This window comes from Cannabis sativa, chromosome X (genome assembly GCF_029168945.1).
Source record: "Cannabis sativa cultivar Pink pepper isolate KNU-18-1 chromosome X, ASM2916894v1, whole genome shotgun sequence".
NCBI lineage: Eukaryota > Viridiplantae > Streptophyta > Magnoliopsida > Rosales > Cannabaceae > Cannabis > Cannabis sativa.
Window position 1 is genome coordinate 900,901 of NC_083610.1, and position 72,089 is coordinate 972,989.

The 72,089-nt window shown below is 35.3% G+C and overlaps 5 protein-coding genes and 1 long non-coding RNA gene across 6 annotated transcripts in view; 3 read left to right on the plus strand and 3 right to left on the minus strand.

Annotated features, from left to right (window-relative positions):
- Nucleotides 1-486: 486 nt before the first annotated feature.
- On the minus strand, nt 487-1,363 carry LOC133032421 (uncharacterized). Its single transcript, XR_009685054.1, has 2 exons — nt 1,006-1,363; nt 487-774 (listed from the first exon to the last, which is right to left on the minus strand). It is a non-coding gene; the product is annotated as an uncharacterized LOC133032421 (long non-coding RNA).
- A 21,360-nt stretch (nt 1,364-22,723) lies between these two features.
- Nucleotides 22,724-28,862, plus strand: LOC115709665 (DNA polymerase I B, chloroplastic/mitochondrial-like). Its single transcript, XM_030637827.2, has 12 exons — nt 22,724-22,895; nt 23,047-23,302; nt 23,442-24,189; nt 24,344-24,535; nt 24,718-25,394; nt 26,038-26,506; nt 26,853-26,948; nt 27,114-27,206; nt 27,327-27,521; nt 27,622-27,714; nt 27,851-28,153; nt 28,312-28,862. Exons 2-12 carry the CDS (start codon nt 23,139-23,141, stop codon nt 28,471-28,473), a joined length of 3,192 nt encoding a protein of 1,063 aa, XP_030493687.2. The 5' UTR covers nt 22,724-22,895; nt 23,047-23,138; the 3' UTR covers nt 28,474-28,862.
- Nucleotides 28,863-45,220: 16,358 nt separating this feature from the next.
- Nucleotides 45,221-49,063, plus strand: LOC115709688 (uncharacterized). The gene is made up of 7 exons (XM_030637859.2): nt 45,221-45,393; nt 45,491-45,631; nt 46,010-46,142; nt 46,226-46,329; nt 47,226-47,397; nt 47,481-47,621; nt 47,709-49,063. Exons 2-7 carry the CDS (start codon nt 45,582-45,584, stop codon nt 48,666-48,668), a joined length of 1,560 nt encoding a protein of 519 aa, XP_030493719.2. The 5' UTR covers nt 45,221-45,393; nt 45,491-45,581; the 3' UTR covers nt 48,669-49,063.
- Nucleotides 49,064-58,941: 9,878 nt separating this feature from the next.
- LOC133032533 (uncharacterized) lies at nt 58,942-64,957 on the minus strand. The gene is made up of 3 exons (XM_061106503.1): nt 64,822-64,957; nt 59,920-60,683; nt 58,942-59,842 (listed from the first exon to the last, which is right to left on the minus strand). The coding sequence occupies exons 2-3, from the start codon at nt 60,673-60,675 to the stop codon at nt 59,168-59,170; spliced, it is 1,431 nt and encodes a 476-aa protein (XP_060962486.1). The 5' UTR covers nt 60,676-60,683; nt 64,822-64,957; the 3' UTR covers nt 58,942-59,167.
- On the plus strand, nt 64,654-65,819 carry LOC115709698 (ATP synthase delta chain, chloroplastic). The gene has a single exon (XM_030637869.2). The coding sequence runs from the start codon at nt 64,978-64,980 to the stop codon at nt 65,686-65,688; it is 711 nt and encodes a 236-aa protein (XP_030493729.2). The 5' UTR covers nt 64,654-64,977; the 3' UTR covers nt 65,689-65,819.
- Nucleotides 65,820-68,776: 2,957 nt separating this feature from the next.
- The window catches only part of LOC115704984 (somatic embryogenesis receptor kinase 2), a 5,010-nt gene continuing 1,697 nt past the window's right edge, over nt 68,777-72,089 (minus strand). Inside the window, exons 4-11 of the mRNA XM_030632214.2 lie at nt 71,556-71,699; nt 71,024-71,095; nt 70,826-70,897; nt 70,626-70,738; nt 70,379-70,510; nt 69,967-70,308; nt 69,458-69,852; nt 68,777-69,366 (exon numbers count right to left, since the gene is read on the minus strand). Of these exons, the coding sequence (XP_030488074.1) occupies nt 69,052-69,366; nt 69,458-69,852; nt 69,967-70,308; nt 70,379-70,510; nt 70,626-70,738; nt 70,826-70,897; nt 71,024-71,095; nt 71,556-71,699 (1,585 nt within the window). The 3' untranslated portion in view covers nt 68,777-69,051. The remainder of the gene's footprint in view (nt 69,367-69,457; nt 69,853-69,966; nt 70,309-70,378; nt 70,511-70,625; nt 70,739-70,825; nt 70,898-71,023; nt 71,096-71,555; nt 71,700-72,089) is intronic.

Consider the following 72,089-nt stretch of genomic DNA (forward strand, 5'->3'; position numbering starts at 1 on the left):
TATGTAGTAGTTATTTAAAATATTTAACAAAATTTTAAGGCGAAAAAATTTAACGAAAATGAAAATAAAATTTAAATAATCTATTGCATGCGTGTCTCAGAATATTTTAAATAACTACAACACAACCATAAAAAAAAATAGACTAAAAAATTCATCCACTCTTTTTAGAGTGCATTGTAAACGTACTAACTTATATATAAAAATATATATTGTTTAACACTTGGGAATTGTCCCTTGAAAATATATGCCCATAATTATATATCCATTTAAGTTAGAATAAATATCGAATTATAATTCTAAAAATCATTGCAAATATCTCTGCAATTGTATTCTTGTCATTTATTGATAAATACATAAAATGATTTGCATAATTTAAGATAATTTTTGCCAGAAAAAATTTAAGAAGTAAACTCTACAAATATCATAATTCAAGAGCAAAATTCTATTAATTCTTTAAATTATTAAGAAACTAAATATACATACAAATGAAAGGTCAAACTACAAATATTATTAAATTTAGAGATTAATCTTCACAAATTACAGGCAAAAAATTGTGAAACCACAATTATTAATATTTTCCTATAATAATAATATAGCTAAATTAATTTGCCAATATTATTATTATTATATATATATTTAGATTTATACTAATAATAAATAATAATAATAAGATCCTATAGTAGTGAAGATGATTTAAAAATGCTTTCCACCACTGCCTCTAGTAAATCCTGGCTTTCTATTAGCAGCTCTTGTTGTAATTACAACTCTATTATTCTGCATATAATTCATATATACCAAAACCAAAATTAATTAAAATTGAATAATAATAATAATTAAAAAAGACATTATGTGTGTGATATTGAATCAATCTATAATTTTTTTTCTTTTTAAAAGGGTTATGTTATTAAAAACTAGAGATTTTTGAGAAGCTTATAATTACAAAAACTAATAAGTTTGTTTATAAATATAATCATAGATCCAAGAAATATATAAATAAGCACTTACATGGTCTTGATCATTTTTGGTAGAAGATTTATGATCATCATCTTCATCATTATTAATTAGTGGATGATCTTGATTATGAGATTTATTATGAGACTCAATGCCCAAACACTTTAAGAGATCTCTAATGGCTTCTTGGATGAAACTACATGATGATGATAACTCCATTTTTATCAAAGAGAAACTATATTATTAATGACTCAATCACCAATATATGCTTCCTATATATATAAATATAAATATATTAAATATAAAATTTAATATATATATATATATAAATAGACAAAAATGCCCTTGAATATTCTTAAATTATTATTGATTGTACATATATTCTTGGAAGGAGAGAATTCATTCACATGTGAAATAATTTAAATAATCAAATCATATAAACTTTGAATAATAAAGTGAAAAAGTAGGTCACTTGACTAGTGGGACTTGTGGCTATATATAATATTACTTAATTAATTTGATCATTTTAAATATCAACATAGATCAAGTCAAATTTTAACATTATTATTATTTTAACTATTAATTATAGATAATAAAAAAATAGTTAGAGAAATTTAATGATTATTTTAAGGAATTAGTTCAACAACAATTATTCGTTTGTTGAACTTTTTTAAGAATGAATTTTGCACTTTTAGTTTTGACTTTGTATGTATTCAATTTAAGTACCTATTAAGTGGTATTTTCTTTTGACTTGGCATAAAAATAAATAATTTTGAAAAATTTACACAAAATATTATTTTTAGTAAAATAATTTTCTTACATTTTTTACAAAATATTTTGTTCAATTTTAGAGTTTTTATTTATTTAATTACAATTTTACATTATCTTATAAAAACAATATAAAAATAATATACAAATAATAAAAATATATATATTAAAAAAATATCAATAGTTCATATTTTTCATAAATGAAAATATATAAATAATAAAAATATTTAAAATTTCATATGCCAAAGACAATTTGAGTATTTATTAATTAATATATTTTGTTGAATAAATTAATTATACTATTATTATTTCTTCTATATATGAACATATATATATATTTATTCCTTAACATAAAATCATCACAACTATTCAACGTTAAATAATAGTATATAGAATGTAGTCAAAGCAATTTCCACGTTGTTAGTATTTTATATTATTATTAGCTATATATAAATTAATATATATATATATATATATTTAGTTTATTGCATTATTTGGTAAATATGTCGGGGGTCGTAGAAATAATTTAACATTATCCTAAAGTAGTTGGGCTCTGCAATTCATATAAATATATACATATGTATATTTATATATTCATTTATATTTTTATTGAGTGGATAACACCTTGCATGCATATATATATAATTAGACTTAAAGATATATGTCTTATATAAATGATATGAATCTAATATTTAAGTTGAAAAGTGTAGTCAATTTGTTAGGTTCACACCAATGATCATTAGGGTCATATTTCTCACTAATTAATTTTCTGCCCTTTAAAATTTGTTTTGTAGTCTATTTTTTTTTAACTGTCCTTTGTGTCTTATGAAGTATTTGAACTCAAAAGAACAACGAATGGAAAACAATCGAAACCTCAATAAATATTAGGTTAATTAGTAATTTTTCTTCTTAACTTTGACATGTATTAAATCGTATAGGGAACTTTTTTAGCCGTTAAAAATTCTCCCCGAACTATTGAGATTATTAAATTTAAAGACTTTTATCTAATTTTAGTAAAAAAATTCTAACATGGATGAAAGTTTAAAGAGCATGATTTAGTACATATCAAAGTTTGAGGGGCATGATTTGGTAAATATCAAAATCTGAGAAGCATGGTTTAGTACATAAACAATCAATGAAACAGTAAAATTGAATAAAATTAGACAAAAGTCCTTAAATTTAACAATCTCAATAGTTCGGAAAGAATTTTTAACGGCCAAAAAAATTTAGGACGCACAATTTACTAAATATCAAAATTCAGGAGAGAAAATTATTAATTAGCCTTAATATTATATTTCGTTTTGAATTGGAAAAAACTTACTAACTGCATTCAAAACTGGTATTGACTCTCCGTGATGGTTACTCTCTCCTTCAAATATATTGAAATTTACCATTCATGCTACAATAAATACTACTTGAAGTTATGCCTATCTTGTATAATCTTTAATGGTTGTTGGAATTGCAATTTCCAGTCTATTATATTAAAATTGATTCTCTTAAAGTAGTAAAAGGATTGCAAATCTAGTGGCTAATTTTTTGGAAGTGCAGATCTAACATATTTTTAGATCTACAAATAGTGATGCTGATAAGTTAGTTAAATTTGCTTTTTTGGTAGACACAAATTATATTTGGTTGGAGAATATTCCTCTCTTCTATTTATTATCGTATCATGACTTTAATTGTTATATATAACAGTTTTTTTTTTTTTGAAAAAAACATTGAAAAAACAGGAGAAATTTTTAATTTACTTTGACTCTAAGAGTGTTTGTTATTTGTTTATTTATTTTGACTCTTAAAAAATTGTATCTCATTTTCTTATATGATAATGTATATTATAATTGCAGCCGCATACACGTTTTTAGATAATTCTATAAATTTTATAGGGATATGATTTTGTCCTGTGATGTACTTTCACGGAATGTATTCCGTGGTACATTAGATGGGTCTCAGGGTACAATAAATGAGTGTCAGGGTACGTTTCTACTTTTTAACCCTAATTACTCCTACATCAATCTCAACCGTCGAATCAAATAACTCTCATCACATTTGACGGTGTCGTACATCATTGACATAATCCGTGAAAGTACAATAACGGGACAAAATCATATCCCAAATTTTATAATACTGAAAATATAAATCAAATAGTCAGTTATATGTATCCATGTTTTTTTTTTTTTATTATTATTATTATTATTATTATTATTATTATTATTATTATTATTATTATTATTATTATTATATACAACTAATTAATTTAAATTTTATTTGCAACATCTTATATTATTTAAATTTTTTTAAAAAAAGCGAGATATATGTTAACTTCACTCAAAGATAAAAAAAAAATAACAACTCCATTGTGCAAAGCCAAAAGTAATGCCCTCATTGTTAAAGTAAGACCGATAAAGTAGATTAGACATGATAACACGATTCAAAAACTGTACGAGAGTTAGTGGGTTTGAGTTTACCTTAAATGTGTTCGGATCGTGTTCGAGTTAACTTGTTGATAAGAGTCTTTTAGGCTCTAAAATTATTGATTTCTCCATAATTAGATGATGGATTTCTTTGCTTGGGCATCTTCCAGAAGCCTAGACAAGATGTCCGCCGCCCAAATAAAAAGGTAGGGGGAAAGAGGGTCCCCTTGGCGAAGGCCACAGGAGGGGATAATCTTTCCAAAGGGGCCGCCATTAATGCAAATGTTGAGAGTGGTGGTAGAAATGCACTGGGAGACCCAATTCCGAAATTCCACTGGCACCCCAAAGCTATCCAAAACATGCTCAATAAACCGCCAACTCATCTTATCATAAGCCTTCATGAGGTCAATCTTAATAGCAAACAGACCTTCTCTTCCTTTCTTCCTATTAAACGAGTGGATAATTTCCTGGGCAATCACATTGTTATCTTGAATATTCCTCCCAGGCACAAAAGCGGCCTGAGTAGGGCATATAAGACTAGGTAACACTGGCTTGATTCTGTTAGCAATAATCTTGGATATGACCTTATAAACCACATTGCAGAGAGAAATAGGTCGATACTGGCTCGGTCTCTTAGGGTTCTGGACCTTAGGGATGAGGACTATGTTAGTAGCATTGACCCCTTTATGCATACGACCAGATTGGAAGAAATCCAAAACCGCTTCGCAGAAGTCATTCTCTATAGAAGCCCAATAGTGTTTGAAAAACAAAACGGACATTCCATCAGGTCCCGGCGCTTTATTATTACTCATTGAGAACAGAGTAGCCTTAATTTCCTCGCAGGAGGGCCTTCTGATGAGCTCAGCCTGGTCTTCTAAAGAGAGTCTATCTTGGATAAGATCACTACAGTTCGTCTCAATACTAGACTCTTCTCCGGTGAAGATTCCTCGGAAGAAGTCCATGAATTCATTACCTATTGCCTGTCTGTTGTTGATCCACAAATTATTTTTGTTGAGAATGCACTCAATGGCATTTCTTCGCCCTCTGATAGTGGCAGAGAGAAAAAAGAACTTACTACATTTGTCCCCTTCTTTCAGCCAAGAGACCCTGGCCCTTTGTTTCCAGTATAGATCCTTCCGCACACGGGCCTCATTAAGCGAAGCTCTCAACTTACTTTCCATCTCCCACTCTCTAGATCCCACCGGGAGTTTTTGAAAAAGATCCAGTCGCCTTTCCAGATCACGAATTAAGAAGTCAAGATTACCAAATTGAGACCTGTTCCAGTGTAATAGAGCGACACGAGTAGCCCCAATTTTCTTGAATATCCTAGCCGGCGCCCAGGGGTAGCTAACTGATTTCCAAGCCGAGTCCACCACTAATCGACTCCTTTCATCCCTAGTCCAGGCTTCTTCAAACTTGAAAGACCTTCTGATTTTATCCTCTACACCCCCAGAGCACAAACACAGAGGACGATGATCCGAGTTTGAGGTCTGAGAAGAGCAGAGAGTCGCCTTAGGGAAAAGACTAATCCATGCTCCATTCGCTAGCCCTTTATCCAGGGCCGATTTGACGTGGTTGGCACCAGAGCGGTGGTTATCCCAGGTCAGGCAGTCACCCTGAATGGCCAGGCTAACTAGGCCCCTGGAATTCACCAAATGGGAAATAACCGGGATGAATTGGTCCCTTCCTCTAGAACCAACACGTTCAGATTCACTCGGGACAAAATTCGTGTCACCCAAAATGAGCCAAGGACCACCAAATCTGTCCCCTATCTTCATACATCTCTCCCAAAAAGATTTCTTAGCATGGAAGTAAGGAGGACCGTAAACACAAGACAAAAGCCATGGATGAGTCGGGGGATCCGAGTAGACAATCCCCGAGATATGATTTTGGGAGCATTCAATGCATTCAAACTCAAAACCTATTTTCCGAGCCAAAATAATCCCTCCCGCACTACCAATAGCCGGCACAACAATATTAAAGTAAAAGTGTAGCGAGTTAAGAATACGTACCTACGGTTTAAGAGGCTTCTACTTTAAGTTCGGTCAGAAAGATGAAATCCGGGGAGCGCAACCGAATCAGGGACTTCAATTCCCGAACTGTAGAGGTCTGCCCTAACCCTCTACAGTTCCAAGCGACGCCTCTCATGGCTCCTGTGGAGGAGTAGTAGCCTCCTCCACAGGGGAATGAGAATGGGCAGACCCAAACGATCCAGAGTCGTCAACCACAAAAGTACCGACCATCGGCCTTGATGAGATCACATTTTTACCATTGGAACACCACTCATCCGAACCGAGGAATGCACTGTTAGATAAGGAGCCATCTTCAGTGGGCTCCTCCTCCACCTCATTGGTAGCATTATCCTTAGTAGCTGAGTCCCAAGGAAAATCCCTGACAACCCCAGGATGGTGTCGGGGAAGCTTCCAAGGACGAGAACAAAGAGACGCCGAGGCCCCGTCAAACTTTCGCTTTTTGAAAGGAGTGGTTCTTTCATTAACCTCCGAGGCAGTTGGGACCCCAATGTCACCACCTATGGCTTTAATCTCAAATAAGTCCATGTTTCCAAACTTCTAGAGCTCATGAATAAGAGTTTCTTGAGCCTTGCAAACCAGGGAGCCCACTCGGCCCAAAAATATCACACGGCCCACTTTCATTTATCAAAAGCAAATCTGAATTGTTGTTCTCCAAAAAGGGCTCGGTCCCATGAATAGAAAAAGTAGGGACAATACTCTTATTAGAAGGCCCACGTGATGAAGCTTCATTACTAAAGCCCACTTTAGAGACCGGCCCATTAGAAGAGAGAGCCGGCCCAACATTCATTTCACAAAACCCATTCCCTTTCCCACTCTTTTTACTGGGTTCAGCCAAATTTGAAATAGAAATAGGCAAAGTAGCAGGCGACTTTCCCTCTACCAGAGTACGACTAGGAACTTCCTTACCCAGAACGGCAACGATAGGCATGCTCGAACCAGGGGACTCTTTGGGAACCCACTCCCTGATGCATCCCAACATGCATATATATAATTAGACTTAAAGATATATGTCTTACATAAATGATATGAATCTAATATTTAAGTTGAAAAGTGTAGTCAATTTGTTAGGTTCACACCAATGATCATTAGGGTCATATTTCTCACTAATTAATTTTCTGCCCTTTAAAATTTGTTTTGTAGTCTATTTTTTTTTAACTGTCCTTTGTGTCTTATGAAGTATTTGAACTCAAAAGAACAACGAATGGAAAACAATCGAAACCTCAATAAATATTAGGTTAATTAGTAATTTTTTCTCCTTAACTTTGACATGTATTAAATCGTATAGGGAACTTTTTTAGCCGTTAAAAATTCTCCCCGAACTATTGAGATTATTAAATTTAAAGACTTTTATCTAATTTTAGTAAAAAAATTCTAACATGGATGAAAGTTTAAAGAGCATGATTTAGTACATATCAAAGTTTGAGGGGCATGATTTGGTAAATATCAAAATCTGAGAAGCATGGTTTAGTACATAAACAATCAATGAAACAGTAAAATTGAATAAAATTAGACAAAAGTCCTTAAATTTAACAATCTCAATAGTTCGGAAAGAATTTTTAACGGCCAAAAAAATTTAGGACGCACAATTTACTAAATATCAAAATTCAGGAGAGAAAATTATTAATTAGCCTTAATATTATATTTCGTTTTGAATTGGAAAAAACTTACTAACTGCATTCAAAACTGGTATTGACTCTCCGTGATGGTTACTCTCTCCTTCAAATATATTGAAATTTACCATTCATGCTACAATAAATACTACTTGAAGTTATGCCTATCTTGTATAATCTTTAATGGTTGTTGGAATTGCAATTTCCAGTCTATTATATTAAAATTGATTCTCTTAAAGTAGTAAAAGGATTGCAAATCTAGTGGCTAATTTTTTGGAAGTGCAGATCTAACATATTTTTAGATCTACAAATAGTGATGCTGATAAGTTAGTTAAATTTGCTTTTTTGGTAGACACAAATTATATTTGGTTGGAGAATATTCCTCTCTTCTATTTATTATCGTATCATGACTTTAATTGTTATATATAACAGTTTTTTTTTTTTTGAAAAAAACATTGAAAAAACAGGAGAAATTTTTAATTTACTTTGACTCTAAGAGTGTTTGTTATTTGTTTATTTATTTTGACTCTTAAAAAATTGTATCTCATTTTCTTATATGATAATGTATATTATAATTGCAGCCGCATACACGTTTTTAGATAATTCTATAAATTTTATAGGGATATGATTTTGTCCTGTGATGTACTTTCACGGAATGTATTCCGTGGTACATTAGATGGGTCTCAGGGTACAATAAATGAGTGTCAGGGTACGTTTCTACTTTTTAACCCTAATTACTCCTACATCAATCTCAACCGTCAGATCAAATAACTCCCTCATCTGACGGCTGTCGTACATCACGGATTACAATCCGTGAAAGTACAATAACGGGACAAAATCATATCCCAAATTTTATAATACTGAAAATATAAATCAAATAGTCAGTTATATGTATCCATGTTTTTTTTTTTTTTATTATTATTATTATTATTATTATTATTATTATTATTATTATTATTATTATTATTATTATTATTATATACAACTAATTAATTTAAATTTTATTTGCAACATCTTATATTATTTAAATTTTTTTAAAAAAAGCGAGATATATGTTAACTTCACTCAAAGATAAAAAAAAAATAACAACTCCATTGTGCAAAGCCAAAAGTAATGCCCTCATTGTTAAAGTAAGACCGATAAAGTAGATTAGACATGATAACACGATTCAAAAACTGTACGAGAGTTAGTGGGTTTGAGTTTACCTTAAATGTGTTCGGATCGTGTTCGAGTTAACTTGTTGATAAGAGTCTTTTAGGCTCTAAAATTATTGATTTCTCCATAATTAGATGATGGATTTCTTTGCTTGGGCATCTTCCAGAAGCCTAGACAAGATGTCCGCCGCCCAAATAAAAAGGTAGGGGGAAAGAGGGTCCCCTTGGCGAAGGCCACAGGAGGGGATAATCTTTCCAAAGGGGCCGCCATTAATGCAAATGTTGAGAGTGGTGGTAGAAATGCACTGGGAGACCCAATTCCGAAATTCCACTGGCACCCCAAAGCTATCCAAAACATGCTCAATAAACCGCCAACTCATCTTATCATAAGCCTTCATGAGGTCAATCTTAATAGCAAACAGACCTTCTCTTCCTTTCTTCCTATTAAACGAGTGGATAATTTCCTGGGCAATCACATTGTTATCTTGAATATTCCTCCCAGGCACAAAAGCGGCCTGAGTAGGGCATATAAGACTAGGTAACACTGGCTTGATTCTGTTAGCAATAATCTTGGATATGACCTTATAAACCACATTGCAGAGAGAAATAGGTCGATACTGGCTCGGTCTCTTAGGGTTCTGGACCTTAGGGATGAGGACTATGTTAGTAGCATTGACCCCTTTATGCATACGACCAGATTGGAAGAAATCCAAAACCGCTTCGCAGAAGTCATTCTCTATAGAAGCCCAATAGTGTTTGAAAAACAAAACGGACATTCCATCAGGTCCCGGCGCTTTATTATTACTCATTGAGAACAGAGTAGCCTTAATTTCCTCGCAGGAGGGCCTTCTGATGAGCTCAGCCTGGTCTTCTAAAGAGAGTCTATCTTGGATAAGATCACTACAGTTCGTCTCAATACTAGACTCTTCTCCGGTGAAGATTCCTCGGAAGAAGTCCATGAATTCATTACCTATTGCCTGTCTGTTGTTGATCCACAAATTATTTTTGTTGAGAATGCACTCAATGGCATTTCTTCGCCCTCTGATAGTGGCAGAGAGAAAAAAGAACTTACTACATTTGTCCCCTTCTTTCAGCCAAGAGACCCTGGCCCTTTGTTTCCAGTATAGATCCTTCCGCACACGGGCCTCATTAAGCGAAGCTCTCAACTTACTTTCCATCTCCCACTCTCTAGATCCCACCGGGAGTTTTTGAAAAAGATCCAGTCGCCTTTCCAGATCACGAATTAAGAAGTCAAGATTACCAAATTGAGACCTGTTCCAGTGTAATAGAGCGACACGAGTAGCCCCAATTTTCTTGAATATCCTAGCCGGCGCCCAGGGGTAGCTAACTGATTTCCAAGCCGAGTCCACCACTAATCGACTCCTTTCATCCCTAGTCCAGGCTTCTTCAAACTTGAAAGACCTTCTGATTTTATCCTCTACACCCCCAGAGCACAAACACAGAGGACGATGATCCGAGTTTGAGGTCTGAGAAGAGCAGAGAGTCGCCTTAGGGAAAAGACTAATCCATGCTCCATTCGCTAGCCCTTTATCCAGGGCCGATTTGACGTGGTTGGCACCAGAGCGGTGGTTATCCCAGGTCAGGCAGTCACCCTGAATGGCCAGGCTAACTAGGCCCCTGGAATTCACCAAATGGGAAATAACCGGGATGAATTGGTCCCTTCCTCTAGAACCAACACGTTCAGATTCACTCGGGACAAAATTCGTGTCACCCAAAATGAGCCAAGGACCACCAAATCTGTCCCCTATCTTCATACATCTCTCCCAAAAAGATTTCTTAGCATGGAAGTAAGGAGGACCGTAAACACAAGACAAAAGCCATGGATGAGTCGGGGGATCCGAGTAGACAATCCCCGAGATATGATTTTGGGAGCATTCAATGCATTCAAACTCAAAACCTATTTTCCAGGCCAAAATAATCCCTCCCGCACTACCAATAGCTGGCACAACAATATTAAAGTAAAAGTGTAGCGAGTTAAGAATACGTACCACAGAAGAGGCTTCTACTTTAAGTTCGGTCAGAAAGATGAAATCCGGGGAGCGCAACCGAATCAGGGACTTCAATTCCCGAACTGTAGAGGTCTGCCCTAACCCTCTACAGTTCCAAGCGACGCCTCTCATGGCTCCTGTGGAGGAGTAGTAGCCTCCTCCACAGGGGAATGAGAATGGGCAGACCCAAACGATCCAGAGTCGTCAACCACAAAAGTACCGACCATCGGCCTTGATGAGATCACATTTTTACCATTGGAACACCACTCATCCGAACCGAGGAATGCACTGTTAGATAAGGAGCCATCTTCAGTGGGCTCCTCCTCCACCTCATTGGTAGCATTATCCTTAGTAGCTGAGTCCCAAGGAAAATCCCTGACAACCCCAGGATGGTGTCGGGGAAGCTTCCAAGGACGAGAACAAAGAGACGCCGAGGCCCCGTCAAACTTTCGCTTTTTGAAAGGAGTGGTTCTTTCATTAACCTCCGAGGCAGTTGGGACCCCAATGTCACCACCTATGGCTTTAATCTCAAATAAGTCCATGTTTCCAAACTTCTAGAGCTCATGAATAAGAGTTTCTTGAGCCTTGCAAACCAGGGAGCCCACTCGGCCCAAAAATATCACACGGCCCACTTTCATTTATCAAAAGCAAATCTGAATTGTTGTTCTCCAAAAAGGGCTCGGTCCCATGAATAGAAAAAGTAGGGACAATACTCTTATTAGAAGGCCCACGTGATGAAGCTTCATTACTAAAGCCCACTTTAGAGACCGGCCCATTAGAAGAGAGAGCCGGCCCAACATTCATTTCACAAAACCCATTCCCTTTCCCACTCTTTTTACTGGGTTCAGCCAAATTTGAAATAGAAATAGGCAAAGTAGCAGGCGACTTTCCCTCTACCAGAGTACGCCTAGGAACTTCCTTACCCAGAACGGCAACGATAGGCATGCTCGAACCAGGGGACTCTTTGGGAACCCACTCCCTGATGCATCCCAACATGCATATATATAATTAGACTTAAAGATATATGTCTTACATAAATGATATGAATCTAATATTTAAGTTGAAAAGTGTAGTCAATTTGTTAGGTTCACACCAATGATCATTAGGGTCATATTTCTCACTAATTAATTTTCTGCCCTTTAAAATTTGTTTTGTAGTCTATTTTTTTTTAACTGTCCTTTGTGTCTTATGAAGTATTTGAACTCAAAAGAACAACGAATGGAAAACAATCGAAACCTCAATAAATATTAGGTTAATTAGTAATTTTTTCTCCTTAACTTTGACATGTATTAAATCGTATAGGGAACTTTTTTAGCCGTTAAAAATTCTCCCCGAACTATTGAGATTATTAAATTTAAAGACTTTTATCTAATTTTAGTAAAAAAATTCTAACATGGATGAAAGTTTAAAGAGCATGATTTAGTACATATCAAAGTTTGAGGGGCATGATTTGGTAAATATCAAAATCTGAGAAGCATGGTTTAGTACATAAACAATCAATGAAACAGTAAAATTGAATAAAATTAGACAAAAGTCCTTAAATTTAACAATCTCAATAGTTCGGAAAGAATTTTTAACGGCCAAAAAAATTTAGGACGCACAATTTACTAAATATCAAAATTCAGGAGAGAAAATTATTAATTAGCCTTAATATTATATTTCGTTTTGAATTGGAAAAAACTTACTAACTGCATTCAAAACTGGTATTGACTCACCGTGATGGTTACTCTCTCCTTCAAATATATTGAAATTTACCATTCATGCTACAATAAATACTACTTGAAGTTATGCCTATCTTGTATAATCTTTAATGGTTGTTGGAATTGCAATTTCCAGTCTATTATATTAAAATTGATTCTCTTAAAGTAGTAAAAGGATTGCAAATCTAGTGGCTAATTTTTTGGAAGTGCAGATCTAACATATTTTTAGATCTACAAATAGTGATGCTGATAAGTTAGTTAAATTTGCTTTTTTGGTAGACACAAATTATATTTGGTTGGAGAATATTCCTCTCTTCTATTTATTATCGTATCATGACTTTAATTGTTATATATAACAGTTTTTTTTTTTTTTGAAAAAAACATTGAAAAAACAGGAGAAATTTTTAATTTACTTTGACTCTAAGAGTGTTTGTTATTTGTTTATTTATTTTGACTCTTAAAAAATTGTATCTCATTTTCTTATATGATAATGTATATTATAATTGCAGCCGCATACACGTTTTTAGATAATTCTATAAATTTTATAGGGATATGATTTTGTCCTGTGATGTACTTTCACGGAATGTATTCCGTGGTACATTAGATGGGTCTCAGGGTACAATAAATGAGTGTCAGGGTACGTTTCTACTTTTTAACCCTAATTACTCCTACATCAATCTCAACCGTCAGATCAAATAACTCCCTCATCTGACGGCTGTCGTACATCACGGATTACAATCCGTGAAAGTACAATAACGGGACAAAATCATATCCCAAATTTTATAATACTGAAAATATAAATCAAATAGTCAGTTATATGTATCCATGTTTATTATTATTATTATTATTATTATTATTATTATATACAACTAATTAATTTAAATTTTATTTGCAACATCTTATATTATTTAAATTTTTTTAAAAAAAGCGAGATATATGTTAACTTCACTCAAAGATAAAAAAAAAAATAACTCTATTGTGCAAAGCCAAAAGTAATACCCTCATTGTTAAAGTAAGACCGATAAAATAGATTAGACATGATAACACGATTCAAAAACTGTACGAGAGTTAGTGGGTTTGAGTTTACCTTAAATGTGTTCGGATCGTGTTCGAGTTAACTTGTTGATAAGAGTCTTTTAGGCTCTAAAATTATTGATTTCTCCATAATTAGATGATGTTTTTAGTGTTTTTTATCATTTTTTTTTTTAATTATTCAGGTTTTGGAAAAAAATTGATTTTTATGAGTAAAAATTAATAAATTTAGTATTTTTAAAACTAGGTGATGTTAGCAGATAAAAAGACACACTAAGATAATGTTTTTCTAGAGTTTCAAAAGTCCATGAAGACTCAAAACTCGTGGGGTGAAGGTTCGCTACAGCGAGCAAAAAAAGAAAAAAAAAGAAAAAAAAGTGTCTGGCAGCTCTGTCGCCACGGCGAGCCATCCTGTGGCCGCAGCGAGGAGGTGGTTACTGGGCAGAATTCGAATTTTATACATTTTTTAAGAGAGATATCTTTTTTATTTTTAAGCATTATAAATATGACTTCTAGGGTACGAATTTCAGAACCTTTTAGCTACGAAATTGAGATAGAAACTCAGAGAGAGAATAAGAAAAAGATGAGAGTGCGACTTCGAGTGTTCTTCATCATAGTTCTTTTTTTTTCTCCTTAAACTCTTACTATTTATTATGATTTTGATTATAATGTCTAGTTCTGAGTAGTTTTATTTTAGTTAAAGGTTATTTCAAAACTCAAGACATGAGTTTTTAATTTCATTGATGAATGTTAATTTCTAATTTCTATTATATCAAATTGCTTCTATTCTTCTATGTTCAATGCCGTGATTATTGTTTTAATATTGTTTAGACGAACGCTAAATTAAGTTTTACTTTAATATGTTGTCATCTTAGGATTATTATTCACCTAATAGTCTAGGATTCTAAGTGTTTGTGATAAATTGTAATTTTTAATATTGTCAAAGGTATTTTAATTGGGATGAAGAATAAATACTAGGTTAAATAAAAGTATATGCTTCATTAATTTATTGCTTAGATTAGTCTATCTTCATAAATCTTAAAGGTTTATCTAAATTAAATAAATTGCATGCTTCGTGAATTTAATACTTAAGTAAAAGAGTTAGTTATTGAGCATCACTACAAGAATTTTGTATAGTACCGGCGGAGACATCCGCCGGTATTAATTGTCTAAACCGCCGGTAATAATTATTACCGGCGAAATCCGCCGGTAATTATCCGCCGGTATTAATTGGTCGCTATTAATGACTATTAGCGACCAAAAGGGACTTCCGCCGGTAATAATATTAATACCGGCGGATTAATAGCGGTGGGGTCCGCCGGTATTAGTGTCAGCACTTTTATACGCTGACACATTAATACCCGCGGACCACATTTAGTATTCCGCCGGTATTAATATTTTTTATATAAAAAAATTATTATTTTTAATATTTATATAATAAAATTAATTATAATTATATATAAGAATTATTTTATAAATATATTATTAATTAGAAATCAAACATTAAGAAATTAAACATTAATTTTAATTTGTCTATTACAATATAAACTATTAACTTAAATAAAATTAGGAAATTGTCTTCAAATAAATTTTAAAACATAAAAATTTACATAATTAAAAAAACCTAATTATCATTGTTCAAATCAGTAAATTCCAGAAATTCATCTGCATTCGAGCTAAGTCTTGAATCGTCGGGATTATCACGAGATTGAGGAGTCGGCGGGGTAGGGTAATAAGGTTGTCCAAGATCTCCACAAATTGTCGAGTCTGCGGGCAAACCAAAGTAGGTTGCTGTTGTTGCTGACTCAGCGCACTGAAAATCTGACCATACATAGGCTGTTGTGGAGATCCTTCCATTTGACCATACACAAGTTTTTGCTGCACAATGTTATTTTATGCTAGTTAAGATATTTTATACTATTTTATGATATTTTTTTTTTTTAAAAAAAATTATGCATTATTACTTATTTAGACAAATTATTATTCACCATGTAAAAATTATAATATTATTACTTTTATTTTCTACTATAATAAAATTTTATTATTAAAAAGATTATAACTTACACAATTATTTATAAATTATTATAATATTAACATTCATTATTAAATATATTTTTTATTTTTTATTTTTAAAGAAATATTATTTAAAAATATTTTCCTATATTAAATTTTTATTTTTAAAAAATTATAATTAAAATCTTAAAAAATTATTTAATTCTTTACATCAAAATAATTTTTTTTGCTTTTAAAGTAAATATTACAATAATTTTTTCATTTATTAATTTTTTTTATTTAAAAAAAATAAATTATTATTATTAATATTCATATTTTAATTATTTAAATGTTAAAATTTTATTATTTAATTAATTTTTTTTATATTTAATTATCAAGTGTTTATTTTATAAAAAAAAAATCGTAACTTAAATTTTTATTATTAAAAAAATTATAATTTAGATTTTAAAATCTTATTTAATCATTTACATAAAAAGGTTTCTTTATTTTTATTTTTTATATACATAAAAAGCATTTATATATATTTACATTTATATAATTAATGTTAAGAAAATATTTTAATTATAAGTATTTTTTTTAATAGTATAGATTTATTCTAATTTTTTACTATATTTTTTTAAAAAATAATCAAACAATCAATTATATAACAATTTTATAATTTTGTACCTATTTACAAGTTATAATTTTTTTTTTTTTTTTTATGAATGGCATAACATTTCTTAACAAAATTAAATAATAAAATCTATAAAATACATTTACTATTACATAATATATATAATAATATACTATATATATTGTATATAGAATAATATACTGTATATACAATGTACAGTATATATAATATACTGTTATACAATATACTGTAAATAAAAATTTAAAATTAAACTTACCCATATTTCTAAATATTATATACGGTATAAATATTATATATATATATTATATATTATATATAAACATACAACACATATATGTACATTTTATATATATAAACAAAATTATACACTTATAATTTACACAATCAACCATATACACACATATATATATATAAATTCATATACCAATAATTACAAAAATTTTCAAAACACAAAAAATAAAATACCAACAGAAAATTAAAAACACCAACCTCTTAATTTCTGGTAGAAGATTTAATTCCTCCTCCGACGTCCCTAATCTCCGTTAGTATTGCAGTCGGTTGTACCCAATACTTAAACCAAAGACAATAAAAAAATAATTACAAAACAAATTTAAAACAGAGATAAATTATAACAAAAAAATGATATTATAAAAGAAACAATACCTATGCAATGGTGGTTCACGGTGATACAATCCCGGTAAAAAATAGAGAAATGGCCGGAGGTAGAGGAGGAGAAGAGAAAAGGGCGGTGGAAATGGGAGCAATCGGGTGGGAAAAAATTTGGGGGAAAAATTTGGGGGGGAAATGAAAAATGTTTTCAGAGTGAAGGGGGGTCTTTTATAAAGTTTTATTACCGGCGGGACCCGCCGGTATTAATAGGGGTTCCGCCGGTAATAAAAAATCGGTCAGATTCCCCTACTAATACCGGCGCACCCGCCGGTAATTATCCGCCGGTAATAGTCTTTTTAAATTTTGGGCGGTAAAATTCCCGCCCAAGGAATTAGAGGCGGATTTTCCGCCGGTAATACTCCTATTCCGCCGGCATTAATATTTTTTATTAAATATTAATTTTTTTATTATTTTTAAAAAGTAATACCGGCGGATTACCATTTCCGCCAGTAATAACCTAATTAATACCGGCGGTTTGGCTCCGCCGGTATTAATTCCGCCGGTATTGCTATATTTTCTTGTAGTGCATTTCACCTTAAATACATGTAATAGGGAGATTAGAATAATTTGACTCTTTCAGCTTTATCTGCAAAATCAATAGTTTGATTAAAAAATTAAAATTACTTCATTAATAGAAGTTAAGAATAATTGTTGAGAGTGGAGAATAACCTTTAACTATTTATCTCATATCAAAGTATCACATTTAATTCGTTTTTATTTTTATTTATGTTATTTTATTCTCATCATCTAAACCGTCTATTTTTAATTTTTCACGCTATAATTTTTGAATAATTGAACTAACATAGTCATTGTAGGATCGATTCTTACTTATATTTATACTAAAATAATTGAAAGTATTGGAATCAAAACAATAGTAAATTTGATACGACATATGATAAGTGATGTGACACGCATCACTTGTCTAACATGATTAATAAACAGGTTGTGTCCGGGTTGACACAGCTAACACGAAACTAACCCGTTAATAACATATTTAAAGTTATTTAGTACTTTAAGGACTCGTTTGGTACGCCGTATAAGGGTCGTATTGTATTAAATAATAAATAACATTATATTTGGATAAAATAATGTATTGTATTAATTACTACGACTAAAATTTTTAAAACAATATATGTTGTATTATTTAATACATAACAAATGGTCTGTATTAGCTTGTATTATAATATTTACAAAGAATTCGGGATCAACGCCAATCTCCAATTCGGACTTGGGACCCGCACCCCTGCCCCGACCTAAAATCGGACTTGGACCCCGACCCCGACCTTGGACCCTGGACCCAGACCTAGGACCCGGGAGCCGAGACCCGGACCACGACTCGGACCCCGACCCCGACACCGACCCCGACCCCGACCCCACCCCCCACCCATACCCCAACCCCGACCCAGACCTAGATCCGGAATCGGGACCCGAACCTGAACCCGGACCCAGAATCTGACCCGAACCCAGACCCGGATCCGGGACTAGGACCTAGATTAATTAATACTAATACAATACAATACAATATATTAATACAAGTCAATACCAAATATAGTATTGTATTAAATAATACTAATACAATACAATATAACACAATCTAACACAATACGGTGTACCAAACGAGCCCTAATAGGTCATAATTGGGTCATAAACATGTTGAATACTTCATAAATGTGTTATTAGTTGACATGTTTAAACAAAATATGCTTATAAACGAGTTACACGAGTCGTGTCGTGTTAGCCTGTTTATAAACGGATCGTGTTTGAGTTTTATTTTCTGATACGATTATTAAACGGGTTTTGTTTGGGTTTTATTTTCTAATACGATTATTAAACGGGTCGTGTTTGAGTCGAGTACATGCTTGTTATACATGGATCTCGATACAATACAAATACGACCTGCAAACACGAATTATCACCCCTAAGTTAAAGTTCTGAATACATATATTTGATTATTAATAGGAGATTTTCAGCTTTGTGTATTTGGTCGTATCAATTTTTGAAAGGCTAAAATATTTAGGGAAATTTTCATGGGCCACCTTATTTTGGCAATTATTTTCAAAAATGACGTTATTTTTGTTATGTTAAGTTTCCGTATATGTAGTTGACGTTTTTATGGTAATTTTCTATTTTTAACGATTTTTATATTGGGCTTGTAATCCCGGTTTTTTCGGCCCAATTTTTTAAAACACACACTCTTTGTACGTGTCACGTCATTTTGTTTTCATTTTAAAAAAAATGTCATTTTTGTAAAAAGTTACTTAATTTAGTATATTCTTAAAAAAATCCCAAATATTTACCCCTAAACTTCAACATGCACTAAATTATATCCCCTAAATTTTTTAGGTTGTTAAAATTTTTTCTTGAATTATTGAGATTGTTGAATTTAAGAATTTTTATCTAGAATAATTATTTTTTTTACCCCCTGTACTTATGACACTATACTATTATGCCCCTTAATCTATTCAGCTTGTTATAAATAGTCCTTGTATAATTTTATATGCATACATTTAGTCCTTCTGTTTATTTTGTTTAAAAATACCGTTTGTATTGATGATGTGGTATTATAACAAAGGATAGAGTAGTAATTTCATCTCTTTTTAAAGGGAAAATTGACTATGAGGTGGCATAATAACTGACAATGAAAGATGATTAAAAAATGATTTCATAACCTTTTAAAAAAATTTAATAAAAATAATTTTATTAAAATAATTCCAATCGTTTTTTAGCCGTTCAAATTAGAAAAAGGTGTAAAATTAGGATTCTACAGTATTTGAAGAGATGGATATCACTAGAAAGAACATGGGATTTTTGGAAAACTAAGGTAATGATATTCTATTTTTTGGGATGTTATTTTTCATTTTTTTTTTCCTGTGATTGTAATTTTTATGACTTGTAATTTATTTTCCTAATGGTATATAATTTTTCAACTACTATCTATGTATAATGCCACATTATTAATTTAACAGTCAACTTTAGTCAATTTTAACAAAATTAGATAGAAGGATTATACTATTCCAACTGATATATTTTAGGGGGTATTTTTAACTACACTTATAAATTAAGGGGCATCATAGTATAGTGTCATAAGTACAGGGACTAAAAAAGCTAATTATTCTTCTATCTAATTTAATTCAATTTTGCTAATGTGGCGATTGTCATTTTCTAAATTTTACATTTTTCGAACTTTGATATCTACTAAATTATGTCATGGAACTTTAACATGTATCAAATTGTGCTTCTTAAATTTTATTCACGTTAGATTTTCTTTATTTATTTTTTTTTTTTTTGAAATTTTAGATTTTCTTTATTAAAATTGGACAAATATCCTTAAATCTAACAATCTTAATAGTTCGATGGAAATTTTTGACGAACTGAAAAGTTCAGATGGTATAATTTAGTGCATGTCAAAGTTAAGAGGCAAAAATCTAAATTAACTTTTTTAAAATATTAATTTTATGTATCACATCACTTATAAAGCTAAAATTAATATTCATCAAACTGCACACACCGCATAAAAAATATAGTTTGAAATTATTTACAGTGCGGTTGTATTTTGTATTTTTGCCAAATTGCGCATTTTAATGCGGTTTGCGATTTTAAATTTAATTATTACGGTTGAAACCACACCACACTATATATTTCAAAGTTACTAATTTTACAATATGATTTTTTTTCATATAAGAACAAATATATGTAATAGATGTATATATTACATTATTTTTTAGAGACAGTTCATTAATATGCATGTTATAATGTTAAGATTTAGTAATTTTTTTTTTGTATTGTTAAAACTTTATTAGATTGCTTTTTAAATTTTTATTATAAAATTTGATCGTGATGATAGTAGTGTAAACCGCTTAAACCGCACCGCACTGTACCACATTATATTTTTATAGTATAGCTTTTGCAGTTTTAAGATCTCACATATACATTTTGATTTGAAAAACAGGTTACAACCTGCACCACGAACACCCCATCAATTTTTGAAAAACTAATTTGATACTAGTAACTGGTTACCATAAAGAAGAATGAAAAAAAAACTGAAAAATCTATATTTTGATGGCATTATTTTTTTTTACCAAATATTTATAAGAACTAAGTTTACATTTACCACATTTTTGTGAATATCCTATATTAATATGTTATTTTTAAAAATTGGTCTACTATAATTATACTGACATATTAACTAACGTCCATAATCACAATCTTCACAATAGTGAATCAAACATTATTGGTATTATTGAAACTACGAGAGGATATTGTTTTACAAGGCAGCCTCACAAAAGGAAAACTAGATAGCCTAATATAAATATTACAATTACCCTACATACTTTTTTGGAATTATTTCACAAAAACATAAAAAAAAAAAAATTACAAAATACGGTTTCACGAAATTTTAAATATTTTTACAATTTTTTTAATTTTGTTTACAAAAAATACGTTCTTTTTATGTTGTAATCTTGATAATTTGTTGTTCATTTTTTGTTATCTGTATGTTATTTTTGTTGTTATTTTCATGTTACTTTTATGTAATTTTCTTATTGATTTTATGTTGTTTTTGTGTTATTTTTTGGAAAATCGTAAAAATGTAAATATTTTACAAAAAATGGTGCCTTATGTAATTATTCATACTTCTTTTAAATTAATATCTTTAACTTTTACCTCATCTTTCAAAATTTATTATATTTTTTTCAATTATTCTATCAATTTTATCCCTATCACTTTACAATAGTCTTTATTATTTTCTAATCAAAATTTTGCTCTAACTTTCCCACAAACCTATACATCCATCTCTAAAGAACACAATCTATTATAGTTGAAATTGTGTTACAATACTCATAAAATAAGGTATATTTGAATTAAATTTTATTTGATGATAAATTTAGTTAATGTATAAAAAAAAATATTCTTCAACTTCTCCGGGTGGTAATGTAAGTAAATGATATCGCTAAGAAAAATTAAAAAAAAAAGTAATAGTAATAGTAAATAAAATAATTTAGAAAAATAACAAAGATATAAATGTGATTTTATAACATAGTTTTGTTGGTACAAATATTAAACTACTTCCATGTTATAATAATGAGCAGTGTTATTAGACACCACTAGTACTTAACATTTTTTAGATGTGTTGTTTTACGATTGGTTAGTAATACTCTCGAAAAGTTATTATATTAAATTATATGAAACTCAATATTTAGTTGAACCAATAATAATATTAACATGTAGGAGAGTGCTAACATTGTTGATGCTCTTTAACATTTCTCTGTAACAATGATCCTTCCATTGGTTAACCGAAAACATTTATTCAAAAATGTTAGCTCTCATGATTAATTATTCAATGCTAATTAATATAATTATATATATGAATGATCGTTTTTTCTAAGTTAGCATATTGTCTTATATGGTGATATAATTTTTGAATTTTTTTTTAAAATATTATTTTCATATTTATTTACAATTTTTATTTATAAAAATATATTTACAAAATTTTAAAATTATAAAAATATATTTTTTAGAAAAAAAATAAAAAATATTAAAAAATTAAACTCGACAACTATAAATAAACTATATAACAACCAAAAAAAAAAAATTAATTATTTTTAGTAAAAAGTGTTTTTATAATTTTTATCAATTTTATTTTTTTTTGAGGAAATTTTTATTCTATTGTAAATTTTTAATTATAATAAATTGATATATCACCAAAAATGATGTATTTAGGGTTTGAGGAAAAGTACCTCTTCATATGAAAATCCATTAAATGGAATCTATCTACCCATTTTTATAAAGTGTGTTATTACCGAATATACCCTTACCACAACCCAACCCAAGCTTTGCCTCCTCTGCCATGGCCACTACTAGAGTCAAACACATAAACCCTACACCTCCAACCTCCTTCCTTCCATATTTCAAGGTCAGTAATCTTCTATTCACTTCTGCTTTCTTTTCTATTATATGTTCATACATATATATGTATAACAAGTTTATTGTATGAAAACATAATAATGGAATGCCTTTCAAGTGTTTGTTGAAATAACTTATAGAAAAGAAATATGCTTTTACAGTGATGATGATGATGATGATGGGACTGGGACTGGGACTGTAGTCTGTTGACACACTGGCTCCTCCTTGTTTGACCAATTGTAGGAGTAAGCTGATGGGAAGAGTTGCAGAAGCAGCCATGGCTACTACTGTTGTCTCATCCATCAACACCACACCTCTAAGACTAAGACACTCCTCTTCTTCTCTTTATTTTTCTTCTCTAATGGCTTCATCCTCTGCTCGCTACTTCTGGGCTTCTTCCAACTCCTCCTTCCACCGGTAAAGCTTCATTCTTTTTCTCTTTAATCTATTCTTTGCTTACTGATAAGATTTTCAAACTACATGATAGGTTGAGGGGTTATTATTTGTAACATTTTTGTGTATTATTATTATTTATTGGGATTGTGATAAATTGCAGGGGAAAGATATGCAAAATCCAGAGTTGTTCTGGGACTTCTATGTGTAGCAGCAGTGGTAGTAGTAGTAATTCCCTTCATATTAGAAAGGATACGTTGTTCACCAGTAGTTCATTGATTGAAAGAAAGCCTGGTAATTTACAATGGCAAGAACAAGCTGAAACAATTAAGAGAGGTAGAGTGGGAGGCAGCCCTACCACAAACTGTACAGATGGAAGAAGAACAAGTGCTAAAAAAGAAGACAATCAACAACATTTTTCAGTTTTTTCGTATAGCAATGATTTTAACAAGGGAAAAATTCAGATGCACCTTGCCGCGGCGACAAATGAGGTAGTCATACAAAATTCAAGAAACACTGTGATGATGCAGCCTAATTTTACAGAAGAGGGTAGTAGAAGGTCTCTGCTTGATATTGAGAATGGGGTTTCACAGCTGGAAGTGGTACATAAACTCAATCAGGATAAGGCATTTGCTCAAAGTGGAGGGAATGCTGTTACTACCACTGAAGCTATTCCTTCCCTTCTACTGGAGAAGAAGAATGCTCACGAAACTGATACTCCACGACGGTTGGATTCGCCACTTACACAAAGCTCGCAGAAGGTGAAGCCAAAAAGGATTTCAAATCTTCAGGAAAACCTTACTAGCCTTTATAGCAAAGTTTTTATTGTGGATAGTGTCCCTGTTGCCAAGAAAGTTGTTTGGATGCTTACAACCTGGTATAGGCATCTTGTACATGCTTGTGATACAGAGGTACGAAACTCAACTTTGAGTTGCACTTTTATTTCCCCCTTTATTTACACAAATTTGAGTCTAATGATAGGAATAGTATCTAATTGCAATCTCAAATATATTGCTCGGCCTTTGTGGCATTGCATAATTTCTAACAACAAGATGTCAACAACAGGTAGCGAATATTGATGTGAAGCAAGAAACACCAGTTGATCATGGAGAGATTATTTGTTTTAGTATTTATTGTGGACCGGAAGCAGATTTTGGAAATGGGAAGTCTTGTATCTGGGTTGATGTTCTTGATGGTGGTGGCAAGGAAATTCTAGCTGTGTTTGCCCCCTTTTTTGAAGATCCCTCCATTAAAAAGGTAATTCATCTCCTTTTTTTGAACCTAGTGACACTAAGTTCCAGTAAATTGGTCTGACTTAATTTTGTTGGCCATCATTTTGTTTCACCAGACTAAATTGGTCTTGGGGTGCATGTGTTAGCCCCCTAGTTTCGTTAAAAATAAAAAAGAAGAATCATGAAAGTTACTTGTCTACTATGTAGGTTTGGCACAATTATAGCTTTGACCACCATATTGTTGAGAACTATGGGCTCAAGGTTGCGGGTTTTCATGCTGATACAATGCACATGGCTCGTCTTTGGGATTCCTCAAGGCGTGCAAAAGGTGGTTATTCTCTCGAGGCACTTACAAGTGACTCAAAGGTCATGTCTGGGGCTCAGCTGTATAACGAAAAAGAGTTGATCGGTAAAGTATCAATGAAAACCATATTTGGCAAGAAAAAGTTAAAAAAAGACGGATCTGAGGGCAAAATAACTACCATTGCACCTGTTGACGTGCTTCAAAGAGAAGAGCGGATACCATGGATTTGTTATTCTGCCTTAGATGCAATAACTACACTTAAGCTCTATGAGAGTTTGAGAAAACAGCTAACAGACAAGGCTTGGGCAATTGATGGAAAACAAGAACGTGGATCTATGTTTGATTTCTATCAGAAGTACTGGAAACCATTTGGTGAGCTTCTAGTCAAAATGGAAACTGAGGGGATGTTGGTTGATCGTGCTTATCTTGCTGAGGTGGAAAAGATAGCGAAAAGAGAGCAAGAGGTTGCTGTTAACAGGTTTCGCAAGTGGGCTTCCAGGTACTGTCCAGATGCTAAGTACATGAATGTTGGAAGTGATACTCAGTTGCGCCAGCTCCTTTTCGGCGGAATCCAGAATAGGTAAACTATAAAGAAGAATTTTAGGTGTTTGTTCAACTGGCTTTTTGTTGCATCTCAATACATATTAAGCATGTTTGACTAAAACATGGAGTATGGAGTATCCTTTCTTTGATGTGTTGGAATGAGGACATGATAGAATCCTGGTCTCATCTTTTGATTTTATTTTTATGAAATTATATGGCATTTTTCTTAATTGAGTTTTTCTAACTGAAGATTGTGTCTAGGACCAGAAAAGTTTTGCTTAGTGGAATGCAATGAGTGAGTTCGTGGTGATTAGATTATTTTTAGGTTTCTTTTTGTCAGAACACAAAATATATACATGGAAAGCATAACCAATTATTCGCTAGGTTGAGAGCAATTCGACTTTCCTTCTAATTTATTTTTGAATTGATTCTTGATATGTCTGGGATCCTCAAGGCGGCCATGCATAATTTTAAAGAAAATGGAAGTCATCGATGGATAAAAAATTAAATTATCTCTGAAGATCGTGATAGTGTTTAAGGAGATGGGAGAAAGAAGTGCGAGTAGTGGCGTTGAACTCTCAACTGCTTGCATAAGAAGTTTACTTGTGTCATATTCTAGTCTATATTGATACTGCCAGTCTGCTTGGATTCCAATTTAACTCGATTGTTACTTTTTGCAGCAAGGACCCCGATGTCAGTCTTCCAGTGCAGAAGACTCTTAAAATTCCAAATATCGATAAAATAATTGAAGAAGGGAAAAAGGCTCCAACAAAATTCCGTAATATTACACTAAATAAAATTGATGCTGATCTTCCGGCTGAGGTGTTCACAGCAAGTGGTTGGCCATCAGTTAGTATAAGTGCGTTGAAAATTTTAGCTGGGAAGGTCTCTGCAGAATTTGATTTCATGGATTATGCGGAACGCTCATTAGCCGGTGATGATTCTGAAGACGATGTTGAAGTCATTACAGATGGCGTTGCTGAAAAACAAGAGCAAGAAAAGCTAGATGTGAACAAATCTGCTTATGGAACAGCATTTGCCGCATTTGAAGATGAGGCAGAGGGGAAAGAAGCTTGCCATGCCATTGCTGCTCTCTGTGAAGTTTGTGCCATTGATTCACTGATTTCAAACTTCATCCTCCCTTTGCAGGTGATTTCTGCTTCCATTAAACAGTGGTTTTTGGCCATCTATGTGGAATATTGGTTGCTAGCTTTTTGTCCCTATGGACCAGTTTATCGATTCTCGAGTGGCAAAGGCTATACTTATAATGTTCAAATAATTAATTTGTAATTATAATTCAGAACACCATAGTAATTTTTTACTCATGTAGCATTGTGTGGTAACAATCATGGGGCGTTTGTTACTTAGAAACACAAACCCCTTGTTCATTAAAATTTAATTTACCGAACGCCCATTCTCACTAAGTCTAACTCTCATACCAAACGTCCCATCAAGGTTTTGAACTCAATTGGAATATTGTTTTTCTTTGTACCAGGGTAGTAACATATCAGGCAAGGATAAGCGTATTCATTGTTCACTGAACATCAACACAGAAACTGGACGTTTATCTGCTAGACGGCCAAATTTGCAGGTTATTTTTACTTTTACATGTATTTTTTAAATGATCGATATCATTAAACTGAGCAGGGAATGAATCTTGAGTGCTCAACTTTCAATCCAATTGGATGACTGTATCCAAACTATATTGGATTGTAGCTGGTATTTACTGTACATTTTTCCCACTTTGTAAAATTAGAATCAACCTGCTCTGGAGAAAGATCGATATAAGATACGCCAGGCATTTATAGCTGCACCTGGAAATTCCCTCATTGTTGCTGATTATGGACAGGTAAGTTGTGTGGACAAATTAGAAAAGTGAGATTTTATCTTTAAGCAAAAAAAATTATAAATAAATAAATATAATAGTAATAAGATGGCATCTGTTGATTGATATCTGTTCATATCACAGTTGGAACTTAGGATTTTGGCTCATCTTGCCAACTGTGAAAGCATGTTGGATGCCTTCAAAGCTGGTGGAGATTTTCATTCAAGGACTGCCTTGAACATGTACCCGCATATTCGTGAAGCCGTTGAAAATGAGCAGGTTCTTCTTGAATGGGATCCTCAACCCGGTGAAGATAAACCACCTGTGCCTTTGCTAAAGGTATATATAATCATTTCACTGTTTTAATTCATCCAATGAATACATTTTAGAATTATATCAAGGAGGTCCTGACATTGAGTTGTAATTTATATATTTTCAGGATGCCTTTGCTTCTGAAAGAAGAAAGGCTAAAATGCTCAACTTTTCTATTGCATATGGTAAAACGCCGGTTGGTCTTTCCCGGGATTGGAAGGTATCAATGGAATATTCTATATATCTGTATAAGCAGAGGATTTTGTTTACTTCACAACCAGATAAAAGATAAAATAAGATGAAGTAGAACCAATAAAAAAATTGATGTACTAAAGCTATTTATTGGTCTTTCTCAGGTTTCTGTGGAGGAAGCAAAAGAAACAGTTGCTCTATGGTACAGAGATAGACAAGAAGTACTAAGATGGCAAGAAAAACGTAAAAGAGAAGCTCATGAAAAAGGGTGTGTTCGAACCTTATTAGGACGAGCGCGCTGGTTTCCTTCATTGGTTGGTGCTTCTTATTCTCAAAGAGGTCATATTGAAAGGGCAGCCATTAATACTCCGGTCCAGGGTAGTGCTGCCGATGTTGCCATGTGTGCCATGTTGGAGATATCAACGAATGAACGTTTGAAGGAACTTGGATGGAGGCTGCTTTTACAGGTTAAGTTCACACACATATATTTATATATATATCTATATATTATTCGGGTTCCTGCTCTTTTATTCTGGTTGCTATCTTAGTTTTGGTTTTCTGGTTTTCGTTGCGAGAAAATTTTATTGAAATTACTCTTGTTTCTATCTTCCCCTATGAAAATCAGGTTCATGATGAAGTGATCTTGGAAGGGCCATCAGAATCAGCGGAGGTTGCCAAAGCGATCGTTAATGAGTGCATGTCGAAGCCCTTTAACGGCAGAAATATACTGAGTGTTGATCTTGCTGTTGATGCTAAGTGTGCACAAAACTGGTACGCTGCCAAGTAAAACATGGTGTGGTGTCTTCTCTGCTATGGATGAAAATTTTCAATCAATCAAAGGTATCTATCTGATTTTGGTGTCTGCATTTAGAATGGAATAGGCTGCTAATGTGAAAGTTTTCCATCATCTAAGTAAGATGATGAGTTTGTCACTGTCAGCCATGAAAAGTGTCACTTTGGCTGTGTTATGTATTGTAATTCTTAAACATGGCAAGGGAAGCTCAGTGTTGTATTTGTATATGTATATATGGAAATGTAGCTGTCAAATTGAGTTGTTTTAATTTAATGTAACTTCATTGTAAAATCAGAAGATTCTATATTCAGCACGAAACATGGTACAAAAATGTGTTTTTACTCACCCTTAAACATTCCATCTCTATTGTGTTCTCCCAAAAATGTATGAGGGAAATTAATCTCACCATTATTACCATCTTCAAAACTACCCCAAAAGTAAGGATGAGTAATGAAAACTTCTGAAACAGCCTTCATCCCAATCTCATTTCTATGTTATGAGCAATATGATCTCTAGCACTGTCTCCTCAAAGAAAAACTCGTTCATTGGAGGGCAGCAATCTTCGCAGGCGATTGGAACAAGGTGTTATGAAGCTAAGTGGTACTCGACCAATATGTCGATGATTTTGGTTTCAGAGATTGAGATGGTAATGGTCGGCGAAGAAGGTTGATCGTGAAAGTAGAAAAGATGTGAAGTTTCTTGTTATTCATCATAGTTTATTTGGTTAAGTTGTTTGAGATTAATAGAAGAAACAAGCCAGCTCTAATTGGGGAATGATAATTAATTTCATATGATATTTCATTGTTTATATTTTTTGATGTTAAAAGGTGATCAAGCAGCTGCGGAGCTAGGATTAAATGTTAGGATGGGCTAAAATGTTTGTAATTAGTATAAATTCAATAATTTTTCTTAGCAACACAAGTAATAAAATTTTAATTTTCGTTCAATCTTTAATTTTTTTTATTATTGATTTTGTTAGTGTTTTAAATTGATACATGTAAGGTTCAAATTCTAAATGATTGTGTTTGGATGAAAACATATAGTGTAAGTTACTTCCAAATACTTTTTGAACAAATTGATAAACTAAGTTTGATTACAAATTTAAGACACTAATTAATGAGATTTTTACACTAGATACTAAATTTGGCATTTTTTTTTTTACATTTTTATTCCAGTTAGCTTTTTTAAACTTTTTTATATTTTATGTTTTTCATTTTTATATGTAAAAAAGTTCTTTAATTATAAAATTACCTTTTTGATAATGTCATTCTTCTTCCTCCCCCATTTTCTTTCTCTGTTACATGTTATTTCTCTCTTTCTCTCACTCTTTTTTTTTTTTCCTTATTATTTCTATGTTCATCATTCACGATTGTATTTTTAAAATCGTCAAACTTCTGTCCTAACCCACTCATTTCCAACTTTATTTTTCAGTCACGAATCCCTTTCTTCCATAACCTCCCTCTTTTTTTTTTTTTTCTTCATTTCTCAATTATTTTTATTTTGTTGTGTATAAATGGAACTTCTAGGTCAGGTTTGATGTCCTCTTCCCCTCCTAAAAAAATCTCTAAGAAACTTAAGAAAACTCCTTCAAAGTCCACTAATCTGAAGGTTGAAGGTGAACCTAAAATGGGTATGAAATGTATTGCAAAGAAAATAATGTCTAATATCTCTGATGTTCCAGAGGCTTCTGGTTATATAAAAATACCACTTCCATCTAAGGTTGAAGCTTGTAAAGCAAAGACAATGAAGTCTTCGAAATCTGTTAAGGGTGTAAGGCTTCGATGGTTTTTTTTTTTAGTTTTTTTCTTGTTGTTTCTTTTTTACGTTTTTAGTAGTGTGTTTTAATTTTTTTTTTTCTTCCTAATGTTTTAGGTTGTATCTGATTCTGACTTCGAGGATGAAGTTCTTGATTTGGATTTGAAAAAAGATACTAGTTGCCAATAGGTTTTTTTAACTGTTAACAACTATTTAGCAACGATATAAAAATATAAAAACAATTGTATACATAATTTAAGGAATCTACAAATTTTAACCACTGAAATTCAATGTTCAAATAATGTGAAAGTAACATATTTAAAAAAGTAATGCAATTAAACAGCGTGTTTACAACTTTAAAACAATTGTAAAATGCTATTAGTAAATATAAGTATTTTTTCTTTATATTTACAATCTCTTTCTATTAATGTCCCCACTTGATGTAAAATCAACATAATGCGTGTTCTTTTATTATTTTTCATGTCTGAATGTAAGAGATAAGATAAATTATTTTAACATGTAAAAATCTATTCTTTTAATTGTTGAACAACCATTGTAGTGTATATATAAATAATTTATAACAAACTTTACAGCAACATGAAAACAACTTGATTTTATTTTCAAGTTGAAATAAGATGTTGTAAAAATACCATAAAAGAAGCTTCACAATAACATAAAAGCAACTAAATTATTATTTTGTAGATATTGTGTAGTTTTCAACTAAAACAATATCAAACGATAAATAAATAATTATAGATTTTTCAATATTCAACACCTTTGGGGGTTTGCTTTTGGTTGCTTTCTTGTTGTTATATGGTTGATTCTACTGTCAAAGTGTCAGTATCAACCAAAATAACATATTTTGAAACTGATCCCCTCCTTGGAGCAGATAAAAGTTGTTTATTTGTTGTTGTTGTGTTGTTGTCAGGTTGCTTCACATCTGATTGTACTGAGTGATTGTCACTTTCTGTCATTATCACATTGTTGCTCACTATTATTTGGGTAGCTGCCAAAAAAGATTGTGTTTCTGTGTTGCTGTATGTGTTCACACATAATAGATATCGTTTGAAATTAATTTTCTTAGTTAATAGCTTTATGTAAAACAATAGACTTTTGTCATCCTTGATTTGGAGTGGTTGGCAGCCTTCATTTAGTTGATATTTAAGTTGTTTTTGAATTATTTCACGATTGCATTGTAGTTTCTTCATCATTATCCGCACTAGTTTAGTAAAGGTGCAATCTTTTGATATTATTTATCCAATTGATTCGTAAGCAACATAGTACTTGTTGTTATCCCAATGACCATTGCTCTGTACCAAATTTTACAATGGTTCCATACGTGAAACTAGTGTATCAATTTTTCAATATTATTAAGAAACTATTTTAATACATGAGAACAACGTATAAACAACTATTCATGACAGTAATCAGGAAATGACCTTACATGCATCACTATTTTTTTAAATATGAATTATTTGCACCAATTTATTCAGATCAACCAATTTTCAGTATGAATTTACTTTGATCTACTTCAAAAACATTAAATAACAACCTAGTTATGAAGGAAAACATTTAAAATATTGATAGCTTGTATTTTTTTTGATAATATAGTATAAACAACTCATAACAAACTTTACTACAACTTCAAAATAACTTGGTAGTATTTTAAAGTTAAGGATAAGATGTTTCAAAACAATGCAAATAAAACTTAATAACAACATGAAAATAACTTTTTTATTCATTTTTTATATTTTGAAATTTATGTTTATACTTTCAACTTTTCAATTTTTATTTTTAATGTTGAAAATTATGGAAAGATTAATCTTACTGAATAAATATAATTCAATTATTTTTAGATGGGATGGGTAAAGATGTTATGATACAATATTTTTTTTTCTTTTTCTCTTGTGGTCAACACAATTATTTCTTTATTTCATTATTTATTATTCTTAATAATAAAGTAACATCAGTTTCTCATTATTTTTGTGTAATTATTGTATTTTTTGTACATCTTTTATTTTACGATCATGGACAACAACAAAAAAAAAACATAACAACAACGTTAAAACAACATAGTTTTATTTTGAAATTTTAAAATGCACTCACTGTTCTCATTATACTGCCCAAAAACTTCAATTCACTGTTTTCATTCCAGATTTTTAAAAATACCAGAAAAATACTAAAATATATGAACTAAAACCACCAATATATGTGAATCAACTAAACAACAATTGATTAAAAAAATAATTAAAGCAAACATACTAATCAACATCAGATTTGTTTTTACAAGGAAAACCCAAAAAATTTGGCAATTAATTAAGCGTTTATGGAGATTTGCCTCAATAGTGACCTTCTTGTCGACTTTTCATGGAGATCTCTATTGTTAGTCGTGTTGCCATGGCTGATCGGAAAAAGTTTCTTGCCGGAGTTCATGGTGATCGGTAAAAGCTTTCTTGTCGGCAGTCATGGTGATCGACAAAAATTTCTACATTGTTGGTGGTGTTGTTTGGAGAAGCTACATCGATTATGGAGTAGATCTTGAATTGTTTTGGTGAGCTCATGATGATTTTAGATCTGAAATATTTAAAAAAGTTATTTTAGGAAGGTCATTCTAGAGACCGTATTTTTGAAAAAAAAAAACTTTGAGTTTTCCTTTTTTGTTTAATTTTTTATGTGAGAGTAAAAAAGTAAAATTTTACCAAAATAAATCTATATGATAAAAAATCCCCTAATTAATAGAGTTTGTAATGATGGAATTGGACGAAAATTATAATTTTATTATTTATTATTTATGCCAATAAAAGAAAATTTTTGAGTTTATACTGCTTTACAAACTCAAAATTTTTAGTAATTATGCCACAAATATTTTTAAAACTCAAATAACAAATATTTGATATCAAAATGTGTAAATAAATAATATCCATTACTCACATATTTGATGAAATATATAACTTAAAAAGTTTAACATTCACAATAGTCTCATATCATATATTAATAAATTAATATAATTTTAATTATTTAAATAAAATTTAAATAAAGAATTATAAGAAAATAATTTTTTATATAAAAAATAATTAAATGATTTTTTTTTATATATACTTATTTTAAACTTGAAAAAAATTAAAAAATATAAAAATATATTTTGCATTCACTTTAAGAAAAATTACAATTAATTGGGCAAGTTCATCAATCACCCACATAGAAAATAAATATAATACTTTTTATATGAAAAAATAATTAAAGGGTTTTTTTTAGAGAAATTACCCCATATACTACTTTTTAATTTTTTTTTAAAATTTACGGTTTGGGTTGTTCCGATGGTTTCTATGTAGGTTGCTATACGGATTTTGGTTGCGATTTAGGTTGCTCCATTAGTTGCTATAGGGGTTTCTGTACAGAATTCCGTAAAAATATAAAAAAAAATATTTTGAAGTGTAAAAATAAAAAAAAATAAATTTTTTATAATTATTTTAAACTTGACAAATTTTAAAAACTACAAAAATATATTTTGCATTCTCTTTAAAATTAAGTTCATCAACTACCTACTTAAAAAATAAGATGTCACCTCATTCTTTTTGTGTTTTTTTTATTAGATAAAAATTAAGAACGATAAGATATTAATCAATCACCTATAAAAAAAAATAATATTTTTTAAATAAAGAAAAGTAATGTAGTAAGAATATTATTTATAACTTATATAGGTAAAATTTAAACGATTTCTAAATATTATAGGACTTTTAATTTATATGTGTAGTTTGATTTTGAAATAAAATAAGAAAATGTGTTAAACAAATAAAAGAAATAGAAAGAAAAAATTATAAGAAACATAAACTTACTTTCTTATATATGATATATTGATGATTGATATTGATTGTTAATTAACTATTAGATGTGGTTGATTACAATTTTTCAATTCAAAAGTCTCCAATGAAGATTGATGGAAAGCAATGGTAGCCTTTTTCAAGTTTATAATGATAGTATAATATAACATTATTGAATGAATAATTATTTTTTTTAATAAAGATTAAACTAACATTATATCTTTTGGACAATAAAAAGAAAATATTGTTCACACTCAACAAATGCCATGAACAATAATAAGATGCCATTACAATATAATAAGTAGTATAATTAGCACAACACTTAACAAAACATAAACAAACACATTTTTACTATTTATAATTAAGATTGCATGAGAAAATATAGAATCTATACATCTCTAACACCTTATGCAATTTATTAGTATAAAGTTGGTAACTTCACTTTTAGATATAAATGCAAATTGGGTAAGCCCTTTATTTTTTAGTTTAGTTCTCTCCTAACTATTAGAAAGTCAATATCAAATAAAGTCACAAAGTACAATTAAGTGCATGATATTTCTATTTAAAACAAAAAAAAAAAAAAAAAAGAAAAGAAAAGGAGTGGTGTTTCTTATTAGTAATTAATATTATTATTGGAAAAAGAATAATCTAATTGATTATCTATCTAAAGGTATAAGTGCAACTTCAATGAGAATGCTAGTTAATGTGGTTGTCAAAAAATGAGATTCATTATCAAAAAAAAATTATTAACTTTTTAAATGTAAATATTTGCTACTACTACTACACATTTTTATAATTTTAATTGTTCAGTTGAAAAGTATTATAATTAAAAAATAAAAAATAGGGTCCACCAACGTAGTTAGAAGGTAGTTAGTGTTGGATTTGCTCTACTCCTCTAATCACGTGATAGAATGTTAATAATTAGATAATTTTTTTTTGACAAAGTGATTAGAATCACTCATGAATTTACGATGCAAATGTTTGCCACCGGCGCTGGAACCTCCTCGAACCAGGATAGCTCATCGTCTAACCATAGAGCATGTTTTGCCAAGTCATGGGCTGATAAAATCTCAGAGCGACCACATGGGACAAAAATACCCCCGAAAATTTAGACAATAAAACTATAGCATCTTCAAACAACACTCCTAATTCGTTGAAATACATCTTCTCATTGGTGAAGGCCGTCACCAAAGTTAACGAATCTGAATAACCTGCATGAATTGGAAGACCACAACATATGAGCCCAATTGAGTCCAAACAACAGGACTAAAGTTTCAGCAAATTCCACCTGAAAAAACATCAGAAAACCAGAAAAAATTAATAATTAAAATTTTCAAGCTGATCAAAATCAATCAAACATCAAAACTAAACAACAAGATCCCCCTATAAAATTACTAGAACTAGCCAAAGGGAATACCCTTTGGCTAGTAGCAACTAAACTCTTTCATTTGATTTTGATATGTAATCTAGTAACAACAAATAAACCCTGTAATGCTCTCATAACCTAGTGATGTGATCAATGCAAGATCAATTACCTCGCAAACAACACAATACAAAGATTTTGATCAAGAACAGAACAAAAGCAATCGAAATTGAACAAAACAACTGTGAACTAAAAACAATAAAACCAGTAATGAGAATTAAAGTTTAACAGGAATATGCAATCAATTAACAGCAATAGAAGTAGAGAAAGAGATCAAACACAATGAGTTTACGAGGTTCGAACAAGTGATTGTTAATCACTTGCCTACTCCTCGGCCAAAACAGCCCTTGTGGCTTTTATCTTTATTGATGCTAGTTGAGAGAATTTACAAGTTGTTTTACAAGGTGTTCATGAACACATACACTCATGAAGCAAAGCTTCAATTACAACTCATCTCACCAGAACTCTCTTTATGTTACAACCTAAACTAGCTCTCAAAAATCTCTCTCTTAACCATTGTCCAAAATGATGTAACAGATGGCTATTTATAGGCTTGGCCTTATGTCTTGATCCTAACTGTCATAACTGACAGTGTAACGCCCTAAATAATTAGGCACGATACTCAAAAATACTTATGAAACCCTAATCCCCTAATCGGGATTACTAATTAAAATAGTGCAGAATTTAAACTTTTATATTAAACAGACTGAAAATAAACTTGTAATATATTTAACTTTTCAAAATAGTTGGGATCCCAAAAATATTTACAAACTTATTACAAGTTCTTTCTTACTAGCCGACCTAAGCGGCAAAACCGAATACAAAAGTCAACAGCATTAGACCCATAACCCGCTTGATGCACGAAGTGGCGTGAACATGTACATTCTTCGTCCCGCTCTGCAGAAACTCATGGTTGATCGGCCAGCGACTTACCCTTTCACGCACGAAGTAGAGCACCGTGAGCCAAGCCAATGAGGCCCGGTATAAATCATAACAAATATAATATGCTCATTCACATATGTCTGTATAGCACAGACCTGATCATTATTTCATCATGCCCATTTATGTCTACGTGGCGTAGACCTATGTGTTGCGCTCACACATCTAATTAAATCTACATGACGTAGACCCACGTGTTACTCTCACACGTCTAAATACATTAAGGCCTTAGAAGTGGTTCATCTCGATTATGTGTACCGAGTCCAACCTGATTATGCCTTGAGCGCATAATCCATAAATTTCATTTCAATTAACATGGCATGGCATTTATACACATATTTCACTAGGGTAATAACCCTAGGCTAACAAACCGTTCCTATTAGAGTAATAACCCTAATCCCGGTTACCATAACTCACATATATCATATTCAACATAAGTGCCACTGCGCATACTCTACGTGCAAACTACTGTCTTATCTGTTGTCCAGCTATAGAAGGAGCTTCCAAATCCCCGGGTGCTCCTGATCAGGTGCTGGTAATCCTAGTCACACAAATCCGAGATAATTCATACTTAGGGTTAACCCCTGACTTTTAACTCAATAAAATTCAAGCATGGCATTTACAATACAGATAATCACATAGAGCTCAAAAAGAGCTTTCCAACGGTATAAAGAACGTCCCAAACGGAGTCCCGAGTCAAAAGTTATGGCCAAAACAAAATCAGAAAAAAGATGGCTCTCTGCTGCATTTTATGGCCGCGGCGACCATAGATCGCGCCGGCCTTTGGGTTCGAAAAACCCAGAAAACCAGATTTTAAGGTCTAAACATGCCCACTTTACCATATAATCGAACCTCAACCAAAACAGGGAGTAAAACACAATTTCATGCTTAAATTCATCACAGAATATGCATCCCAAACATAAGATTAACAACCCTCAAGTCAAGCTCAACACTTGAGCAAAATTCAACCTAGAATTCAAGTCTATAACCATGAACATCAAAACCCCAAAACACAAACTCAAGAACAACACTAAAATCAGAGCTGCAAAGTCAACCAATAATTCACATTCCATGCTCAATAAACATATATCACAACTAAATTATGTTTTACACACTCTATTCACCAAGATCAACATCAAAATCAAGAACATGCAATTCACAACATCACAACCATTTTCATGCTCTTCTAACAACAAAAATCAGCAAACTTTAATTAGAAATAAAGCTGAGAAAACTACCTTAAACTCAATCCAAAAGCAAGCTCAAAATTCCACAATTGAAAAGCTTTGATTCCACACCAACTTCAAGCAATTCTCCAAACAAATTTTGAAAAATCAAGAGGGTTTGGAAGAGAGAAAGAGGGTCGGATGAGAGAGAGAATAACACCAGAAAATTCATTTTATTTTCCTTAAAATCATTCTTTTATTAAACATAAATTAAGGGTCTAAAAGACCATTTTGCCCCTAGGGCCAAATAACATTCACTTAGGCATGCAAAAAATGAAAAAATAACATTTACACACCAATTCAAACCCAATTAAATTTCAGATTTCTCATTATCAAATAAAATGCCAATTAATTCAATCTAATTTTCATTTCGGGCCGAACCGGTTCGTATTTAGAAATACCCGATTATGTGACTATACGCGCCAACTTTGTCGAGAACACACACAGAAAAGACAACACGGGCATACTATATAATAATATAGTTCTATTAAGCATATAATTAAATTAATTTCATCAATTTACCCGTCTCGGGTCATAATTACCAAAATATACTGGCTCACCAACGGGGTCTTAACATGTTAAATTTCATATAATTTCACATATATTGAACTATATAATAATATAATTCCTCAATTAACTCATAATTATCTAGTTAGGGTTTTGCTAATCCTTTTCTTAATCCTGGGTATTACAGACAGTTAGGTAATACAGTTGGAATTAGTTGCCAACATCTTAGCCAGTTTGAGCAGTCCTCTATTAGTGGCCAAACACAACAATTATCCACCTTGGTCATTAATAGAGGGAATGAATGATGATGATTAGGGACTGAACTGGACTTGAATCCTCACTTAGCAATTGAGGATGTTTAGCAAGTCTAGGCAAAGCCTAAACTTAGCTAAACTTACATATTTTGTCATCATATCTGCAGGGTTCTCTTTTGTTCCAATTTTCTTCACATTAACCTCCTTTTCAGCAATGATATCTCTGATGAAATGCAGCTTGATATCTATGTGCTTCGATCTCTCATGGAACATAGGGTTTTTCATCAAATGTAGTGCACTTTGATTGTCACAGTGCACTGTTATGCTTTCAGATTTGAACCCTAGTTCATTTGTGAATCCCTTGAGCCAAATTGCTTCCTTAATGGCTTCAGTGGCAGCCATGTATTCTGCTTCAGTTGATGACAGAGCTACAACCTTTTGTAAATTCGATTTCCAACTGATGCATCCACCTAGAACTGTAAAGGCATAACCAGTTATAGACCTTCTTGTATCTATACTTCCTGCATAATCAGAGTCAACATATCCATTCACTTCAATTCCATCTTGGAACTTGTTATCATAGACAAGACCAATGTCCATAGACCCTTTTAGGTATCTGAGTATCCATTTCACAGCAGACCAATGTTCCTTCCCAGGGTCTGCTATGAATCTACTAACCATGCTGAGTGCATAGGCTAAGTCAGGCCTAGTGCACACCATGCAGTACATTAGACTTCCAACACAAGATGCATAGGGCATGGAATCCATGTACATCTTGTCCTCCTCTTTTTAGGTGACTGACTTTGAGTTAGTTTGAAATGTTGAGCCAAAGGAGTGCTAACTGATTTAGCTTCATTCATACAGAATTTGTCAATCAACTTCTGAATGTATCCCTTCTGAGATAGTGAGAGTCTTTCAGGTCTGGTTCTTTTGATGTCAATCCCAAGTATTCTCTTAGCTTCACCAAGATCCTTCATTTCAAATTCAGCACTTAGATTTTGCTTTAACTTGTCAATGGCCTGTCTCTTCTCACCAATTATCAGTATGTCATCCACATACAACAATAACCAGATTGGTTCATTGTTGTAATATACACATGGATCATAGTTGCTTCTGTTAAACGCGATGCTCATCATAAATTCATGAAATCTCAAGTTCCATTGTCTTGGAGCTTGTTTGAGACCATAAAGAGATTTCTGTAGAAGACAAACCTGATTTGGTTTGTTACTTTTGAATCCATTTGGTTCCTCCATGTATATTTGTTCTTCAAGTTTCCCATGTAAGAATGTTGTCTTCACATCCATTTGATCCATTTCTAGGTTAAACATGGCCACTTTAGTCATCATTATCCTTATTGATGTTTGTCTAACCACAGGAGAGAAAATGTCATTGAAATCAACACCTTCTCTTTGATTGAATCCCTTTGCAACTAGCCTAGCCTTAAATCTGATTTCTTCACCTGGTAGTCCTTCCTTTTCCCTAAAAATCCATTTGCAGCCTATCAATTTCTGCCCTGGTGGTCTTGTCACAGTTTTCCAAGTCTTGTTCTTGTGTAGAGAACTCATTTCTTCATAAATTGCAGCAAGCCATTTCCTTTTATTCCTTGAGTTGATGGCTTCCTGATATGTACTAGGGACTGTAGTGTCAATCTCTTCTGCTGATGCAAGAGCAAAGGCTGTGCAATCAGCAAAGCCAAATCTCTCTGGTGGTTTGATTTGTCTTCTTTCTCTGTCTCTAACCAGTAGGTATTCTTGTGAATCATCTGGTAAGTTTTCTTCCTCAGTTGCATGCTCATCAATCTCTGAATGTGAATGTTCTTGAGTATCCACCTGATCTGTAGCATCTGCATTATCCCTGCTGCTTTGAACTTCTAAACCTGCTGTTTCTCTGTCAGTTTGCTTGTGATTTGCAGCACCAGTTTTCATAGCCATTTCATGTTCTTTGAATACTACATCTCTGCTAATAATGCATTTTCTGTGACCTTCTTCTAAACACCACAGTTTGTATCCTTTTACCCCTTCAGGGTAACCAAGGAACAAACACTTGAGAGCCCTTGGCTCTAGTTTGTCTTGTCTGGTATGTGCAAAAGCTGTGCAACCAAACACCTTGAGATGGTCAACTGTTGGAACATGTCCAGTCCAGACTTCTTGTGGTGTTTTGAACTTTAGAGCTGTGGAAGGACACCTGTTTATCAGGTAGCATGCAGTCTTCAATGCTTCTCCCCAAAATTTCTTGTCAAGTGCAGCACCTTTTAGCATGCATCTCACTCTTTCCAATAGAGTTCTATTCATCCTTTCAGCAAGTCCATTTTGTTGTGGATTCTTCACAACAGTTTTGTGTCTATCAATTCCTTCTAATTGACAAAACCTATTGAACTCATCAGAACAAAACTCTAGACCATTATCTGTTCTCAGTTTCTTTATTTTCTTTCCAGTTTGGTTTTCAATGAGCCTTTTCCATGTAACAAAGGTATTAAAGGCCTCATTCTTAGTTTTGAGTAAGAAAACCCAAACTTTTCTGGTATAGTCATCAACTATACTCATGAAATAACTTGCACCTCCTAGTGTTTGAGTTCTTGAAGCCCCCCAGAGATCTGAGTGTATGTAGTCTAGTTTGCCCTTTGTTGTGTGTTTTCCTGGTGAAAATTTTAACTTGCGGCACTTGCCATACACACAATCATCACAAAATTCTAGCTTTTCTCCAAGTTTTCCCTTGAGAATACCTTGTTTTTCCAATTCACTCATGCCTCTTTCACTTACATGACCTAATCTAAGATGCCATAATCTAGTACTCTCCATGTCAGGTCCTTTAACTACCATATCATTTTCACCAGTGATTATCTTTCCTTTGAGATAATAAATCCCATTCTTAAGTTCTCCTTTCATGACAACTAAAGACCCTTTCATGACTTTGAAAGAACTATCAATCTTTATGGTATGACCCTTCTCAATCAATTCACCAATGGAAAGTAAATTTCTCTTTAAATCTGGTACATACCTGACTTCTTGTATGCTTCTCACTTGATCATCATGTAGTTTCAATCTCACTGTTCCAATTCCAGCAACCTTGCATGCTTTGTTGTCACCCAACAAGACTGATCCACCATCTAATTTCTTGAAAGTGGTGAACAGTTCTCTTCTTGGTGTCATGTGGAATGAACACCCTGAGTCAAGTATCCATGAATCACCTGATTCTTGGCTAGATACAACTAAGACATCAGCTGACTCATATCCATCAGTTGCCACACCAGCATCTCCTCTATCTTTACTCTTGTCTCTTTGAAGTTTAGCTTTTAGAGCCCTGCATTCATCCCTGAAATGGCCCTCTTTCTTACAGTAGTAGCATTGTTTCCCTGCCTTTGAGTTAGATTTTGACTTGTGTGATTGACTTGAACCCTTGTACTGCTTGTTCCTGTGGTTAGATTTGTGAAATCCACTTTTGTTTTCTCTGGTTTCTGATCTACCTCTGACAAATAAACCTTCACCATAGCCATTCGATTTGTCTTCATTTCTTTTCTGAATTTCCTTGGAATTTAGTGCAGATTTTACTTCTATCATGGACAGAGATTCTTTTCCATAAAGAATTGTGTCCACAAAGTGTTCATAACTCTTTGGTAATGTGCTGAGCAATAATATTCCTTGATCTTCATCTTCTATCTTGACACCAATGTTGCTTAGGTCCAAGATTATTCGATTGAACTCATCAAGATGCTTCCTTAAATCTTTTGATTCATCCATTCTCATCGTGTACAACTTCTTCTTCAGGTAGAGCTTGTTGGCCAATGATTTCTTCAAATAAATCGATGCCAACCTTTCCCATAACCCCACTGCAGTGTCCTCATTTGACACTTCGCTGAGAACTTCATCTCCCAGACTCAACAGAATGGCACTGTGTGCCTTGTTCTGAATTTCCTTGAGTTTCTTCTTGTCATCTCCAAGAGCAGCAAGCTCTTCTCTATCAATTGCCTCTGAGATTCCTTTTTGTACCAGGAATGCCTTCATTTTAATTCTCCATAGACCAAAGTCGTTTGTCCCATTGAACTTGTCAACTTCAAACCGAGTAGAAGCCATAGCAGATCAGTTCTTGGTTCTTTTCTTGAAGTTCTTTGATGATGCCCTTCGACTGAGCTCTGATACCATTTGATGTGATCAATGCAAGATCAATTACCTCGCAAACAACACAATACAAAGATTTTGATCAAGAACAGAACAAAAGCAATCGAAATTGAACAAAACAACTATGAACTAAAAACAATAAAACCAGTAATGAGAATTAAAGTTTAACAGGAATATGCAATCAATTAACAGCAATAGAAGTAGAGCAAGAGATCAAACACAATGAGTTTACGAGGTTCGAACAAGTGATTGTTAATCACTTGCCTCTTTCTCGGCAACGACCACTTGTGGCTTTTATCTTTATTGATGCTAGTTGAGAGAATTTACAAGCTGTTTTACAAGGTGTTCATGAACACATACACTCATGAAGCAAAGCTTCAATTACAACTCATCTCACTAAAACTCTCTCTATGTTACAACCTAAACTAGCTCTCAAAAATCTCTCTATTAACCATTGTCCAAAATGATGTAACAGATGGCTATTTATAGGCTTGGCCTTATGTAATACAGTTGGAATTAGTTACCAACATCTTAGCCAATTTGAGCAGTCCTCTATTAATGGCCAAACACAACACCTAGGATACTAAAAAATTCTTTTGGAAATAAATAAAATAATGAAATAGGCAACGAATAATGTTTTTAATGTACCCACTATGACTAACCTTTGAGGGGTTTACTCAACGCAACGTGGACTATATTATCTTCTGACAATATAACAACACCTAGTCCAACTAAGCTCGTGGTGCTCAATAACGCAAAATTTCATATGAAAACTTTTATTTCTCATGAAAACATGGAACAATGAATCATATTACCCTAAATAATTAGGGGCAAGCTATAAAAATAAGTGCAAAAGTCTTGAAAGGCATCAAAGCCAACAAAATTGTGGTGCAACGAATCTTCACAATGTATAAAATATTAATTGGCTAACTATTTGACTAATAATAATTGCTTACAGAAAATAATAATAGAAATAAATATAAAGACTATTATAACTTAATGTAAACTAAGGGAAAGAAAATAAATATAATAATTATATGGTAAAGTATAAAATTATTAATAAAATTACGTAATTAATAGGCTTAATAAATTTTAATAAATGTCGAATCAAACTAAAAACCAGAAGCACGAGAAATATTGTGCACAGTAGCCCAGGCTGCTAGCTTGTGAGCCACAACATTGGCATCCCGAGGTAGCCAAGAGACATTTAAACTAGAGGAGGTTTTAAGACAAGAAAACATATGCAAAAACATATTAGAGAGGTTCCAAACAGGTATTGTAAAGTTTCTAACAACATTAACAAGCTGCAAACAGTCAGAGAAGAAGTTAGCATCCTTGCAGTTCAACTTCAAGCTCAAGGAGAAGGCGTGACAGAGAGCCATACACTCGGTATGGAACGCTGAAGTAGAAGGCACCTTGGCAGTGAGAGCATCCACAAAATCTCCATCCTTGTTGAAAATAACAATAACCACATAAGCCCAACTTCCACGAACCGCTGCATCAATGTAGAAATTAAACTCCTTCATCACCTGTTGAGCGTGATTAGGAGGATCGAAAATTGATTCCTAGAATTCCACAGAGAGAAGCACAAGTAGGCAGCAAATTGAATGTAATTCTTCTCAAAATAAATAGTCATATTCAGGGTTGGTTTTAGGTTAAGGTGGGTTAGGTTTGCACTTAGGATTCACTTATTTTAAGAGTTTAAATAAAAAAATACTTTTTAAAAATATCATTTATTTTTACAGTAGGGCTTAAAAAAAAAATACCTATAACTTATTTCAACTTAGAGTCGTCATATTCCAATATTAGGTGACTAGAATCCTCACATAAAATATAAATGCTATTCTAGGCGAGAGAAGAAACAAAAATGAAAGAAGACCCTTAAGTGCTCACTTACTTAACTAAATATAATTAGTTACTTCAATATAAGTAAGTATCTATTTCTTATATTAGTTATTGAAAAAAGATGTATTGTGAAAGTAGAAAATAATGTAATAGGTTTCAATTGACTTTAAGGAGGGTCCAAAAGTAAAGAGGAAATTTAAGGAGGACCAATGATAAATGTATGTATATATTTTGAGAATAGACCAAAGCTCATTGATGAATAAAATTAATACACACTAAAATATGTATATTAACTCATTATTAACAGTCCAAATTACAAACTTAGCTAGACTACTAGCAACATTGTTACAATGACACCATCTATAAATGTAAAAAAAAAATAAAAAAAATAAAATTAAAGTAATTATCATAAGAAACTATATTAGCAAGACTAATTATAAATTTTTTTGTGAATTATAGAGATAATTGGATTTAAAAATTTTAGTCCAATTTTACTAACAGAAGTCTAACGTAGAGAAAAACAAAAAACACGATTTGATAGTTATTAAAGTTCGGGGGTACAATTTAATACATAGACAATCGTCACTTTAGTAAAATTAAATAAAATTTAACAAAAATCATTAAATTCAACCATCTCAAAAATTGAAAAGAATTTTTAATAAACTTAAAAGTTTAAGAGACTTAATTAGTTCCGCGGTGCAAATCCTAATTAACGTATTAGTAAATAGTCACCAACAATACCTTACCAGCAATTTACCATCCTTGTTTAAAATATTACAAAAGTACCACAAAATATATCAAAGTTTGAAAAATACCATTATTTGTTTCCCAAAGAGAAAATTGGCCTACGCTGGTTCTAAGAAGCAGAAAGAAATATGAGAAGAAAGAGAATCCTTACTTGTTAAGCAAAAACTCTCGTTAGCAACGCGTATTTTCCATACCCAAAAACCCTATCTTCTCCTTCCTTAATTACTGTTTTCTGATTGTATACATATACAATATAGATTAGTAGTTGTAGTAGTAGAGCAGGTAATTCAGGTCACATCATAATCATCATACACATATATAAATATATTTATATACAATAGTCTTCCCATTATCTAATCTCTCATCCATTTCGTTTCAGATAAGTTTTTTCTTTTGCCGAAATCTTCAAATTTGGAAAAAGGGTATTGGGGTTTTGGTTCTTGATTTTGTTTTTGGGATCTTCTTCAACCATGTCCATGCTCGATTCATTCTTCAACAAGGGTTTCAAAGCTGCAAAATGGTATCTAATTTTTTTTCATTTTTTAAGTTATTATTGTGTTGTGAATTGTAAAGTTTCAATTTTGATTTCTGGGTTGATGAGAATTATGAGATCGGAAACTTGGTTGGTAGGATCCAATTTTTTTGGTAATTTATTTTCTTAGCAAACAAACAGGGATTTTGGTTCTTCATATGAAATAGATGCGTAGAACCATTGATTGCTGATTAATAACTTATTAAATGTATAAATTTCATAGTAACCAAACAGAGAATTTTGCTTTAATTTTCCTCATATAGAAAGGAAAAAGCAACAATTTTTAATCATGTAAAGAATTTTTCATAATAGAGTTGTTTCATAAATTGTTGGCATTCTGATTTGAATGTGTACCAATGTTTACAGCAAAACCCTGCTGAAATTGACAATTCCACGTATAAAGTTGCTGAGAAACAGGAGGGAGATGCAGCTAAAGCAGATGCGCCGCGACATAGCCAAGCTTCTTGAGACTGGTCAAGAAGCTACTGCTCGAATTCGGGTATAATCTCTTGTTCTGTTGTATCTTTTTTCTAGATTGGATTGTATTTGAATGGTTGATCTTATTGGGATTTTTCATTTTAGGTTGAGCATATTATCAGGGAAGAGAATATGATGGCAGCTCAGGAGATTCTTGAGCTCTTCTGTGAGCTTATTTCTGTTCGGCTTCCCATTATCGAGTCACAAAGGTTGTATTTTTAACTTTTTGGTTTGTGTCTTTTTAACCTGTCGATATAATTTTCCTTTGGCTATTGAGGTTGATTTATATGGTATTTCTGATGTAGATTTCTCAGGTTATTTTACTTATTATATACATAATATATTAATCCATCCACAACCACCTGAGCATAAGCTGATTATCTTGGCTGAAAGAGAATCAAGACACAAGCTCATGCGTGCGTACACACACACACACACAAAAACACTCTTTTTCTCTCTTAAACAGGCACAGCCGAAAGCACAAATACTAAAGATTGTAAAAGTGTCAAATAATGTGCATGAACATAGTTGGGATGAAATTTAAAATTTATTTGTGCTGTAGCTTGTGTGTAGGTTTAGCTCACCATCAAAATAAATTTTTCAGCTCATACATTTGTGAATTGTGTGCATCTGATCACTTAGGAGGATCTAATGTTCCATTAATTTGCATTAGATAGAAGGATGGTCAATAGGAAGATTCTATTGCTTGTTAGACATTAAGGGGTTGCAAGATCATGAACCGAGAACGAAAAAGAAAAGAGAGAAAAATTATCATTGTCCTTTATGATGGATCACATGATGTTAATCTTGCGGTGTATTCTTTATGAACTAAAATGGTTTTTTTTTTTAATTTTGTGGAACATGTTCAACGACACCATGTTTGAGTTAAATTGTTTTTAACTGAGAAACAGCGGGATGAGAACAAAAAAAAATGAGCTGGGTAGTTATATATTTTGATTTATGGTCATATTTCTTAACTATCTTAGCTTGAGAGCTCAGAACTTAATACCTGTTTTGTGTTGTTACAAACGACAATTTGTGACCGAGAAAATTCTTTTCTTTATCCACCTGATATAGTTTTCAAATCTGCTATGATTGTATTCAGGGAATGTCCTTTAGACTTGAAAGAAGCCATCTCTAGTGTGATTTTTGCTGCACCAAGATGTGCTGATCTACCAGAGTTGCTTCAAGTTCAAATAGCATTTGCATCGAAATATGGGAGGGAGTTTGTAGCAGCTGCAACTGAGCTTATGCCAGACTGTGGTGTTAACCGCCAGGTCTATATGAAACTTTTATATGCGTGCTATCAATAGTGAGGATTTTTTATCATTTTCTCTGACACTTCTGATTGTGACTGCAGTTAATAGAACTTCTCTCGGTTCGTGCTCCTTCACCAGATAAAAAACTTAAGCTTCTGAAGGAAATTGCTGATGAACATGAAGTAGATTGGGATCCTGCTTCTTCGGAATCTGAGTTTTTCAAAACACATGAAGATTTATTGGTAAATTATCATATTTTTTACTGCACTTGATTTCTCTTTTTATATTTTCGATTGTTCACCCTTCTTTCCTATATTGTTTTCTTTCAGAATGGCCCGGCACAGTTTGTCAGTGGGTCTAAAGTTCCCCTTCCAATGGAAAAACACGAGGTATCACAGACTACTTCTACTCAAGCCCACCAAGAGGAGCATGATTCCGATGATGACTTAGATTTTCCTGAAGTTCCTACGGTATTAGTACGGCCAGGGGAGAACAATTCATCAGCCCCACCGGTGATCCCACCTTCATCAAACGTGTCACGCCCTGGAAACGATCATGACTTATTAAAAAAATCTGGATCTTATGGTGAATCATCCGATGAACATTATGAACCTGATGAAGTGTTGGATGAAAGTGTGTTGTTTAATAAAGATGAAAAATCTCAAGCTTCAGCAGCTGGTGGTATGGAAGAAAAGCAGTTTTTGCCATTCATGTCGGCTCCATCGCTATCTTCTGCATCATTTTCTGCAAGACAAACTAATAGTACACCACCACCCATTCTTTCCAGGACGAAAAGCGCAACAAATGTGGATCTGCAAGATGTACTGGCTGCTGCTCAAGCTGCTGCTGATTCTGCTGAACGTGCAGCAGCAGCAGCCCGCTCGGCTGCTAGTCTTGCACAAGTCAGAATTAACGAGCTGACCAAGAAAAACAACGAGCGATGTCCCGAAAATAGCAGTGAGAATCCATTCCATACATCTAGTCCAAACCACTCAGTTACAGAAGAGAGACCTCATTTCGATCGCAATGACTCTATAGGTGACTCCGAAGGCATTACAAGCCCTCCAAACTATCATCAAGTTCATTCACTTGAATCTCTTAAAGCAGAATTCGATGCTTCTCTTCCTCTACCCGGATCAGACCCTGCAAGTCACCAACCTCAGAGACTGCCTTCGATGGACGACGAGCCTTACTTCTCTTATCCAAACTTGTTTAACTCACAAAACTCGAATCTGGGATCCCATTCTCAGACAGTTACAGATAATTCTCGGTCCTCAGATGAGCGCTGAGTTTCGATATCTGTCTCCGGTTCATCATATGATCATAGAACTTATGAGTATATTTTCGATTTGTGTATAAAGTGCAGTTTTGTGCTGAGTGTAATTAGTGGCTGTCTTTGATATCTGTGGCCAGTGCTGGAGCTGGTGATTTTTCTCTACTCTTTACTGTGATTTTTTTTTATAGTAGAATGAGAAAAATGGAAAGTATCACCAAAATAAAAGGTGTTTGAACTCAACTAAGTACAGCCACAAAATGCATGAAATTGTTTGGATTTGGTAGTTCTTTTTATTGTTTTTTTTTCTCCTCATTTGATGTGTAAAACTAAATATTATATTGTATTAATACAAATTATGTAACAAACTGAAATTATACAATTGAGGTTTATGTTTGTGATTTGGGGTTATTATTACTTGTTAGTCAACGGAAATCTTCATTGGATAATAATGAGGTATCAAATTGAAGGAGAAGAAAGAGAAACACATCTAAGTAGACACAAACTATGGATTTGAGTTTGAAAGGATTATAATGTAAAAGGAATCTTGATGCAAAGAAATTATTGAAACTAATTGTGTAATTATTAAAATATTATATAGTTACTAATTATACTATATTTTAAAATATAAATTGTGTTTGGATATTAATAAGTAATATTTTAAATAAAATATTTTTAGTAACTACACTTAATTTTTACAAGTGCGATTACATAATTACTATGTAATAACATGATAAATAAACATATTATATGAATACACTTAAATTTAATTACAAAACTATTTTCCAAATACAAACAATATTATTTGTGTGCTTGCTTACTATCTTATCAAATAACACAATAGGAATTCATATAATTCATATATAATAACCATTATTATTGGCAGTAAAAATATATTTTTTTTTAATTGTTATATTTTAATAAATAAATCAAGTATTCACCATTAAATTTTAATATATCATTAATGTTCAGTATTATTATATTGATTAGTAATTTCTTATAATTATTTTTAAATTAAAATATATGAAACCTAATATTAAATTGAGAGCCAAGTTTTATTTGATAATTGTAAGGCATGGTATTGGTGATAGACACTATTGATTAATAATACTATTATTTGATTAATCACCGAGTAAGTGTCTACTAACAAAGTATTTACTCTAAGTAGTTTTCATAAATTCTAATAGGGATGTAAACGAGGCGGGGCGGGTGCGGGAATTGCTCTCCCACTCCCATACCCGCTTCTTAAATTCACCCCATACCCGTTTAAATTAAAGTGGGGCGGGGCAGGGATTACCCGACGGGGAAAGAATTCCTATCGGGTACTCATTACATATATATTTTTGAAAATAAAATAATATTTCAAAGAGAATTAAAAAAAATAACCATAAAAATTTAGTAAAACAATAAACTTAAGTGGAATAGTGTGTACATTAAAAAAAAAAAGAGTATAATCAATAAAAAAACCTAAAGCATGAAGTTATTTTAATTGTAGTAGTTATGATTTTAAAACTTAAATATATACATATATCATATCGGGGCGGGTTCGTGGCGGGTATCTATTCCCCCGCCCCCGCCCCATTTCCGACTCGGGTATGAATCTTTAAACCTATACATGGCCCTGCCCCCGAAAGTCAACCCCCATACCCGCCCCATTAGGGACGGGTACCCGTAGGTACCCGAACCCGCGGGTATAATTGTCATCCCTAAATTCTAATCTTAGGTGATTTTATGAGCTTTTTTACCAATGATAACAACAGTGATGCACACTCTTAAGAATTACTCATAAAGATGAGTGTTAATTAATACTTCATATGATAATTTTTTAATTAATTTCTACGCTTGAAATTACATGTGATTATTTTTTTTTTATAACGGTATTCGTTATAATTATAATTGTTAAAAGATTAATACCTATTCTACAAGTATCTAGAATTTTCTATCATTGTGGTAAAATTATAGAATTTCTTAGAATCATAGAGAGTTAATAGTCATAAGAAGTTTCAAGAATATTTTAGATTATAATAAATTGACAATTTGCTAGAACATTCTAGCATAATAATGTACCATTCTTTGGGTAATATAAATAGGGGAGTAGGCCATTTGATGGTGCATGGTGAGTTGAGTGTACAAGTAAAGTGTGTCCTAGTGTATTCAACTAAGTCCCAACAAAACTCTAAAAGAGTCTCCCATCAAATAGTGTGCAAGTAAACCTTTAAGTCTGAGTGTATAGTAAATAAAAGAGTGAGTGCTTGGTGTATATTAAGTTAAAGTGTTTAAATCTTAGTGTAATTGCTTTTACAAATAATGAAGTAATTACTTTTTCACGTGTTGTGTCCAACAACAATATCATTTCATTAATTTTTTTTTTGAATAGTTTACAACATTGAAAACAGAATTTTTCGATATTCCAATTTATTAAAATTTATTTTTAGTATTGTAATTATTTGAATTTTTTTAAAATGTTTACAATGATGTAAGTCTAACGAATATTGCTGGGAAAAAAAAATATTTTGACATATATTTTTTAAAGATGGAAATTGACTAAGAAATGGTATAAAAAAATTTAATGCTTAGAGCATAATTTCAATGAAAATGACTTTTAACATTTCTCTTAAAAATTAGTTCATTATTGCTTTATTATTATTTTATTAAATTAATTTATATTTAATAAATGTAAGTTATAATTATTAAAATAATTAAATACTAACTAAATAATGCACATAATTAAAGAAAGAATGATAAAAATAATATATTTTAACTTTTTTAATTATTTTAGTTCAAAAATAATATTTTTACAAGACAATTTTTTTTAATATTTTTACAAAAATTTATATAGTAATTGTTAAATAAATTTAAATCGCAACCTAAATTTACATAAAAATTCACATACAAACAACACAAACCATAAAAATTAAAAAAATTAAAAAATAATAATATATAAAGTGATTTCTTAAAAAAAAAAAATAGAGTATGGTTGAAAATGCTAGCGTAATTTCAATAAATTTTAATTGGGTAAATTGCGGCATAAATACTTAATGTTTCAGATTTTATACACTTAAATAATAAGGATGCACACGGCGCGGGGAATTAGCGGGGAGTGCTCTCCCCGTCCCCATCCCCGCTTATTCCCCATCGGGGACGGGGCGGGGAATCCCCTAATGGGGTGAGGACGGGGCGGAGAATCCCCTATTATAAAATAAAATTTATTTTAAAAAATTAAATGTATAAAATTATTAAATTACATAAAAGATAAAATATTGTATATTATTTACTATTCAATATAGTAATGTTGCCCCTGATTTCGCCCAATATACGTGGACCAACCGGACAGGGACACGTGGATCAAGCAATTCATAATATTTGCTAAGTCTTTTATACTGCAAGGTAACATCCCGGACATAGGTCCCAGAGGAAGCACACGGAGTTTAAGGTGCTCCCGGAGGCTCACACAACGCTAAAGCATCTTCGCGAGGTGTTAGGCTTCTCCCGAGCAATCAAGTCGCATTAAATGCCGCATGGGAGGAAGCGTGTTGGGACTGCAACACGCAATAAAGTCTGACGGCACAACCTCCAACCAGCAGCGCCACAGTAATGATCATTTAAGTCTAGCGACGGCTACACTGTGAAGAGTCACGTCAATCAAAAGGCAAAAAGGACATTCCTCATAAAAATCCTACAACACCTAGGGATTTGACCATGCATTACTCATGGTATATTCATTAGGAATACCCAACTTTATGGATACTTACAGATACACTTGTAAGAACAATTCTAGGGATTACCCCACCAAAAACACTATAAATACCCCCTCAAAACTCATTAAATGGGATCGAGAATCTTGGGCTGCATATGAGCAAGAAGAGTAAATACTCACCAAGAACATTCTATGTATTTATAAGGGTGACATTCTCCCAAGTATAAATTCTGTATTAAATACATCCATAAATAACAAAGACTCGTGGACTAAGGCTCATTAACGCCCCAACCACGTAAAAATCCTTCTCTCACTTTCTTACAGCTCAATAGTATTATAATATTTTATTAGTTGCCGAAAACCTCGGTCAACATTTTGGTGCTTTCATTGAGAGTTGAAGAAAGCTGCTAAAAAATAAACATTTGACTTCACAAATATGGTGGAGACAAGAAGTACTCGTCAGCCTCGCCTTCTGGAAGACGCTCAAGACCCAAACGAGGAAGATGTAGCCTCAAGAGCAGCAGAGGAGTCCGAGGAAGAAGAAATAGTCCCCGATGATGACTACGAGGGAAACCTCGACGAGTATGCCTATGACGAAGGTAGTTACTCAAAACTGGTGCTTCTTAGACAAAAAGCTATCGATCACGAAGCCGAGATCGAAGCTCAGAAAGCGCAAAACCAGAAAATGCAGGAAGTGATGTTGGCTATGCAAAAAGCCATGGAAACAGCTGGCATTCACATGCACCCCAAGGCAATGACCGCTGGACTCGACAAGGAGCAAGCGACGTCTTCGCCTAATTCCCAGCAGCAGAAATCTAGGGAGCCTAGCCCTGTAAGATACCCTGCTGAAGGGAATCAAGCCCCACAAAGGGAGCCTTGGCCCTCAGGATCGAGGGGACCGAAAAAACGTTTCTGTACACCAGGAACCCGAGGGTAGAGGAAGAAGAGGACAGAGATGTCCTCCCGTTGATCTGAGAAATCAAATCAAGGGAACCAAGGTGATCTCCGGGATCACCTTGACCAAAAAAGATACGGACCCGTGGTCTCCTCGGGTACGTTGAATGAAGGAATTATGGCGGAACTCGCCATACTCCGAAAAGACATTGCCCGAGTCTCCGGAGGCAAAAGGGAGACGACTCCGACTCGGACAACGAGGATCGAGAGCCATGTGCTAAGCACATCTTAGAGGCAGAGCTCCCTAAAAACTTCAAGATGCCCGAAATGGCAGCATATACCGGGAACTCCGATCCCAGCGACCACCTGTCACGGTTCAACCGTGTCATGACGGTCATGAGGGTCAGCAATGACGCCAAGTGTCTGTGCTTCCCACTCACTCTGAGTGGGTCCGCGGAGGAATGGTTCAAAAAGCTGGAACCAGGATCCGTGGGATGTTGGAACAAACTACAGACCAACTTCCGGAGACAGTTTGTCGCCGCAAGAAAGGTCAATCTGGAGGTCAGTGCCTTGACTAATATCAAGCAACTGCCCACCGAGACCTTGAAGAATTACATCAAGAGGTTCCGAGAGGAAGCCTCGAAAACCAAGAAGGTTGATGACGGACAACAGCTTGCACTTCTCCAAGCAGGCATCCGTACTGGGACTCCTTTCTGGAATGAGTTACGGCAAGAAGGAGCTGCTAGCCTCCAGGACTTCCAGAAGAGAGTCCAAAAATATATCAACCTCGAAGAAGCCCAAATCGTGGCTTATGGGGGCTACTATCCCACCGGAGTAGCAGGGTATATGCCCGGAGTATCGCCCTCGGGTACTGCCCCGACTGCAACCCCACAAACAAGTGGCATACAGTTCTCTGCTACCCCCGGGTATAGCCAGGGCCAAGCCTTGGCACCAGCATCATCTCACTTTGGCAACCCGTCCGGAGTAAACGGGCAAGCTCCTTCACACTCTGCTCCGGCTGCTAGCCTAACAGGCCCTTCCCAGGGATCGAGGAGTAAAAGGTCCTCCAAAGGCAGCACCCGGACGGGAGAGAAGCGCCAGAAAAAGGGGTACACCCCCCAATATACTCAATACGCGGAGCTGTCGGACTCCCAAGAGCGTGTGTACTTCGCTACTAGGCAAAATACACACTACCGGAGACCACAGCCGTTGTACAAAGATAGCTCCCGGAGAGATCCGAGCAAAAGATGCGAGTACCACAACGACATTGGTCATAGCACCAATGAATGTAAGAATCTCAAGGACGAGATCAAAAATCTAATCCGATTGGGCCACCTCTATGAGTGGATCAAGAATAGGTTGCCCCACCTCAATCCGGGTCAGGTGACCGGGGGTATGCCTCCGGGAACACCGGGGGGTACAACAGGAGTATTGGCTCCAGCTGCTCCCACAGGTGACGCCCAGCATATCCCCGGACTGACGCCCCGGCCTAATGGAAGGGTGGTCATGATCTCCGGAGGTCCCCATATCGGAGGGAATACTCGCAAGGAGCGTAAGCGATACGCCGGGGCCGCAAAACACAATGAGGTATGGGAAGTTATTCAACTCCCAGCTCAAAGGCCTCGGCTGATGGACCAACCCATCACGTTCACAGAAGAAGACGCCAAGACGGTGCGCTTCCCTCATCACGACCCACTGGTCATTGAGACCCCCATCGCGAATAAAGTGGTGGCCAGAGTCTTAATTGACAATGGGAGTTCCGTGAACTTACTCTTCAAAGAAGCCTTCACCGCGATAGGCTTGACAGATCGGGACCTCTCGCCTAGTGGGTCCCAGCTCACAGGGTTTAACGGGACGACACTTATCCCAATGGAAAAAGTGAGGCTCCCAGTCACCTTGTGCCCGGACACTCCCCAGAGCACATTCAAATACTGCACCTTCGTAGTGGTGGACTGTCCGACAGCCTACAACGCGATCCTCGGCCAACCGGCCTTAGTAGACTTTGGCGCAGTCACTTCAATCCGGCATCTGTGCCTAAAGTTCCCTACCCGGGAGGCCGGGGTCGGAACTGTGAGGGAAAATCAGGGGGAAGCAAGGCAATGTTACAATGTCGCAACCCACCTGCCCGTACTTATGGTCCGGTAGTCTGCTGAGCCAGAAGTGGCTGAAGAGGATGAATTGGACCCTCGTGTAGGGTCCGAAAGAATCGTGGAACCAATGGAGGACGTCGAAGAAGTATCAGTGTGCGACGTCGACTCCACCAAAGTACTCCGGTTAGGGAAGAACCTAGACCCGGAGGAAAAAGACAAAATAATAAAAACACTGAAGGGCGCCATCGACATCTTTGCATGGCGCCAAGAAGACATGACTGGCATAAGCCCTCATGTCATCAAACATGTACTCAACGTCAATCCGGACATGCCTCCCGTCCAGCAAAAGAGACGCCCGCTCGACTCGGTGAAAGCCGAAGCTCTAGAGAAAGAGGTGGACAAACTTTTGACTAACGGCATGATCCGCGACGTGTACTACCCGGAATGGCTGGCCAATCCGGTCCTGGTGCCCAAGCCGAACGGAACTTGGCGAGTTTGTATAGACTTCACCGATCTAAACAAAGCTTGTCCAAAGGCGCTTCCGCACGCCCAGGATCGACTCGGATGGTAGATGCCACTTCCGGATTCAAAGTGCTATCCTTCATGGACGCCTATGCTGGGTACAATCAAATAAAAATGCATACGGCAAACCGGGAGTGCACTAGCTTCGTGGACCGATAAGTGGGGTAGCATCGTTACCTAGTCATGCCTTTCGGACTGAAAAACGCCGGAGCAACCTATCAAAGAATGGTTAACCGGATGTTTAAAGGCCTCCTGGGGCGAAACATGGAGGTTTACGTGGACGACATGCTCGTCAAATCAAAAGCATGCAATAGCCATGCAAGCGACTTAGAAGAATGCTTCGAAGTTGTCTGGAGATACGACATGAAGCTCAACCCAAAGAAATGCACCTTCGGAGTCAAATCAGGAAAGTTCCTGGGTTTCACAGTCAGCCAAAGGGGATCGAGGCAAATCCGGAAAAAATCCAGGCTCTCCTGAATATGCCATCCCCCAAGAAACATAAAGATGTGCAGAGCCTGACCGGGAAGGTAGCTGCATTGAGCCGTTTTACCTCACGATCCATGGACAAGTGCATACCCTTCTTCAACGTGCTAAAGAAGTGCCAAAAGTTCGAATGGTCGGACGAGTGCGAGGAGGCATTCAGAAAGCTAAAAGAGCACATGGCCAAGCCTCCTATCCTATCAAAACCCGTCCTCGGAGAAGACCTGTTTCTTTATTTGGCCGTCTCCGAACACGCGGTCAGCGCTGCCTTGGTCCGGGAAGAAGAAAAAACTCAGCATCCCGTATACTATGTCAGCAAGCGCATGATAGGGGCCGAAACAAGATACCCGGTCATTGAAAAACTGGTGTTTTGCCTCCTGATGGCGTCAAGGAAGTTGAGGCCATACTTCCAAGCCCATCCGATCAAAATTCTGACCAATCACCCGCTCCGGCAAGTCCTCCAAAAACCTGAAGCATCCGGAAGGCTCCTCAAGTGGGCAATGGAGCTAAGTCAATTCGACTTGCACTACATACCACGAATTTCTATAAAAGGCCAAGCCTTGGCAGACTTTATTACTGAATGCAACGAAGCCGAGGCAACCGCGAATATGCCGGTACCGCCAATCCCCACATGGAGGGTATTCGTGGACGGAGTTTCCAATGAGAACGGTTCTGGAGCCGGAGTGGCTATGATATCACCAACTGGACTGCGACTCCAGGCGGCCCTCCGATTTGACTTCGTAGCTTCAAACAATGAGGCCGAATATGAAGCCCTGATAGCAGGGCTGAAATTGGCAAAAGCTGTAGAAGCCAAAAGAGTGGAAGTCTACAGCGACTCCCAACTGGTCGTAAACCAGGTATCCGGAGAATACCAAACCCGCGGCGAGCGGATGGCCGCATTCGTAACAATAGTCAGAGACGTGCTCCACGAGTTCGCGGACTACAAAATAGAAAGAATCCCCCGAGAAAAGAACGCTCACGCGGACTGTCTGGCTAAGTTAGCCTCGGATAGCGAAATCGAAGAGCTGGGGGTAGTACCAGTGGAACGCTTGGCAGAGCCAAGCATCAAAATAAAAGAGACCACACTAACGGTTGGGCCAGAAACCACCTGGATGGTCCCCATCATAAAATACATAACAACAAATGAGTTGCCCCAAGAAAGGGCACTGTCTCGAAAGATTCAGTATCAGGCTCACCGTTATGTGATGATGGATCAAATTCTCTACCGAAGAGGACTCAGCATGCCTTATTTAAGGTGTGTATCAGACCCTGAAGCTAGACAAATCATGCTAGAGGTCCACGAAGGGTTCTGTGGAGATCATACGGGAGGACCTAGCCTCTCAAAGAAAATATTGAGGCAAGAATACTTCTGGCCAACAATGAAAAAAGATTGTATAGACTATGTCCAAAAGTGTGACTCGTGCCAAAGGTACGCGAACATACCGAGAGCTCCTCCAAATGAAATCACCCTGATGACTAGTCCCTGGCCCTTCGCGGTTTGGGGAATAGATCTTATTGGGTCCCTGCCAACAGGAAAAGGAGGAGTAAAGTATGCAATAGTAGCAGTAGACTACTTCACCAAATGGACAGAGGTTGAGCCTATGAAGACAATAACTGCTAAGAAAGCATTGGACTTTGTTATCAAAAACATAGTGTGTCGATATGGCTTGCCTCATAAAATAGTCTCTGACAACGGAAAGCAATTTGATTGCGAGGAATTTACTGACTTCTGCAACCAACACGGAGTAGTAAAAAGCTTCTCCACGGTAGCCAGACCTCAAACAAACGGCCAGGCGGAAGCAGTCAATAAAATCCTAAACGTCACCTTGAAGAAAAAGCTGCTGGCCTGCAAAAACAACTGGCCTGAAGAATTGCCAAGGGTGTAATGGGCCTACCGGACAACCCCCAGAACCACGACCGGTCACTCGCCTTTTTCAATGGCGTACGGTTGTGAAGCGATGGTCCCGGTAGAAATATTATTCCCATCCCACAGGAGGACGACTTACGATCCTGCCACGAATCAAGCTTTGCTTCAAGAGGCTTTGGATCAAGTCGAGGAACTCCGGGATGAGTCTCAAATACGGATGACAGCTTATCAGAAGAAGGTGACCAAGTATTTTAACTCTAAGGTTAAAAACAGAAAATTTGCTATTGGGGATATGGTCCTAAGAAGAGTCTTCCCAGCCACCCAGGAACCCGGAGTGGGGGTACTTGGGCCAAATTGGGAAGGACCATATGAAATCGATGACGAAATCGGCTCTGGCAGTTACAAACTAAAAAGAATGGATGGAACCATTGTGCCAAGATCCTGGAATGCCGATCACCTTAGAAAATATTACCAATAGCAAAAATATAACTTAGACTTTGTTCAAAGAGTTTGTACCGTCCAAATGTATACCTCCTCTACATGTTGAATAAAACTGAGTGCCTTAAAAACAAAGTTTCTATGCCACTCAGGGGGGTACTAGGGTATACCGCACGGACAGACAAAAAACAAACTAAGTAAAATATCCTGACCCAAAGGGCAGGTCAAAAAGTATGCACAAAAATAAAAAGCATAAGTATAAAAATCCTGATCCAAAGGACAGGTTAAAAGGAGAAATATGTGGCAAAAGAGATATCACATATAAATATCCTGACCCAAAGGGCAGGTCATATATATACAAACGGCCCGGGGACAGGCCTTAAAAAATTGTCTCCCCTTCAAATAAAAAACTGCTACCTAAATATATTGTCCCAAGGTAGCAGCAAATATGTACAAAAAAAAAAGAGATAATAATAATAAAAGAAGTGGGTGGAATCTTGGTTGTACTGGGTTAATCTCGAAGCAGCTTAGTCAATACGCGGAGGAAGGCGAGGTCCAATACGCGCCTCTACCATGGCATCAAGCTTCTTCTTCTTCTCCCGAAATTTGGCAATCATTTCCTCAGGTTTGGGGTAGAAAGTAAGCTTGATATTTTGGTCGTTGGTAGACCAAGCCATGAAGACTCCATCGTCGAAGCGCTTTGGGCACCGGCCGCAGGAAACAGGAGAAAGGAGCTCGGCTCTTTTTGCCTTCTTGGTAGTTTGTTCTTTGAAGTCCCTAAGCTCCTTCAGCTCCGCGGCTAGAGCGGCCCTGGACTCTAAGTTCGCCTGGTGAGTTTCCTCTAAGGATCTCACCTGGGCAACCATTTCGTCCAAGGCTTCCCTGGCCTCCCGGAGCTCCCGCTTGGCCTTGGCAGCAGCCTCACTTTCCGCCCTCAGCTCCTCCTGATGTTGGGCCTCCAGCCTGTCCCTCCGCTGGGCTTCATCCCGAATCATGGCCTCCGCTTGGGCCTCCCTCCGCTTGGCCTCCTCCTCATTGGCCTTGGCAGCCGCCTCCCGGCGCTCAGCAGCCTCCTGGTAGAGCTGCCTCTCCGCAGTGAGATCCTGAAGGACCTTCCTGACGTCGTTCATGTCCCCAAAATCAGACAGAACGAAGCCATGATTAATAATGTTCTTGGAGAGGCGGCAAGCCTCAGCAGCAAGCTGAACAACAACACAAGTGTAAGAAAGAATCCCAGAGAAGAAAAATGAAGGGAAAAGCAAAACTATAAAGCACTTACCACGGTGAGGGAGTGGCTGAGGTCCTGGACCTGGAAGATAGAGTTCAGGGAGGCGCAAGTTGCGAACCGCTTAGGTGCACACCGGGTAAGCTGAGAAGCGAACTCGCCAGTCATCTCCGCGGCGAAGGGAGCCAAGGTGGGCCCAAGGAAGCGACGAAACCAGTCCGACAGGGGGTCCAAGTTAAGGTCCCACGGATCCTGGTACTCCGGGTTGTTGATGGTTTCCTGCACCTCAACCCGGAAAACCCTCCTTAGGGCTTCCACCTCGGCATACCCCCGGGAGTATTCGTCCATGGCATAGTTATGCTTGGCTATCCGGAGCTCTTGCCTCACCTCATCTCCAGGAACTGGAGTCAGCACAATATTGGGAGGAGCGGGATGCTCTTCCATGGGGGAGACCCCACCGTCAAGACCATGGGCAGGAGTGTCAGCTCTCCGAGGCCGCTTGGGCTCGTCCTGGGCAACAATTTTGCCCTTGCGCTTGCGAATCAGAGCAATTTCAGGCTCTTCTTCACCTTTTTCAGCTTTCTCAGGAAGAGCCTGAAACTCTCCCGCACCTTCTGCAACTTCCTCAGAAAAGCCCCATTGCTTTTCTTGACCTTCTCCCGGCAGCACCTCCTCGTCATCCACTAAATCAATAGTGTCGGGGGGAGCGCTGGAAGAGATCTTTAGGGTAGGGGCTATTGGGGAAGAAGTAAAGGTCGGAGGAGCCTCGGGAGTGTGAACCCCGGCAAGCTGATCCAAGATGGCTTCCATGGAGATACCTGTTCAACAAAAATAAGCGTGTTAGAACATCCGTGAGAAACCACTTACACAAGATATGGCAAACAAGCTACTCCTACCTGGACTTCCTAATTCGGCCCTAGCAAAGTCCTGAACTTTAATGCTGGCAGCATCATCTCCGAGATAGCTGTCCGAAGGCCGGAACCAGCTGGATGTAATGTAAGCTGAAGAACCTAAGGGAACGGGTTCCGGAGGACCAGAACCCATCCGGGACCGACCTAGGAAATCTCCTAAATTTGAAAAGTAAAATTCCTTCAAACGATCCCCCCACCGGGTCGAGGGCATCCTAAACCTATATAGACGCTCGTCGAACCCTACGGGCCTACGACTGGCATATTCGCCAACGGAAGGAACATAATGAATTATCAAAGAAGACTTACCGCCGGCGCCGGAAGTGCTAGCACCAGGAGCCCTAGTGTTTGGCTCTGGAACCGAAGGCTGTGGCCTGGGAGCCCTTCTTTCCGATGAATCCTCAATGCGAAGGGGCCTCCCGGCAGGACGATCTCCAATCTCTTCTTGAAGAATCTTGTCAAAAAATTTAGCCTCGGACTTCCCGGCGATCGCCTGGCTTCTTCTTTCCACCGGGCTCCCCACACGAAGTCCCCTCCCGGAGGCCGCCTGGGCCTTAGAGTATGCCTTCTCCTGGGCCTTCCGGTAGAGATAATCCTGGTATTTCTTCTCTGCCGTGGCAATGATCTCATCCCGGAAGGTCTTCTCCGCGACTGGCGCCCTCACGTTGGGACAGATGACCCGGGAGAGGTTAGAGTCTTCCACGGATTGATGCGGAAAGATAAGTTTGGCCTTCCTGCAGTTCTCCGTAGTGACCAAACCCCCGACGTCAAGATCGGCTCGGTCATAGGAAGCAAAGGCCTGGGCCCTCCGGAGGAAGGTCTGGGTAGGGGCAGTCCGCTGGTATGGAGGGATCCTCACCCACTCAGTGAGGAGCTCCGGGTGGTCCATTGCCCTAAATCTGGAGGAAAAGAAAAAGTGATGGCGGTACTCCTTGACGTGAGTCTGCCTATTATACGGGATCACCCCTTCGTTAGCAGGGTGGATCCGGAACCCATAAAAACCGTCCTTAAGTGTGTCCCCCTTCTTGGGGACGGACACAAGTTCATAAAAGTACAAAATTTCTGCCGGGCGGGGAGATCCCCATCCTCGGGCGGCATAAAAAATAAACAAGCCTGAAAGCAGGCGGTAAGCTTGGGGAATGAGTTGATATGGCGCAAGGCCGACAAAAACAAGAAAATTAACGAAGTAGTCCTGAAGAGGAAGCATGGCACCGGCCATCAGGTGCGTTTGACTCCAGGCTCCGAAGCCGCCATAATTGTGGTTGGGCGTCTTCGCATCGCGAGGTGGCCGATGGTAGATCCCTGAGGTGGAAGGCTTGATCCCAGCCACTTCCACAATGTTCTCCAGTTGGTGGGGACAGGTCAAGGTGGAATGAAGCTCGGCCGCTTCCCATTCGGTTGCCCGGGACTTATACCCCTCCTGGGCAACGGGTCCCAAGGAGACCTCCTCTAGAGTAGCCATGCGCTTCCCGCTTTTCTTTGAGGACTTCGAGCCAGAGGCAGACATCTTTATATTCTGCGAAAAAGAAAAAAAAACAAAAAAGAAATTCCAGCAGTTAGGCCCCATACCAAACCCTAAGTCAAGAAAAAGGGAATGGGGGTCCCCTAACCGCTGGAAAGAGGCCCCCTCCGGACACGTGTCACACGGGAAACCCTAGAAAGATTCCCTGAACAAGTGTCGGGTGCAGTAAAATCGCAGAAGGTGGTTTTACACGATAAAGGAAACAGAAAGAAAAGATCCAATTCTATGCCCTAAGTAACCATTGAACGAAGAGCGTATGGTCTTCTACAATGAAAATGCACAATAACAACAGAGGCATGGTAATGGCGATCCTACAACTAAAGCAGTAAATTCAAAACAGAATACATGAAGAACTTAAACACTTGCATGCCCAGAAATCTCAAATGCAAACCCAGAAAAGAACAAACAAAACGAGTAATAGCATGTACCAAAGGATGCAAAAAACTTACAATGAAGTGTTGAACTGGGGGTCCTGATGCGAGTCGAGTGAAGACGAGAAGGACTGGTAGCAGCGAGCAAGGAAGAACTGGGAAAATCGCAAAGTGTTCAAAGGCTTCGTGCTGGGTCTGAGAATTTTCTCTCTAGGAAATTCTAGCAAAGTTGGCAAGAAATGGGAAGTAACCGAAATGAAGGAAAGATGGTGGCTTTTATAGGCAAAAATGCATGAGGAACAGGCGTCACCACCTACCAATCGAACGGTGGGGGAAACGCACGATTCAAATACCCAAAGATCAACGGGCCAGATTAATCTACAATAAAGGCGGTGGAAACGTTTGAGTATCCGTCTGACACCATTAATGCGCCGCATCAATCAATGGGCGTGAAACGAATCGACCTCTGCAAAAAGTCAATCACTGCATTAAATGTCATCATTAAATACACCCTCACGCGCTCTAAGCTCGTGCCAGGAAACCGAGGAGTCAACCGGAGACACCTCTGCAAAAAGCGAATCGCTGCATTAAATGCCATCATTAAATACACCCTCACGCGCTCTAAGCTCGTGCCAGGAAACCGAGGAGTCAGCCGGAGGCACCTGAGCAAGCCTTGTTTCATTTTTCAAATAAACAAGGCTTGGGGGGTAAATGTTGCCCCTGATTTCGCCCAATATACGTGGACCAACCGGACAGGGACACGTGGATCAAGCAATTCATAATATTTGCTAAGTCTTTCGTACTGCAAGGTGACATCCCGGACATAGGTCCCGAAGGAAGCACACGGAGTTTAAGGTGCTCCCGGAGGCTCACACAACGCTAAAGCATCTCCGCGAGGTGTCAGGCTTCTCCCGAGCAATCAAGTCGCATTAAATGTCGCGTGGGAGGAAGCGTGTTGGGACTGCAACACGCAATAAAGTCTGACGGCACAACCTCCAACCAGCAGCGCCAGAGTAATGATCATTTAAGTCTAGCGACGGCTACACTGTGAAGAGTCACGTCAATCAAAAGGCAAAAAGGACATTCCTCATAAAAACCCTACAGCACCTAGGGATTTGACCATGCATTACTCATGGTATATTCATTGGGAATACCCAACTTTATGGATACTTACAGATACACTTGTAAGAACAATTCTAGGGATTACCCCACCAAAAACACTATAAATACCCCCTCAAAGCTCATTAAATGGGATCGAGAATCTTGGGCTGCATATGAGCAAGAAGAGTAAATACTCACCAAGAACATTCTCTGTATTTATAAGGGTGACATTCTCCCAAGTATAAATTCTGTATTAAATACATCCATAAATAACAAAGACTCGTGGACTAAGGCTCATTAACGCCCCAACCACGTAAAAATCCTTCTCTCACTTTCTTACAGCTCAATAGTATTATAATATTTTATTAGTTGCCGAAAACCTCGGTCAACAAGTAATTATTATACAAAAACATAACTTCAAAAATTGTAAAAATGATATTAATATACTAAAAAAAATACAAATGCATTTATAAAATATAAAATATTAATAAAAAATAATTAACAAATTAAATGGGTCCCCGTCGGGGCGGGGAGTGTCATCCCCGTCCCCGCCCCGTTTAACATTCGGGGACAAAATTTGATCCCGTCCCCGCCATGTTCCCCGTTTAGACGGGGAATCCCCGCCCCATTAGGGGCGGGTCCCCGCGGTCACCATCCCCATGGAGAAAATGTGCATCCCTATTAAATACTCAATATCTTTATTTTTGGAGGTAAATATACTCAATGTTATAATTTTCTTACATCGTTACTACCACTTCCGTTAACTCATAACTATAGACACGTGGAGGATCCAGATGCATTACATTTATTTATTTTATTTTAAAATTTAATATTCTTAATATCAAAAACTAAATGCTACTTGTTTCAAAAAAAATAAGAGAGATGCAATACTAAATTACCATAGCTAAGTGAATTAATACAGTATATAGAACATGATTATCGAATTAAAATACCAATATCATGTAAAAATTGTTACTGAGAACTATTTTTTTTTTTGGTTAAACAAGTAGCATTTTTTTCATTAAATACGTATATAAAAAAAATAAAAACAAACCTGATCCAATGAAAATCCAAATGAAGAAAATAAGTGGCTACGATTCTCCAAACACTGGATAGCCCATTCAACTCAACTCACTCATTTCTTCTCCATTCACAATAATCTCATTTCCAAACTCAAATCCAAACACCAAACTCAAACTCAAACTCATCAATGGCGGCACTACAGCAAACCCCAATCTCATTCCGCTCAAAACTCCCTCCACCAATCACCTCCGCCGCCACAACCTTCCCCAAAACCCTCTCCCTCTCCCTCACACGCCGCTTCCCAGTCCTCCGCCGCAACATCGGAGCTAGAATGTCAGCTTCAGCAGCTTCAAGCTACGCCGTGGCTTTAGCCGACTTAGCCAAGTCGAACAACACACTCGAAGCCACCAGCGCCGACGTTGAGAAGATCGATAAGGTGTTCTCGGACCCTTCGGTGTTCAGTTTCTTCATGAATCCAACGATCGAAGAAGAAAAGAAGCGGAAAATGATCGACGAGTTAGCTGAATCGATGAATCTCCTTCCTCACATGGCGAATTTCCTCAATATCCTCATCGATTCGAGGAGAATCGATCTGATTAACGATGTGACTAAGGAGTTCGAGAGGGTTTATAATGGAATGACGGAGACTGAATTGGCGGTGGTTAGTTCGGTGGTGAAGCTTGAATCTCAACACTTGGCTCAGATCGCTAAGACGGTGCAGAAATTGACCGGAGCTAAGAATGTTCGAATCAAGACGGTGACTGATCCGAGCTTGGTGGCTGGATTCACAGTTAGGTATGGAAATTCTGGTTCGAAACTTATTGATATGAGTGTGAAGAAACAGCTTGAAGAAATTGCTGCTCAGCTTGATTTGAGTGATATTCCAGTTAATGTATGAGTTTTTTTTTTTTTAATTATTATTATTAATTTTGAAAATAATTATAAATATTAAAAAAATAATTTTTTTTAATTAATTGTATGCTATTAATAATATTTGCAATGATTATAATATTTGTATATCCATTCCTATATTGTTTTGTGTTTTAATATTGTTATTAGTTTAATTAATTATTCAGTCTCATATAGTTTAATAGTTTAATGATAATAATTTTTAGTGATAATTGTAAGATAATATGATTAGAGGTGTTAAGTACCATTTGATGCTCAATAGCAATAGCAATGCTTTTTTTGAGTGATTTTCTAATTTTTAACAATGAGTGGTGAAATACTAATAAAGGAGTTAATTAGAAAATTTTAATATTTTTTATTTATAAAAATAAGGTAAATATTATTTTCGATTTTGTATTTTGCAAAAATTATTAATTGGATCGTGTGTTTTGTTAAATGACAAAATAGATCCTGTATTTTCTAAAATGATACAAATAGGATTCTGAAATGAATTTTTATTAAAAAAATTTAATTATAATCAGATCTAAAAGTGTTATGACAAAATAATTTGTATTTTTTGTATCCCTTTTTATTAGGAATTGTCTTTAAGTTGATTATATTAAAAAAAAAAGTCGTTAAAAATTAAGCTAAATACAGTATCTATTTTTTCATTTAACAAATCAAAAAATCCAATCAGTAACTTTTACAAAACATAAGGTCCAAAATAATATTTATTCAAAAAAATACTAATTAATTAAAAAGATTAATGCAAATTGAAAATTTTATTAATGTGTTGAATTAAAGCAATAACTCAACACCAAGGACATCCATAAAATAAACCAACATTTTAAAGTAAACCAATATATTATCTGATTATTTACGTCTGGTGAACTTTTTCTAAACGAGAGGAATAATTACAATAAGTAAAATATTATTTTTATTGATATTCTTCACGTTTGGAAGCATTTCTCATATTTCTATTTTTCATTATAATCGAGCTAGTAATACTTTTATTTATTCTCCAGTTAAATTTGCTCTTTTATTAGAAACTTATTGAGTTTGGTTGCCATTTCTTCCGCCCAACTTACTTTAAATAGTTTATGCTGATATTGATATCAGGATCTCTTTAGCTTCGTACTATTTTTATTGGAATAATTCTTTTTTCTCAAAAAAAATATTTTAAAATAAGTAAATATCATTTTGAATTCTATTTTTTAACAAACTGATTGATGGACTCTTTTATTTGTTAAATGATAATTCAAATTTTGTATTTTATAAATTTGAACATAATAGACTTTATTTTGTGTTAAATTTGTTTAGGATTTAAGATTAACTAGATAAAAATCTAGTTTAGAGAATTGTTATTTAAAAAGTACATGATCAAACAAGATTGTTATTTAACAAAATTAAAAATTTGATTAGTAACTGTTGATCGAGATTTTCGGCAACCAATAAAATATTATAAGATTAGAGAGCTGTAAGAAAATTAGAGAAGGATTTTTACGTGGTTGGGGCGTTAATGAGCCTTAGTCCACGAGTCTATATTATTTATAGATGTATTTAATACAGAGAATGTATTTGGTGAGTGCTTACTCTTTTTACATACAGAGAATGTTCTTAGTGAGTATTTACTCTTCTTGCTCTTATGCAACCCAAGATTCTCGACCCCATTTAATGAGCTTTGAGGGGTATTTATAGTGTTTTTGGTGGGGTGATCCCTAGAATTATTGTACAAATGTATCTGTAAGTATCCATAAAGTTGAGCATTCCCAATGAATATACCATGAGTAATGCATGGTCAAATCCCTAAGTGCCGTAAGGCTTTTATGTGGAATGTCCTTATTGTCTTTTGACTGATGTGACTCTTCACAGTGTAGCCGTCAATAGACTTAAATGATCATTACTTTGTAGCTGCAGATTGGGGGTTGTGTCGTCAGACTTTATTGCGTGTAGCAGTCTCAACACGTTTCCTCCCATGCGGCATTAAATGCGACTTGATTGCTCAGGGGAAGCCTGACACCTCGCGGAGATGCCTTAGTATTACTTGGGCTTCCGGGAGCGTATGTGGCTCCTTATGTCTTCTCCGGGAGGTATGTCCCGGATGCTGCCTTATTTACATAAAGACTTAGCAAATAATTCAAATGTTAAGCTGTTTAATCCACGTGTCCTCGTCCGGTTGGTCCACGTATATTGGGCAAAATCAGGGGCAACAGTAACTTTTGTAAAATACAAATCCAAAATAATATTAAAAATATTTGTAGTACACCTAATAAAAAGTTATTTCATAAATTTTTTATCTGTATGGACATTTAAAAAAGTATTTGTTTAATTTTTTTTTGGTAATCGCATATGTTGGGACAATGTGAAAACATTTGTAAATTCAAACACACGTGAAATACATTGAGAACTTGGTCACGTTTTGTGTCATTTGTTTTGATGAGTTGTGCAATTGTGCCAAAGTTTGCTAATCATGCTTAACAATTTCTAAAGCAACATTATAAAAACTAATCATGTAGAATGATTTATTTTTGACTTCAAAAGGAAATAACTTAAAATTATCAATTTAGTTATCTTTTAACCTAATTCCCCTACCAATTCGGTTTCAAAAACACTAAAAAAATTGTGACACTAAAGAGTTCCAATAGGGAAGAAAACCAAACCAACTTCACTATATTTTATTACCATTGAAATTTGAAAATCCTTTTGAGTACAAAATCACTTCATACTTAAATTTTACTTTTTAAGTATATTAATAACTAAATTATATTTTTAAAATTTGAGTATGTATATTTAATGAATTTTTAAATAAAAAATTTAATAACTTAACCAATTAGAGATTGTCATGTTGGTCATTAACTTAAAACTTAAATGGTCAAGTACCTACAATTCTAAAAATATAACTTATAACTTAGTTAAACTTAAGTATTTACACCACAACTTTACCTGTTTCAAAACTGTATAACAAAATAAAATGATTGGCATGTTTGGTTGTGTGCTCACTATAGTTGCTGTATGTACAAAGTACAACTTATGTATATATATATATATAATATAATCTTATATTAGAGAAAGAAAAAGAGAAATGGACTAAGAAAATATGCAGTGCACAAAAGATAAAAACTGCCACAGCTTCATATATTATAAAAACATCTATGGCTTTTGTCACACTGCAGCAGACAATACAAATTTGCACCTTACCAATGCGACTCTCATATGCACAAATGTAACGAATACAATGCAGAATGGACTTACAAAGAGACATTAATCAGATTATGGTCATTAAGAAGAAGAAAAAAAAGCTATTATAATTAATTAAAAAAAAATTAAGTTGTAAGTAAATTCCCTTTTTCTTCCACTTTCTATTGTGCCAGGGTTACCTCGGACCAGATAACTCGACCGCATGCAAGTTTTCGGTTGAGTCTACTATCCAGTCTGAGTTTGGATGAGGGGCTAGTTCGACTTCTTGTCGTAGTACTTCCACTTTTTGCCATTCATCCCATCTCTCGGCCAAGCCATCGCCTTCGAGCATTCTCACCACCTCTGACATCTTTGGTCGGTCCATGGGAGAACCTTGTGTGCAGAGCAGTGCAACCTGAATAAGCTGCTCTACTTCGGATTCTATGTAGTTCTTTTGAAGATCGGGGTCCACCAGCATTTCCAACTTCTTCTCTTTCAGTAGTCCTTTCACCTGAAAAAAGCGCTCATTCGTGTCAACTTAAGGCAAACACGACACCCTTTAAGCTGTTCTCGCTATTGATTATTTATAAAAATGTACTCACCCAGTCGAGCAACATGACATCATCATCATTTGCAAGCCGAGCAAGATCAAAAGCTCTCTGTCCAGTAATTAATTCCAAAAGCATGATTCCATAGCCAAACACATCGGTTTTCTCAGAAGACTTCCCGGTAGAGAGGTACTCTGGAGCAATATGCCCGATTGTGCCTCGTACAGCTGTAGTAACATGAGTGTCCTTGTAGTCCATAAGTTTAGCCAAACCGAAATCTCCAACAACTGCTTCAAACTCCTCATCCAACAAAATATTAGCAGCTTTCACATCACGATGAATAATTTTTGGATCGCAATGATCATGCAAATACGAAAGACCCCTTGCAGAACCCAATGCTATTCGTTTCCTAGTAGGCCAATCAAGAGGCAGTTGGTGTGGCGGCCGTTCTGCAAGAATCAATAAATAATTTCAGTACACTGTGAAACTAATTTCATGGGGATAGTAAATAGCAAAGGCCAAAAGAAATAGCAAGCATTTCCCTATAAAATGCGAACTTCTACCTCTTAAGCATGAGGCAACACTCCCATTAGCCATATAAGGATAAACAAGTAATCGTTCAGTTGGTGTCATACAGAACCCACGTAATCGAAGAAGATTCCGATGCACAGCCATACTGATCATCTCTACTTCTGTTTGAAACTGCAACTCGCCACCAGGTGTACGCTCTTCTTTCAGTCTCTTTACAGCAACCAAAGAACCATCTGCAAGGCGACCTTTGTAGACCTTACCAAATCCACCCCGTCCCAGAATGTTTTTGTTGCTAAAACTATCAGTTGCCACTTGTAATTCTCGCAACGAAAACCTTTTAAGCTGCCCAAGATGAACTTCAGGATCCTCCTCAGCTGCAACGAAGAATAAATAAGTGAACTGAGCTAATAAACCACCAAAAGTACCAAATTTATGGCGACTTACCGGGTACATCAAAGAAAAATTCTTGTGGCTTCCTTCGACGCCACCAAGCAAATGCAATAGCAGGAGCTGCAAATAATAAAGCAGCACCAGCAGCAACTCCACCAGCAATAGCCCCAGTCGCACTATTTCCACCTAAAGTGGTATTATGAAGAGTAAACATGCTTATTAGAATTTTTTTTAGCTAATAAAAATTCCTATTACACATTTCTTTTATGGACTTCAGTGAAAGCAGCAACAAAATAATCACCTGGGACTGAAATTGGGGGTGGTGGGACAAAAGGAGGAGGAGGCGAAAATGGCGGGGATCCTGGACAGGGCCGTCCAGTAACCGGGCCACATAGATTTAAGTTATTAGCAAAACTGCAAAAAAGAAGAACACCACGTTCAGCCGAGCTCTAAACATCAAGAATAGTGTGAATGGGAGATAAATCAAACACAGATATAAACCTGATGGGAGTGAATAAAGAAAATGAGCCATTGTCTGGAACCTCTCCGGTTAATTTGTTATTTGACAGATCCCTACATTTTACATTGTAACATCAAGGTATTAATCTTGCAGTTACAAATATACAACGGTACGAAATATAAGAAGAATGCGGGGGAAGAAAGAGTATAAGTATGTATCAAGAGAAACTAGTCACTTACAGCACTTGCAGTGAGGTGATGTTGGTCAAGGACATAGGAATTGGACCCGTCAGACTATTGTTGTTAAGCCGACTATCCTTACACGAATATTACAAAAGAAATCACTTTAAGGCCTAATCTCAATAAAGCAGAAAATTAACATAAAACTAATAAAGGGAATGAACTTATTTGATGATGGAATATGGTTTCCAGTTCCACAATATAAGATTCTTATGACATGAACTTCCAATTATAAACTCTTATCATATTTACCATTCCTTCTTTTCTATCTCTCTTTAATGAAAAGTTTTCCCTTTCGCATAAAAACGCACAACATAAATTAAAAAACATTTGTTAAATCCTCATATGTTCAACCCTTGAAACCCACTTTCATACATTATTCTTCGAATTTGGTATTTTGTAGAAAGTTAATGGTTCAAAAAACCTGCAAAGTGAAAGGTATATACACGAAATTCTCAAAAGAAAAAGCCTACGATGACATAATAGAACACCTCATAAATAAATATTAAGGTAAGGAATAAGAAGTACTCACAGAAATCTTAATTTTGACAACTTGCCCAAGGTGTCCGGGATAGGACCAGTAAAACTATTCAAATACAGATCCAAGCTAACCAAGCTGGTCAAATTCCCCAAATCACTAGGAATTGTTCCACTAATGTTATTACTGTAAAGTTCCCTGTTACAAATTGAAAAACAAAAATGCAAAAATAGCATGTTATTCTACATGTCAAGACATTAAAGACGATATTGCATCAAGCTAAATAAAAACTACAAGATTGCTTGATGGGGCAGGAGGGATTCTGAAGAAAAGCAGGAGAGAGAGAGATACAAGCATAATTGTATACTTGTACTGATCAAATACAGCTAATAGGATAATCAATAATATAACACATAGAATGATTTCTTTGCTAAAGTTATCATCATCATATAATACCAGCTTCATCTAGTACTTGGAAAAATGTAAAAGGATCTAGTTTAGCTGTGCAAGATGTAAACAGTTGTTTTATTGCCCAAAGTGCAACCAATGATTCACCGAACAAAGGGTAAAAGCCAAAATAATTAACAA

Excerpts from the sequence above, each read along its gene's own strand:
- LOC115709698 (XM_030637869.2), top strand. The coding sequence starts at position 64,978 with ATGGCGGCACTACAGCAAACCCCAATCTCATTCCGCTCAAAACTCCCT.
- LOC133032533 (XM_061106503.1), bottom strand. The coding sequence starts at position 60,675 with ATGGAAGCCATCTTGGATCAGCTTGCCGGGGTTCACACTCCCGAGGCT. Across the intron at positions 59,843-59,919 it reads TCAGCCACTCCCTCACCGTG|CTTGCTGCTGAGGCTTGCCG; the intron begins GTAAGTGCTTTA and ends GTTGTTGTTCAG.
- LOC115709665 (XM_030637827.2), top strand. The coding sequence starts at position 23,139 with ATGGGAAGAGTTGCAGAAGCAGCCATGGCTACTACTGTTGTCTCATCC. Across the intron at positions 26,507-26,852 it reads ACTTCATCCTCCCTTTGCAG|GGTAGTAACATATCAGGCAA; the intron begins GTGATTTCTGCT and ends TCTTTGTACCAG. Across the intron at positions 26,949-27,113 it reads CTAGACGGCCAAATTTGCAG|AATCAACCTGCTCTGGAGAA; the intron begins GTTATTTTTACT and ends TTGTAAAATTAG.
- LOC115709688 (XM_030637859.2), top strand. The coding sequence starts at position 45,582 with ATGTCCATGCTCGATTCATTCTTCAACAAGGGTTTCAAAGCTGCAAAA. Across the intron at positions 46,143-46,225 it reads AAGCTACTGCTCGAATTCGG|GTTGAGCATATTATCAGGGA; the intron begins GTATAATCTCTT and ends TTTTCATTTTAG. Across the intron at positions 46,330-47,225 it reads CCCATTATCGAGTCACAAAG|GGAATGTCCTTTAGACTTGA; the intron begins GTTGTATTTTTA and ends GATTGTATTCAG.